The following is a 72,089-nucleotide window of genomic DNA, read 5'->3' on the forward strand; positions in this document are numbered from 1 at the left end:
CTACTCAGATTATATCCTAATCCGACCGTTTCAGTTCGAAAAGGCAATCTCATGGATGACAATACACAATGATTTTTGTTCTTTTCCTTGCGTTAAATATTTCACTGTTTTGAGCGACGTCTGTATAACTGCAAGGCTACGCGATAGCCGCATTTTTTCCACAACCCAGATTTAACTCATTTATCAACATTGAACAGCTGTTGGAACAGTTGGCTCCACTTCCCAGCTAAAACAAGATGTAACTTACAACAACCGTGGAAGATTTGGATCTTTATTACAAAATTCCCGCCAAAAAACACCACCGTTACCGCCTAAAATAAGCAAATTTGTAATCAGTTATGGTTAGGGATGCAGATTGTGATAGTAGTTCAAATTTTCAAATCTTTCTAACCCTAACTGAATAATTACAAATTTGTTATTTTAAAATGTGGCGGGGGAGTTCTTTTCAAATCTCATATTTTTGCATTAGAGGCTTGGGGGGTCTTTGGACAAAAGATGCGAATTTTTTATCAATAAAAACCACAGATTATTGGAGGTTAATTAATTATTACTCTCACACTATGTCATGTAAGCACCCTTATAGCAGTTGCTACTGACGCATAATATATACCAGCACCGTTCGCGAAGTAAAGTATGTAACTGTAAACATTCGTAACCTTTGCAAAACATTTTGGAAATCCAAGAACGCTTATACGCTAAATGTATTCGAATTTTCAAACGTTCACATAAATTATGATTTCAAAATAACCTGTCAAAATTGAAAACTTCAAATCATCAGAACTTCGATTATTCGTTTTTTTAAATAACATATTGTTAGAATATAATTTTCAAATTTATTTCATTGGACGAACCAGACATGTTATGATTCCATTTAACACGGTAGCCGCGTGGTGTCCCTATTGAGCTACTATAAAAACCTTAAACATTATGTACCACAAGGTGGCATAAACTAGATTTATTTAAACAATAATTTGTTAAATGTTAACATTGTATAACGGGTTAAACATGTTGCTTATTTTAGATTCTTCAGTCCTTCTGCTTTGTATCTTAATAATTTATCTGTTACAAACATAAAACTAGAATGGTTTCTTTGTTATATGTCAGTAGTTCCTTTTATGGCTCATGGCTCTGAGAACTCATGGCCTCGTGTTTGTCATCACAGTAGTATTTATTGTGTTATTCTTATTGGTAGATTCCGAATTGCTCAATAAAATGAAAACACCCTGTGAAATAGCCTTATCAAGCAATAAAACTGGAAAGAACGGGGAACGGGAGAAATTAAAATCTGTTTTGTGTCTAGCATTGTGGCCCCCTGCAACTGCTCTGTGGCGCTGTTGAAGGACCGTGCCCCCCTTCAGGTTGCGAATCACTGCTATATGTTCAAGAAAAGGAATAGTGAATTGATTTGCTATTGTTGGGTCGTGGAGTATCCACGGAAAAAATGTTCATCATTTTTCTGTTTGCAATTTTTTTTTTCTGTTTTCTCCAAAACGCAATTTCAATTTTTCTTGAAGTTCGAATCAAAATTTGATTTTCTGGAAATTTGAGTGCTCAGAGATTACGCCTGTAAAATAAATGTCTTATTTGGACAATTTGGATAGAACTTTTTTTTAATTTTAATTTTCCGAATAAGCTAAAGTTTTGGTTTTCTGGGAAATAAATTTGATCTTTATCGTTTTTAAAATACATCGATAAGGTTTTGCAATACAATTTTGTTCACACAAATTAGCAATTAATATTTCTGCACTGAAAGTTCAAATAATTTTCATGAATTTCATTTGTTAGGTTCAGTTCGTGAAAAACAATTTGAACTTTAATTGACAAAATATTTTGCCGAAAAATGATAAGATCCAGAAACACATTTTAACAAATAAAATATCTGTATATGCATATTGTATGTCACACTAATTCACACACAAGAAAAATAAAAGGCAAACGAAATGATATTTTTGCCATGTTTTGAGAGCCCGGGGGCATACAAAATATAAAACTTGATTTGTTTTAATTTTGATAAATTTCTAAGATTTCATTATATTTTATGCAAGACACATTGAAATTTCAAAATATTTTTCAGCTTTTTAAACTCCTAAAAAACCAGGAAAACATCCGATTTAAAGGCGTGATTCAAAACAATTCAAACATATAAAATACAATAGCAAATATAATAACAATATCATCAATCTTTAAAATTAACACACAAGAAAATTAAAATGTGAACAGGGCTGTGAGTAATAAAACTTATGCATTGTAAAGGAAAGACAATGCTGTAATTGATTTCAGTTTTGATAACATTCTGATAAAATTGAATTTCCTATATTTCATTCAGGTCACAATAAAACTTTAATTTAACTAAAATCGAAAAATATGTCAAATTCAAATCAACAAACATCAACAAATTGAAAAATCGAACCCAAAAGTTTGGGTAACTAAACCTGATAGTTGTGAAAGTTTTCTCAGCAAAATTTGATTTTCCGTGAGTTCGAGTGAACAATGCGACATGCTCGATGATTACCCCTGGAAAAATTTTGTCTTACTTAGACAATTTGGATAGAACTGTATTTAAATTCCTATTCTCCGATTAAGCTAATTTTTTTATTTTTCTGAGAAATAAATTTAGTCTCCGTCGTTTTTGAAAGACATTAATAACGTTTTGCAAGACAATTTTATTCACACAAAGTAGCAAATAACGTTTCTGCATATAGAAATTGTATATCACACTAATTCGCACACAAGAAAAATGAAAAGGGAACCATGCCATGTTTTGAGAGCACGAGGGGGGGGGGGGGTATACGAAATATAAAACTTGAATATTTTTAAGAGAAGACATTGCTGTAACTTGTTTTAATTCTGATTCTGAACAATTCAAACATATAGTGACAAATATAATAAAAAAATCATCAATCCTGATAGTTCACACACAAGAAAAATAAAATGTAAACAGAGGTGAGAGTAATAAAACTAGTTCTTTTTAAAGCGAAGACAATGCTGCAATTTATTTCAGTTCTGATGAATTTGAATTCCTTATATTTCCTTCGAGCCACAATACAACTTTAATTTAATGAAAATCGAAAAACGTGTCGAAAATGTCAAATGTAAATCTAAAATACAAATTGAAAACTCGAACCCAAAAGTTGGGGTAAATCAACCTGATATTTGTAAAAGAGTTCTCAGCTAAGATCTTCTAATCTATGTACTTCAATCTGGGAGAAATATATTCATCGAAATGTATGGACATAGCGATTGATATAATAAGATAACATCGACAATATGGGCAATTGGGCTCATCGAAAATAAATGTGAAAACTATGTGTAAATTATTTTAGTCAATGAGAACTCTAAAAACAATTATCCTCGACACAGCTTTACCTCAAAATGCTTTTAACTGAGAATCGACCTTATGGAAAGGTATCCGTCGGCAAAAAGTTAAAATAGCAAAAACAAAAGAAATTCTGCATAATAATGAAGAAAAGTAATATAAATCCATTCCGGCCAATAATGTCTATATCAAAACCATTCTGTACTCCTGTTTTATGGTAATTTTAATTTTGAGTTTTCTATCTGAATCTAATTTGCATAAAACGATTCATCGTGAAATGACAAACTTAACTTAGTTCAGGCCTGTGGAGTCGGAGTTGAGCAAGTTATTTCATTGAAATTGCTACCCAAGAAAAGCACGACATACAGACAATTTGAATAAGTGAGCATTATATCGCATTGGTTCAACATATAGGCCTCAGTTTTGAATTCAGTGGACTTGATTATGTGCAGTAAATAAGGTAACATGGTTACCGATTCGTTGACTCGTCTATTTTTAATATAATTTCAAATTTTATCCCGATGGTCATGCGAGCATACAATCGGCTGATCGTTACCTATTTATCGCAGTTCGGGCGTGACCAAAACAAACGATTATTAGTTTTCCAAGCATAAGTGACTACCTGTGCAAAGCCTTGTTCAGGTGGAGAATTTAAAACATACTATTCTATCTTCGTGACATTTTAAGATAACCACTCATCAAAAAGAAGTATCCATAAATTAACCGTTTTATACAAGTGATACCTGGTTACCCTACATCCCAACTGTATCCCATATGAGAGTTATATACCACATTCAGAGTCTATTTACTTCATATGCTTTTCCAACTATGGGCCGTGGAAAAAGTGAGTCAAGCTGCATGTCTAACTAACGAATATTCGGGAATTTAAGAACATATGCTTATTCTTCTGTGGGAATAGTAATTTAAAATTTTAATTAAGCTATCGAGGTGAATCACAATAACTCTTAAACTCAAGTAATTCTACGGTTTTTTTGTTTATCAATCAGCCAATGGATAGAGCTACAATTCATTTTCACAGATGGCTCCGTTATATTCAGCGGAAGGAGGCATATTATAAATCCCTTGATATTTGTCTGTCTGGTTTCGCAGGACAAGAACAACAACAGTTGTGGACGATGCATCGGAATGCGGATCAATAGGATACCAAACCGCAGTTGGCAGAGACATAGCTTGGCCTGTCTTTGAATACAGCTGACCGTTCTGTTGAGATAAAATTTGAATTTTCATTATAACAAATAGCAGTTTGAGAATATAGTTGAGTACGACTGAACCAGTAATCCTTGTCATATGATCTGACAAAGCAATACAAAATTATTTGCACTCTGAAACTGAAATGAAGCGTGGTACCATCACGTTAATATTCTGCTCAGTCACACTTCAGTGATTACCGTTGGTGGATGAGAATTGAATGAAATGGACACATAAATCATATTAGTTTGGATTAGTCTTCTCTGATTTAGTACCAGAGATGTGTAGTTGAAGCGTTCCACTGGTGTTGGATAAAATTGTTGAATTACTCGGAAACATTACAGTCACGGAGACGAAAGTTTGTGGTTGGATTTTTTGATATAAACTGGAAAACCCTGGCAAACGAATTTTTTAAATCCTGTCGGGAAGTCGAATTTGATATCAGCCCAGATTAGTTAGTGTTATGAATGGCCCGATTCAAACTTCTCTCTTAGGCTAAAGCTATATGAGTTTAATCTCAAGATAAAATATATTAACACATGGTAAAACGGAAACAATATCGGTCATATTATATGATGAGTTAATGAATGACCGCATGAGTAACATGATTAAGACTCGACCTACTTTGTGGATATTATAAGTCATTCCCGTACGAATCTGAATCCATGACCAACTATCAGGAATCATTGATCGTAAATAGTCTTGAAGCAGGTTGTAGTGTGTGACGTCATAAATGTTAGCCAGTTTGTTTTCGCAAATAGATTCAGCGACGCTCAAGGTGACGTTGTCGCCGCGATAAACTATCGCTCGAAAACATTTCGAATCATAGACAACACCACATTCTGAAACAAATATGACAGTAAAAAAAGTTTGAAATCCGATATTGATCAAACAATTATTAAATAGAAAATATTTTTTTGTCTCTACGTTTTGATAAACGATTTTTATTCGTTTTATTCAGAATAAGATTAACGTTTCTCTGAGCAAATTACGGGCAGCCAATCAACTGGATGAAACAGTCCGATGAGACTTGAGGTTGATATATGCAGAATAACAGTCATAACTTTTTTTGCCTTAACGACGCGAGTTCATAGACAACCGACACGATCACTAGTGGGTGCCGCGATTCATCAACAGTATCAGTGGTTGCCTTCGCAGTTTCCAATTCGCATTCAATGTGTAAAAATACACCGGGCATTTTAGAAACAATAGCTCATTGCCTATCTGCGGCTGTTTGGGATGAGACTTGTTCTGAGTAAAACCGGAAAGTTCCCTTCACTTCTGAATTAGTGCGATGACAGCAGGCCAGCGCTAATGGCTCGCGAGACACATATGGCCTGAGTTCAGGTGAGATAGCACCTGCTGAATTTAATCATATTATTCAGCGGAGGAAAAGGAGGCTACAAGGGTTTCCTCAGTAATGGCGATTAAACTGGAAAAAGTCCGGCGTTGAACCTGCGCGCTGCGTTTGACAGCAAGGTCTCGTTCCACAGCGGGAGTTGAGTGCTTGCCATCCGGTTCTACTTGGAAGCGAGTTGCCTAAAAATTCGAGCCAAAGTGGGTGGTAAACTTCGCTCAAGACTCTATAAGGTTGCAAAAGCAAACGTACCATTGGGAACAATTAAAAAGAACTTCGAAAAAGAGTTTAAGAGCATGTGAAACCACTGAGAGGCAAAAATGATGAATATGAATGGATATAGGCATCAATCACCATTTGAATGGTCTCCCCGATACATGGCTGCCATATTGACAGCAGGTTAGGAGTAAGGAGGGATATATGGTCTCAATCACCATTTAAATGGCCTCCCCAATACAGAGCTATTAGGCTGCCATATTGACAGTAGGTTAGGAATAGAGATGGTCATATGGTCCCAATTACCAATAATTGGCCATTGACTAAAAAATCTTGATGTTCTTACCAAGACCATAACATTCGGAAGAGTTCAAAGTTGTTATGTTGTCTAACTCTACATTCCCCGATGCTTCAAGCTCAAGTTGGACCTGAATGAAACAAAAATATATGTAAGTTTGAGTAGGGCAGCGAGGTAGAGTCTATAGTAGAAGTTGAGAATGCTTTCATTGAAATTGTAATTCGGAATCGAGCTTTCTACGAAGAAATCAGCAACCTGGATTCCAGATTCCCAAATGTTATAATCGAAGACAAATTTCAGACAGATCGCCAAAACATTAAGTTTACTAAGCATTCTCAACAGGCTTGCATGCGCTGAAGTTTTTGTGACAAAATTTCGGTTTGACTCAAACTTATGAAATTAAAATCAATTTTTTCTGTCAATTTGGAGTCAGTACTTGATGGATCATAATTGCGACCGAATTTTCACAGAATGAAAAGATCTACATTTGAGGTTTATTTATGCGGAGAGTAAAGCTGGCGATATGTGTTCCCTGTTTATAAACGGATTCTAAAAAAAATCTGATTATGTAAAGAAATGATTACAACCCTCTGCGGGCTGATGAAGCTACCCTTGGACCTGGGGCAGAAATTTGGCCATTTAGACTGGCGGGCCATGTATGTGCGACGTAAAAAATTACATTTTATGAACAATATTCACGGTTACAAAAGCAAAAGTAAAAAACATTTTGATCGCATTTTTAAAAAATTCCTCAAGTTATTTTCAGCTAAAATGTCAAAATTTGGTTTAGTTTGGTTGTAGCAGGATCAGGCGGGCCAGATTGAATTTCCCAACTGGCTGAATCTGACCCGCGGGACGTAGTTTGCCCATGTCAGAGCTAGACTACGCCCTACCAAAATTTTATAAAGCTTTCGCGTTTTATGAGATGGGATTCACATCCCAAGCAATTCCGATTTAAATTTTCCAATTTTAAAATTCCAATTTTTGCTAAAAGATGTGTTACAAACCTCGGTATCTGTAAAGTTTGCTTTCTTTAAAATGAATTTCTCGGTTTTCCAGGTAGTCGAGGCAGAAAACGGCCAGATTGCTTTCCTAAAAGTTACAAAACATATAATTGCTGCCTTTACATAGACTTCCAAAAAAATCAAAATCGGTTATACTTGGCTTTTTCGAGGAACCCCATCTACATGAAGTCTATTTCTCAGCTCTTTTTCCGAGCGCATCAAATTTAACTGTCTTAAAGTCTCCCGTTAATCAGCAATGTGAAATTCACCGCTATAGTTATTTATAGTTTTAGCAGCTCTTCATATTACAGTGCTTGCTAGTAGTTTTGTTCCCAGATGATACTCAAAGCAAATTTTTTGAAATACCCTAAAACAGGGGCGAGCAACCTTTAATAGAAAGGGCCAAATACAAATAACTGGGTGAAGCCGCGGCCCACACTTTTATTTAACATAGGCTTTGCTTGACAACATGACATGTTCATAGGCATAGATAATAATTTGGACCGAAATATAGGTTTTGCAACGCAAAGGGATTGGAATTCCTCAAAAGTATCAGATTAAATTAAAAATTTGTTTTGCAAGCCGCACATTAGACAAAACTGGCACTAGGCCGCGGGTGTCACAATTTTTTTTCGTGAGCCGCGATTTCTTTCTGGCGGCAGGTGGCACAAGCATGATCTAAAACACTGAATTTCAAATTCCGTTATCGGTTTATAAAAATTATAAATCCTCACTGTATAGCGGCTGCCAATACAAAGCCTTCTTTGAGGTGAAAGCGGGAAATATTTGGGTAAAAAATAAATGCAGTGTTAGCTACTCACGTTACAGTTCCATTGTGAACCTTGGCCACCAGTTCTCCATCAGATGTCCCTTTTATGTCGACACTAATGCATAGTTCCTCATTGCCAGCCAAAGCCTTGGGTAAGGATCTGATTGTACCATTACCAGCAAGAACATAACCTAGAATGAATTGGAATAAGAAATGTGAGTATATCTGGTGTGAAAACTGGGATAGGGCTTGAGTATTTTTCAACGAGCAGAGTTACAGGCACTCACTCAGAGTAAAGGAGACTCAGTTGTAAGTAAAGTTACAGGCAATCACTCAGAAGTAAAGGTGACTCAGTTGTAAGTAAAGTTACAGGCACTCACTCAGAAGTAAAGATGACTCAGTTGTAAGTAAAGTTACAGGCAATCACTCAGAAGTAAAGGAGACTCAGTTGTAAGTAAAGTTACAGGCACTCACTCAGAAGAAAAGGAGACTCAGTTGCAAGTAAAGTTACAGGCACTCACTCAAAAGTAAAGATGACTCATTTGCAAGCAAAGTTACGGGCACCCACTCAGAAGTAAAAGAGACTCAGTTGGAAGTAAAGTTACAGGCACTCACTCAGAAGTAAAGATGACTCATTTGCAAGCAAAGTTACAGGCACTCACTCAGAAGTAAAGGAGACTCAGTTGGAAGTAAAGTTACAGGCACCACTCAGAAGTTAAGGTGACTCATTTGCAAGCAAAGTTACGGGCACTCACTCAGAAGTAAAGGTGACTCATTTGCAGGCAAAGTTACAGGCCCTCACTCAGAAAGTAAAGGTGACCCATTTGTAAGCAAAGTTACGAACACTCACTCAGATGTAAAGAAGCCTCATTTGTAAGCAAAGTTACGGGCACTCACTCAGAAGTAAAGGTGACTCATTTGCAGGCAAAGTTACAGGCCCTCACTCAGAAAGTAAAGGTGACTCATTTGTAAGCAAAGTTACGAACACTCACTCAGATGTTAAGAAGCCTCATTTGTAAGCAAAGTTACAGGCACTCACTCAGAAATAAAAGTGACTCATTTGCAAGCAAAGTTACAGGCACTCATTCAGAAAGTAAAGGTGACTCATTTGTAAACAAAGTTACGAACACTCACTCAGATGTTAAGAAGCCTCATTTGTAAGCAAAGTTACAGGCACTCACTCATTTCATATGGAAACAATACCTGTAATGTCCTTAGTCCTTTCAAATGTTCCATTAACTCTCATGTAGCCGCATGTAGGGTTGGTTGAAGACTCAAAATCACAAGTAAGATCGACTGAAAGACAAAAAAGAACATTTTTAGAGACCTAGCCTCGTATTCTGGCCTAAACCAAATATTATTTTACTGTGAACAGGGCTGTAAAGTCAGATGAAATTCACAATCGACATCGGGTTAAAAACAATCTTGACTTTGACTCAGGTTATAAGTCCAGAGATAATCAAATGTCCTAATGTCAGACTTTCAATGGAAACAAGTCAAAATTATCAATAAAAACTCAAAAGGCAGGTTTGCTTATAATTCATAACAGTATATTTAGCCAGGCCTGCATGAATTGGACTTGAGAAGTGTAAATTTCATTTGAATAAGAGTCAGATTTTAATTGGGAGTTTGCTAAGTTTTCAAGATCGGATTTTTGGTAGGACCGATTCATCTCATGGGAGAGGAAAGTCAATGAGACGGCTCAATCAAATAGCGAATCCCACCAGTGGTCTCATTACCAGTCCATGTTGGATTTAGAAATATCTAACTAGTCAGTGTTTGGATGACATAGTCAGGTAGGGGTTAGGATTGACATGTGCAAAAATCGTTATGCTACACTCACTGGAAGTACTTGGGATACGAAACTACACGAGGCACCAACAACCGAACACCTTGGAGTTAAAAATTATCCTCGAATACACAGCGTCAACACTTACCTACGCAGGTGGGCACTTCCCCCCAGGTTCCATTTTCTCCGCATTTTCCCATGTTTGATCCTTGAAGAACGTATCCAGCATTGCATGAATATTCGATTGTTTGACCAAACTCTAAGTCAGGTGCGGTCGCAAGGTCCACAATCCCGTTTTCTAGAGCTTCAGGTGCTGGGCAGGTACGTACTGTAACTGAACATTGAAACAGTTATAAGGTGCAGACCAGACTTTTCAACAAATTTGCCAAATTCTGATATCATAGGTATTTTCACCTCCTCGACCTCGAATAAAAAAAACACACACAAAAAAACAAGAATTTAGAGAAGGGCTCGGCAAACTTTTGTCGGGCCTAAATTGAAGGTTGCAAGTCATTGGCGGGCCACACATATTTATAGAAAGTTCAAAACCGAACGAATGATACTTTTTACATTAAAAATCAAGCAGTGATACATCTCTCAAATAGAATATAGATTTATTTTCTCAATTTCATTTGAATATTTTCGGCGCCATTAAACTCTTTGCATTTAGCATCAATTTTTCTGCGTTTTGTTGTTATTTGTCTAATTATAATTAGATTATCTGCTTTTTAAACGAGTAATTGTGATTTTTATACATGTCAGGTTATAATATAATTTAGTCTACACGTGTCTCACAATAAATTCGGGCCGGATTCAGCCCGCGGGCCGTAGTTTGCCGACCCCTGATTTAGAGCCCGGATGGCCAAGCTACAACCCTCACTGCCTTTCGTGCGGGCAATCAGCTCTTGATTTTTTGATGACGTAATCAGGTGGGGGTCAGGAATAATATATCCAAAAATTGTTACGCCACACCCACTAGAAAATATTCAGATAAGAAACTACACGAGACCCACAGTATCAATGTTTTATCATTTCCGGTTCAGCCACCATTAAATTCGACACTATCATAGTGAATGGGAATAGTATTTGTGATGTCACATGCAATTTTCTGAATGAGGCCCTAAAAGTTTACAGTATCTTTTATAGACATTCATGAAATACATATTACAATTTTAAAAAAATCCATCGTCCGGAAAGTAGGGAATTTCCCCCCATTTTAAGGAAATAAATAACGAAATCGTCAATTTAACCAAGTTAAAGCGTAATTTTGGTAAGAAATAATTATTTTTCATCCAATTCATTAATACAGTAAATTTGGTGGACATATATAAAACACATATTGACTTTAGAAAAAATCCACCGTGTGGAAAGTAGGGAAATTCCTCCCAAATTGAGAAAAAAATTTGTAAAATCTTCAATTTAACCAATTTGAAACGTAATTTTGGTAAGAATTGATTTATTCCCTCAATTCATTAATACAGTATATTTGGTGGATAAAATAAAACAAATATCAACATTTAAAAATAGTCCAATTTGCGGAAAGTAAAGAGTTTACCCCACTGTATCGACACAAATCGACGGAAACGTGAGTAACTGCGATTTCTGGGTCTTGTATAGTTTAATATCACATATAATGGGTGTGGCCTAACCATTTTTTTGCATACTTTATTCCCAACCCCCATCTGAATACGTCATCCGTCAAAAAAATACGACAAAATATACGGACGTTTTCACGATATTTTTTTGGGATTACTTAATCCGATAAGGGTGCCCGCTATAATTACTTAACTACGCCAGTATCCGATTTCTTGAGTCGAACAGTGCAGCAACAACACTAAAGGGCATAAAGCGGGGCAGCGCTATCAACTATGAACGCCATCTTGAGGCAATTTTGCTAAGTCCTATTTTAGGGCGCCTTGCAGGCATAAAGAAAGTCATTTTTTCAAGGATAATCTGAGGCCATAACGTTGATATCTTTTAATCGAGCAAATACATTTATTGTTTTCGTGATTCGTTTTCAAATCTCACTCCAAACAATTTGCTAGACAAGACAATTACTAATACACAAGAATCTACTTTTCCGGAAACCATCGCGATTTTCTTGTTCTGAAGAATTCCTAATTAAGATATTTAACGTGTACTAAAAAGCGTTTAGGGGAGAAATATTTTCCGAGTGAAAAACGAGAAAGAAAAGGCCACACCAACCTGTACTCTGTTCGACTTTTGTAGTTTGTGGGAGCACAGTAGACAGAAAGGCTTCCTTAGTTGACCACGGGGATGTAGCAGGGACGGTTGAAGAGCGCGTCGTGTTCTTGACTTTGTTACCTGTGTGAAAAAGTGAATTTATATTATAAGTTTATAGCAAGATTTGAAGGTTCGAGTACTTCAAGGTAAGAATGAGACACGCAATATCAGCGTTTCCGCACAATCGCCTTATTACCGATTACTATTACTGAAAAGGACTTTTTCAATATCTAGTGCATGAGATACCAAAATACATGTATTTTCATACCCTGGGGATTGGTCGTTTCTTTGACTCCTACAACAGAGGGCTGCACTGAGTTCGTCTCTGCTTCTTCCAACACCTTTTCTAATTGATTGAGCTCACTTTTCATTCCGTCTAATCGTTCCGTTAAAGCTGCGAAACGAAAAAAAAACGAATTTAAATTGCCATCAGTTTTACAATCCGTATCCAGTGAATTTTTTTTTAGAAGATATGAATCCCCCTCTCTCTGGTTAAATATAAGAATATGAGATGGGTATTGCTAAACTATATGTCATGATTTGATTGGTCAAATGGCGCAATAAAAATAGAAAATGATTGAAATTCACTGATAAAACGGTGGTGCTCTTGAAGAATGCGTACCAAGATGGCGGACATTGGAACTTAATATTTGTACCAGGTTAGGATTAGGTCCTAATTTTATTCTTATTTTCCTTATTTTAGTTCAATTACAAGTTGGAGGACTAATTAGGTAACTCCCGTAGTATTTGCACCTTAAATTATAGCCTCACCCTAACATGGTAAACATACTACGTTCCTATTTCCGCCATCTTGGTACGCATACTTCAGGGGTACCTAAACGATTGTTAGCTATCATACCGTTTGGCAAATATGAAAAATAGCGAAGGTATTTTAAAGGAAGTAATATTGTGGACACGAACCTTCCAAAACTTTCTCTTCTTCTTTTGTGCACTGTCCTTCCTGAAATAGAATAAGAGAGAAATGTTTAAATATATGGACATGAAGGTTGCACATCCATGCAGTGGGCCTTAGCTTAGCAAGTGTTCCCCGTGAAAAAGTGTTCCCATGGATTAAAGTGAAATACCACCAGTATGAAACTACTACTAAAGCTCTCACCTTAAGTTCTCTCCAAGTAGGTTGATCGTCGCAAATCATAGGAATCCAGCATTCCTCTCCTGTTAGAAAAAAAAATTAGAAATCGAGTAAATCGTTCATTTTAAAATGGGTTTTTTAACATATAAACGAAAGTTATGTCACTGAACTTTTTTTATAGAGAGACTATTTTAGTACCTATTTCCTTATGGCGCGCATTGGCTTATTCCATATTTAATTTTATACTGCTGCCTACGTCATGCGAACGCACTATTTTCCTCGATGATGATTGGTCGAATCAAATTTAAATTTCACCCCCGCCGTTGAGGAACCTACCGTAATAATGTTCATCGAACGTGCGCCATAGGCAAAGATTTGATTCATACCGTCGGTTTCTGAGAATCGTTCCAGTTTTTCTGGCGAACAATAAACTCGCGAAAGTTCTCCATAGTTTTATGCTTCCTTTATACACCTTTATAACCGAATTCGGCATTGCTACACCCTGGGTGTATAAAAAATGGAACGCGAGTTTTTAACCTGCGATGCTAAAATATCCCAAGTCCAACGCTTTACCAATGCGCCACACACCTGCTAATCTATGAGCGATTTTTCACTTCTGAACATTTGAGTGTATTTGGCGATATTTATTTAGGATTTAGCTTTAAAAACCAAAACATTCTGAATGGAGAAGTTGTTTTGAAATCTGGAGATTTCAAAACAAAAATCGTTTTACAATGAAGGAAGGGCCATTTAGTAAGATCCACGGTCAGGGCGAGATTCAGACGACAAGAGGCCCTAGGCTGCTGAGTTTTCAAGAGTCCTCTTAAACAATGACGTCATAAAGAATACATTATGACGTCATAAATAAATTACATGGTATTTTAGCTACTGGCAGCATGCTAATTGCACAAGTAGATTAGGAAATTGCGTCGTAATAAAACGCCATGAGACCAGCGTACAATTTTTTGAATTTATACAAATTTGTTAGTCTACTATTTTTAATTTTCGAAACGGCGGGTATTTGAGACGAGAATTTATTTGATTAATATCAGCTTCATAAAATTATGAATTGGTTTTATTCTATAACAATCTTTTACAATTCAAAAGTGACTTAAAACCGTATAATAGTACAAAATTGAATGCCGGGGCCCCAAGACTTGGCCTATTTTGCCCGGTAAACTCAGCCCTGTTTACAGTACAGCAACGCATCAAATACGAGACAAAATCAACGAGGTATTCGAGGGGGAAATCTATCAGATAAAAAATTATTATTTTCAAAATTTAAATTTTGGTTCAAATTTCATCGAGAGACCGAGGTTCGTCATATTATTACGCCGTCATACCGGCTTCCCCTACGCCGCAATAAATGAATATTTCTTCTAACACAAATATTCCAGCCGTAAAACGAAAAAGCAGATATGAAATTTGTCAAATGAATTGTTTCAATTCACAGTTACGCCGTGTCACCTATATTGGCTAAATCGCCAATTTACGAATACATTATGAAATGTTAAAATTTGTTGAATTCGACAAATAAAGTGTTTTTTCATCGTATTTTTGCCCAAGTTTTTCGATGTGGTTCGAAAAAAAAATTGGAATTTCTAGAATAATGTCACTAATACACTGTCACAATAAGAACGTATATTATTAAATTTTTGAATTCTATACTTATAATCTTAATACGCTCCGGTGGTATGGCACCAAGATGACGCACAACCTGATAATCCTAAACTGGTACACATATCCTATTCAGGTTGTGCGCCATCTTGGTGCACATACTATCGGAGCGCACCAAGATGGCGCACAACCTGATAATCCTAGCCTGGTACACATACCATGTTCAGGTTGTGCGCCATTTTGGCGCACATACTACCGGAGCGCACCAAGATGGCGCACAACCTGATAATCCTAGCCTGGTACACATACCATGTTCAGGTTGTGCGCCGTCTTGGTGCACATACTACCGGAGCGCACCAAGATGGCGCACAACCTGATAATCCTAGCCTGGTACACATACCATGTTCAGGTTGTGCGCCATCTTGGTGCACATACTACCTGAGCGCACCAAGATGGCGCACAATCTGATAATCGTAGCCTGGTACACATACCATGTTCAGGTTGTGCGCCATCTTGGTGCACATACTACCGGAGCGCACCAAGATGGCGCACAACCTGATAATCCTAGCCTGGTACACATACCATGTTCAGGTTGTGCGCCATCTTGGTGCACATACTACCGGAGCGCACCAAGATGGCGCACAACCTGATAATCCTAGCCTGATACACATACCATGTTCAGGTTGTGCGCCATCTTGGTGCACATACTACCGGAGCGCCCTTAATACCTATATAAAGCGTTCATGCCGTTTGGATATCAATGGCCTGATTGTTTAAGTCTTTATATAATTTTTAAATAACTAAACCCTTCTATAAACTACTAATCTTATTTTTATATTCGAAAATTGCTGGGGAATATTTAGTAATTACTTTATTTTTTGCTTTTGTAAAATCAGCGATTATTATAAGTTGATAGTAAGTGTACCAGGTTAGGGTTAGTGTGTGATAGCCAAGTAAATATACCCCCCCGCCTATGAGTTCCAGTCTCTTTATACAACTCGATATAAGTTAGGCGAACGAAATTAGTCACCTTAATACACTTACATACACTTCTGGAGAGCCAAAAAACAGCCAACACTAACAATTTGTAAATTTTAACACAAAATATTCCAGAATATTATTCATGCACAATTATTCAATGTGCAGCTTCATTTAGAGCAGCTCAATTATCTTGCCTGATATACTGAGGCAAAAGTTTTTACTTGATGTAAGAATTATCAATTGGGTATCAAATATCCAACGAAATTATTTATTTTATCGTGCAGGGGTGGCAAGGTTTTTGGACAGGGGGTCAAAAATTTTACTAAACTGGCGGGCCATGTAAGTGTGACGCAAAAAGTCACATTTCATCAACAGTCTTAACGGTTTTACAAAAGCAGAAGAGGAAACCATTAGCCTCCTACCAAAATTTAATCATATTTTCCTCAAATTACTTGAGCTCTTTTTTAGCTAAAACATCCAAATTGGGTTTTAGTTTGGTTGTGGTAGCATCAGGCGGGCCAAATTAAATTACCAAACTGGCCAAGTATTGGCCCGCCGGCCATAGTTTGCTTATGTCAGTTTTAGTGCGCCCTAAAAAACAAAACTTAGGCAAGCAAGCGAAGCCAACAAAGCATGTACGGTTGTACTGACCTTTAATCAATAAACAAGCTTCCATCAACAGTATGAGTCCGATGAAACTGTGTCGAATCGGAATCTTCATTTCGAATCCAAGAATTTCGTCAACTTTGCTTCGATGAAAGTAAATTTTCGAACAGCAAAGATTAGAATGAAGCTTCAGTCTATTCGCATCGGAATATATCCTATGCAAGCTGACTCACTACTTTTGAGCGGAAAGTGAAATTGTTTTCTCTCTTTCAAATTTCAGGAGACGTGTTGCGTCACAAAAAGAGAGTTTGGGCTGCTCTTTCTATCTTTATGAAACGATGACGACGACGTCACTACCATGCCCGTGAGAGTCATATTTGATGGAATTTTTGTAAATTTTTGCGCAATATGGCATATTAACCGACACCATGAATCCTATTATATGAAAATCCAGGCCAGACATGTAGCGTCGGCTTTTAATATTGCGTGGCTCAGTCTGGGTAGATATAAATATATATATCAACTGAAAATTAAGAATTTAGGGTTAGAAATGATTTGAAATCTTGAATTACCCGCGCAATCTGCATTCCTTGCACTCAATCTAACTGGATAATTACAAATTATTTTTTGAGCGGGATCTGGGGTGATTAATTTTTGGCGGTAGCAAGGCTCACCGACCGTTACAGGATTTCGGACATCGAATACAATATTTCGCATGTCGAATATTGAACTTTAGACGTCGAATATTAGAATTTGGACTTTGAATATAGGTTCACGGACGTCGAATATAGTATTTCAGACGTCAAATATATGATTTCGGACATCGAATATAAGATTTTAGACATCGAATATAAGATTTCGGACGTCAAAAATGAGATTTTAGACATCGAATATAGCATTTCGGACGTCGAATTCTCGGTGTACTTGCTTCAGAAGCGCAGAAAAAAAAATAGCCACATATGAGCACCGCGTCGCCAAATTCCAGTAGTTATGAAATAACGATTTGAATACCTTTATATTCGCTACACGCAAGCTACATGCTACATCGAATATAGCATTTCGGACGTCGAATTCTCGGTTTACTTGCTTCAGAAGCGCAGAAAAAAAATAGCCACATATGAGCACCGCGTCGCCAAATTCCAGTAGTTATGAAATAACGATTTGAATACCTTTATATTCGCTACACGCAAGACTTGTAAAGTAATTTTAAGCATAATTTTGTTCAAAAATTTAAGTTAAAAGCTAATAAAATGGAAAAATGACATTACTTTTGTTATGCGGTTATAAGTTTCACTCAATTTGACCCAGCAATAAAGTATGCAGCTCTGCAACGCGACCCAGCATCTTTCATACCTGGCCAGTCCTTGCAATAGGAGACAAAGGTATGAATATGTTTTATTTATCCATCCGCGCAATTTTTGAGCCATTTAAAATTGATCGCGCGCCTTATAGGTCAGTTCCACAAATGTATGGGTCAGGCAACACTGCACTCAAAACCAGTACCAGTACGAGCTAAGCCTTCTAGCCCAGTGCGCCTTATGTATAGAAAACTAATGTAGCGTTAACTAATCCATACAGTTGTGGGCGCTCCTGTAGTATGCGCACCAAGATGGCGCACAACCTGAACATAGTATGTGTACCAAGTTCGGGTTCAGGTTGTGCGCCATCTTGGTGCACATACTACAGGAGCGCCCACAACTGTATGGATTAGTTCACGCAACACTCAAAACCAGTATCAGTACGGGCTAAGTCATCTAACCCAGTGCGCCTTATGTATAGAAAATGCCCCGGTCACCCCTTGTTCCTATTCGGAGTTGCGTTGATTTCATAGATGGGCAAGCGATACGAGTCACTCACTGTTCAGTTGATCACAACATTCCACAGCCGTGTGTTAGTGCTGAATTTATGTTTGTAACACAGTTAAACTAAGATAAATAATATAAGTTGGCTTCCAAATTAATTTATGGAGCTTTGGCCCAGGCCTGGTACTAGATAACATTTATCAATTATGCCGGTGTAGGTATAGTGTAGCATATGGTGCTCAGAACCTGACATAATTATCAAAACTTCCTGTGCAATTCCCGCTATCGTTCAACTAATTTCAACGCAGTTCCAAAGTATATTCGTGGTGATTATATGAGCTCATTATCGTTCAAAAAGTCGCGGCAGTTCACGTCAATCATTTACTTTCTGTTCAAACAGCGCAACGCAAATTTAATGCTAAATATATCAGTAAGATATTCCGATTATGATTTTAATCGAAGCCCTTTTCTATTTCCAAAAACTGACATATCACACGTAAAAATGCATTGAAATGCCGCGATTTATGGCCATAAAACACGTTCGATTTGAATTTTATTTTAAATTCGCAAAGAGGTAAATTAGGGAATAAAGGCTGGGAACTTTTGCTATAAATCCTTCATCCTTTGCAATGGTTAGAATGTGAAAAATCTGATGCCAGGTTATGCTAGTTCAAAACGGCAAAAAAATTTAACTTTCGTTTTCCGGAAGCTAATGCTTTATTGACGTAAATCGTGCAGTTATCGTTTAAATTTTTTGATTGAAATAAATTTGAAATATTTTTATGTCGGTTACTCACTGTTGAATCAGACAATGATCACACACTCAGGAGTTAGAAATGCCAGTGATTAATATCGTCGTGGTATTATCGTCGCCATATTGTTTCAAACAAAATTTTTTAGAGAAATCTACCTTGATGGCAATTATCGCGTCAATTTTATCCCTATTCCCATATTCTACGACTTAAAATGATTACAGGCGACCTTTTATAGCAAAAGTAGATTAAAGTGGGAATTGAAAGTCCAAATACTATAAAACTCAACATAATCGGAATTAAATTATATTTTGCGTCAAATATGACTCAACACTCGCTAGGGTGTTTGAAATTTCAGGGGGTGTTCACCCCTTATTGGATGGATGTGGGGAAATTACTGTACTCCGCCAGACATTGAACAGCTAGTTGCACTTGTATTAAGGCAGCCGTCCCTTCAAATAAATATAATGAAATAATTTGTATTTTCTTTTTCAATAAATGAGCACTAATGGGTGTTTAGGATTAAAGTTGTGCTAATGATTTAATTACCGCTGCTATAAAGTGATATAGGTGGGCTCTGGTTAGATTCCCCCTTGTAATTCCTACAGAAATATTGTTCTCGCCTGTTCGATTTATGGGTAGGCCAATTACGGCCCGTAGGCCGCCGAAGTGTTTCATCCGTCCCACTTGTGTCTGCTTAAATAACGACTATAATTTTTATGGATATAAATTTGTAAATATGTGTAATTAGCCCACTCGGAAAAGTAATTGCCCACCCTTGGACGTCAGCCAATCAAATTTGAAATCGGGGTACCAATTGATGTGACGATATTTCTGACATATCACGAATATTTAAAAATATAGAAAAGAACTTTTTTCCAACTTTTGCAATCCATGCTCTCAACACATGATAGCTGTTAACAAAAATAGTAAACTTACCACACAACTCACTGTCAGAATTGTCTTTGTCGCAGCTATTTCCTGATGATCGACATAAGCCCACTGTTTTGGCGACGCGATGGCCTATCGGTTGAAGCGTTCGACTTCATATATATTATACCGAGCTTGTTCGGGTCCTTCGCCCCCAACAGGGTCCTGTACAGACAGTCACTGATATTTAACAAATGTAACGCCCATATTTATTTTTATCTTAATAGTGTGTGCACCAAGATGGCGCACAACCTGAACATAGTATGTGTACCAAGTTCGGGTTCAGGTTGTGCGCCATCTTGGAGCACATACAACAGCTGCGAAGCTTATGTATAGAAAATGCCCCGGTCACCCCTTGTCCATATTCGTCGTTGTGTGCGTTGATTTCATAGATGGGCAAGCGATACGACCCAACAGTCGCCAGGGTGTTTAAAATATTAGAGAGTTGTCAACCCCTTGTGGGCGTGGTGTGGGGAAATCACTGCACAAATCAGACATTGAACAGCTATTTGCCAATAAATAAAGGTAGCCGTCACATTGAATAAATATAATGAGATAATTTACTGACTTTTTTTCCAATAAATGGGCTTTTCTGAGTGTTTGAAGTTAAAATGAGTAATCTAAGTAAAGTGCTGAAGAGTTAAGAACCGCTGGTGATATAGTAGGACTCGGTTTAGATTTCCCCTTGTAATTCCCACACAAAGTAGATTTCCCACAAAAATATTGTTCTTGTGTGTTTGATACATGGGTGGGCCAATTACGGCTCGCGGGCCACCGAAGTGTTTCATCCGGCCCACTTGTGTCTGCTTAAATTACGACTACAATTTTTTTGAACATAAATAAACGTTGAAAATATCGATGTGAATTATGCACGTCAGCCAATCAAATTTGTAATCGGGGTACCGAATGACGTGGCAATAGTTCTGACATACATCGAATATTTGAAAATATAGAAAAAAAAACACCCTTCGACGTCAGCCGATCAAATTTAAAATCGGGGTAGCGAATGTGACATACCACGAATATTTAAAAATATAGAGGAAACTTTATTCCAACTTTTAGAATTCATGCTATCAAGGCGCGATAGATGTTAACAAAAAGGTAAATTTACCACACAACTTACGCTACAATTGTTACGCTATGTGTAGATTAAACCAGGGGTTCCTAATTAAACGTTTTTGAGACGCAACCCAATTTAGGATTTCAAGAACATTTCGCAACCTATACATCGGAAAGATGTTTTCTCATGTTAGCTAAGTTTAGACAAGACATGGCAATGCAATTTCAATAATGCAAAAATGTGAAATTTGAGGAAAAAACACGCCCATCGTAAATATGCAGTTGATGGTTAGAGAGGATTTGGAAATTTGAATTTCAAGCGCAATGGAAAGTTACTAGTTTTTTTATTGAGTGTATGGAAAAATTGATGGAAAAAGTCCTGCGATGAGATCTAGACAATATTATCAACTTCCCTTTGCAATTCTCGCTATCGCTCAGCTAATTTCCGCTGCATCGTTCGTGAGTAACACCATGCTTTCGAAGTAACGCATTTCCAGAGCGCATTCGTAATTTTACGAGATCATTATCGTATAAAAAATTCGCGGAAGCTCACGTCAATCATTTACTTTCTCTTCAAACAGCGTAACGCAAATTTAACGCTAAATATATCAGTGAGATATTCTGATTATAATTTTACTCGAAGCCCTCACTATATTTTCCTAAAAATGACATATCACACGTAGAAATGCACTGAAATACCGCGTTTCATGGACATAAAACAAGTTGAATTTTGCCCCTTTGTGAATTTTCCAGGTTTGCCCTTGATCACGTGATTTGTAACTTCGAGAGTCGGAATCGCAGACTTTCAATGACGATAAAATGACTTAAAACTTCCTACTAAATCTATAAAAACATTAATTTTACCGTCTGTTAACTAGTTTTATATGAACAAGGCCTTGTATGAGCTACCACTGATATCTAACGGCATGAAAAGAACTACTATTATTCGGAATTACAGATATTTTTCCGGCTCGGCATTGCTTCCCCAATGTATCCCACCCTGGGTTAGGAGGTGGTTAACCACTCGGCCTACGCGCTATAAAAGAGGAATTAGCATTGCAAGGAATAATCGTAGTTGTATAAACGCAACGCAATCAATTTTATACATCTGCACAATGCTAAGTTGAAATTCTAAGATGAATGGGAGGTAATTCTTTTTTTTTTAAATTTTGCGATGAGGCCAATTAGAGAATAAAGGCTGGGAACTTTTGCTGTAAAGTATACAGAGATGAACGAATTAGCGCGAAGATTAAATTCGATAACAACAGACGAAAGCGAGATAGATTGCTTGTTATTTTTCACAGTGCTTTTTTATTTGCAATGGTTAGAATGTGAAATTTTTGTTGTCAGAGTTATGCTAGTTCAAAGCAGCAAAAATTTTCAGCGATCGTATCCCGGAAGCTGATGGTTAATTGACGTAAATCGAGCAGTGATCGTTTGAATTTTTTGATTGAAATGAAGTTAAAATATTTTTATGTCGGTTACTCACCGTTGAATCAGGCAATGATCACACGCTCGGGAGTTTTGGCTTTGTGACAAAACAAGCAGGCGCCGCCATATTGTTTCAAAGAACATTTTTGAGAGAAATCTACCATGTGTTGGAAATATCGCGTCAATTTTATCCCGATTCCGACTTTTTACGACTTGAAATGGTTATGGGCGACCTTTTATAGCAGAAGTGAATAAAAGCGGGAATTGAAAGTCAAAATATAATAAAACTCAACATAATTGAAATTAAATTATATTTTGCGGCAAATATTACCCAACACTTGCCAGGGCGTTTAAAATTTTAGGGGGTGTTCACCCCTTATGGGAGTGGTGTGAGGAACATCACTAGACAAATCAGACATTGAAAAGCTATAGTTGCCAATAAATAAAAGCAGTCACCGTCACTTTAAATAAATATAATGAAGTAATTTGTTATTTTTCCCTCAATAAATGAACACTATTGAGTGCATTGGTGTTAACCTAGTAATCTAAGTAAAGTGCTAGAGAGTTAAGAACCCCTGCTATAAAGTGATTTTCCGCTAAATATATTAGTACGATATTTTGATTATAATTCTAATCAATATCCCTACTATATTTTCAAAAACTGACATATCACACGAAGGAATGCACTGAAATACCACGTTTCATGGACGAAAAACAAGTTGGATTTTGCTCCTTTGTGAATTTGCAAGGTTTGCCCTTTATCACGTGATTTGTAACTTCGAGAGTCGGAATCGCAGACTTTCAATGACGATAAAATGACTTAAAACTTCCTACTAAATATATAAAAACATTAATTTTACCGTCTGTTAACTAGTTTTATATGAACAAGGCCTTGTATGAGCTACCACAGATACCTAACGACATAAAAAGAACTACTATTATTCGAAATACCGATACTTTTCCGGCTCGACATTGCCTCATCAATTTATCACACCCTGGGTTAGAAGGTGGGTATGGAATTTGAGCCCGAGATATAAAACAGCGCTTTAACCACTCGGCCTACGCGCTATAAAGGAGGAATTAGCATTGTAAGAGATAATCGTAGTTGTATAAACGCAACGCAATCAATTTTATACATCTGCACAATGCTAAGTTGAAATTCTAAGTTGAATGGGAGGTAATTCTTTTTTTAAATTTCGCGATGGAGCCAATTAGAGAATAAAGGCTGAAAACTTTTAATATAAAGATATACAGAGATGAACGAATCAGTGCGGAGATTAAATTCGATAACAACAGACGAAAGCGAGATAGATTGCTTGTTATTTTTCGTATTGCTTTTTCCTTTGCAATGGTCAGAATGTGAAATTTCTGTTGCCAGGGTTATGCTAGTTCAAAGCAGCAAAAATTTTCAGCGATCGTTTCCCGGAAGCTAATGGTCCATTGACGTAAATCGTTCAGTGATCGTTTGAATTTTTTGATTGAAATAAAGTTAAAATAGTTTTATGTCGGTTACTCACTGTTTAATCAGTCACTCGGGAGTTTTGGTTTTGTAATCGAACAAGCAGACGCCGCCATATTGTTTTAATTAAACATCGCGTCAATTTTATCCCGATTCCCACTTGTAACACTTTGAAATGGTTATGGGCGACCTTTAATGGCAGAGGTAAATTAAAGTCGGAATTGATTGTCGAAAGACTATAAAAACCTAACTTAATTGATATTAAATTAATTTTGTAGCAAATATGACCCAAAAATTGAAGTAATGAAGTAATTTGGTATTTTTTCCCCAATAAATGAGGATTATGGGTAAACCTAGTAATCTAAGTAAAATTAAATAGTTAAGAACCGCTGCTACATAGTGATATAGTAGGACTTGGGTTAGATTCCCTCTTGTAATTCCCACACAAGGTAGATTTACCACAAAAATATTGTTCGCGTGTGTTTGATACATGTGTTGGCCAATTACGATTCACCTGAACTCCCGCGAATACACATTTTATAACATAGGAAATAGTGTGTAGTCTCGTTCAGATATAAGTTTCATCGGACCATCTATGACGGTAGCACTATATATCCCAGCACACTATCCCAACTCGATGTATCGTCACAATGAAACCATTTTCAAATGATTACTACTTACAGCTTCAAAATATCCTGGATCGGGGAGGTCCAAACCCTAGCACATTCGTTTCTTTAATGTTTATCTGCAAAAAAGATCGCTTTTTTGCTATTTTTCTGTGGGCGCAACAGCTCACCAAACTCAAAAAGACAAAGCTGCGTTGCTCGAATGATAAACTGTCAAAGATGAAAACTTCAGAAATAATTGAAATGTCGATCATCTGTTTTCTCCCAAAAAGAAAAAACCTAAAATATATTTTTTATTTTAAATTTCAGTAATTTAACACGGCAGCCGCATGATGTCGCTATTGGGCAGATATGGTAACCTGAAACATTATGTACCACAAGGTGGCCCAGAACTATGAGTAGTTATTAGACGCGAAGTGGACGGTTCCATTACATTTGAACCCACGTACATTTGAACCCATGACAATTGCACCTGCATGCTATTGCACATATGGAAATTTTTTTTGTTCTACGGATAGTTGAACCCATACTAACCCTAACCCATGGGTTTTAGCACCCGAATATAGATTGAACCCGCGGATATACACGTGGGTTCAAATGTACATGGGTTCAAATGTACGGTCACCGAAGTGGACCTATGTATCGTTTTGCTATTATGTTGTTTATGTTGGTATTTTTTTCTTTTCCAAGCACAAAAACTCAGTATTATTGCCATTAACGAGTTCTGAATTTGGATTTTCGTTACAACGACAAAAAAATGTTTGACGCCAGAGTTGCATATATGTAGATCAAAACTACGCAATACCAACCAATGATTATAATTATTAGACTTGAGGAAAAGATGCAACAGCAAGTTTCTCATTGGTCAGAACGCTATACCCCAAATTTTCCTTTTTGGCAATTCATATAATAAGGTTCGTCATCCCTCTTCTAGAGAACATAAGATGATTACATTATATAAGAGTACTCCCGAAGTATGTGAACCAAGATGGCGGACACCATAACGTAGTATGTTTACAAGGTTAGTGTTAGACCATAATTTCAGGTACAAATACTACGGGAATCATTTGGCTGGTCCCTGAACTCGTAATATACCTAAAATAAGAAAAATTGCCCTAACCCTAACATGGTACACATACTACGTTCCAGTGTCCGCCATCTTGGTTCACATACTTCGAAAGTACTAATAGGAGCAATTAAAACGTCATGCCTACTATTGTATATCACTTATGTAAGCTACATAAGCACAACAAACTAAAATGCTTTTTTATTGAATATTGAGCTTTAGGAAGAAACAATGGTTGCTAACGATTCTTGCTTTCGCGCCAAAACATGTAATATGACACCAGAAAGTAGCTGACGATAGTAACATTATCTCATCATAATGGGGTTACACGAATCTTCGAAGGATACATAAATACTTTCGCTACTATGAGAATAGGTTGCGCGTAGAGATATAGTGAGAGTAATTTGCTAAGCCAGTGGTTCTCGACAACGTTCCGCAGAATGCTAGCATGTTTTAATGTAATTCCGCTTTACCAAAAAGGTTCCAACCTTGTTGGTGAAATATTCTGGATTTGGCCCCATTGCTAAGAATCTGGTATGTATTCTTTTCGCTCCAGAAGTATGTGTACCGATATGGAGTTAACTATTTTTGTTCGCCTACTCCATATCAAGTTGCGTAAGGAGACACAAGCGTATGGGCAGGGGGTATATTCACTTGGCTAATAAAGACAGTCTCCGAACTTGTTATAGAACTAAAATGAGGAAAATCGTAATAAAATTATGACCTAACCCTAACCTGGTACACATACTATGGGAGTATCGTTTTCTTTGGTTATGTTCATCTTTTTCGTCTTAAGGCGATTTTAATGTAGTTTAATGTAGGTATATTGGATATAATCGATTCTTGATTTCAAGTGTAATTTAGGATAGCGTCATCTTAAAGTTAGTCATTTTGTGCATTTGACATCAGCTGGTCAGATATAAATTAGATTTTAATTCAGTCAGTTCTGACACCAAAAAGAGTGAATAATCGTTTTACAGGAATACTGTACTGATGAGATTCATAACTTTAATTTACTATGGAAGAGCATAATGGGCAAACTTGCAGAACTTAAGACGAACTTAAAATCATTTCGTTAGAAATTGAGAATTGAGTTTGGTTCATATCCAAATGAAAGGGAGAAAGAAATGTATTGGGAAGATTACGAGGACGGGGTGATAAGGGTGGGATGAACAGGGCGCGTTTGGAGGCATCTTACTGGGCTATATATCTGCTATTCATATAAACCCTTTGTATTTCAGTTAGATATGGTTGTGTGTGTCTTTGTATGTGTGCTTGGATAACTATGTGTCTACGTACTTAAAATAACTATTTCATTGAGGCATTTCCTTTTCAGTTACTAATTTAACTAAATATAACATTTTTCTATTCTAAGGGAACTTGGATATTGTGTATTGAACTGGAGGTCCTTTTATTATGATTTCATGCATCTTATTTTTTACAGCTGTAGCACTATGTTGCTATTTAGGAGATATTCAAAAATTGTTATGTAGTACCCTTTCTCGACTACCCTCTATTAGTTTTTGTTACATTTCCTGAGACATTCATATATGCTAAAATACAAGACCATCTCGATGACGTCACTCCTGATTGCGTCACAATACTAATCTTTTGCGTTACGAACTATACGTACAGAACGATCGCTTATAAACCGCAGCCAACCACAAATAGCAATGATTGCGATTTTCGCGAGGCGCCATTGGTCAGTTATATGCGTTTAACCTACACAGAAGTGGGTGCTCCCGAAGTATGCGAACCAAGATGGCGGACATCGGAGCGTAACATGGGTAACAGGTTAGGGTTAGGCGATAATTTTTTTCCAATTTTCCTTATTTTAGTCCTATTATCAGTTCGAAGACTAGCCAAGAGCCTCCCGTAGTATTTATACCTAAAATTATGGCCTAACCCTAACCTAGTACACATATTACATTCCGATGTCCGCCATCTTGGTTCGCATACTTCGGGAGCCCCCAGAAGTGGTTCTAAACCGGGGGTCACAGATCGCTTTGCGCGGGCAAACGATGCTAGGCGCAGAACTAATTTTACAGTTCACTTCACAAGTAAAATCGCAGTTCTTCCTGGTTTCATTGCCTGATAAGGTATTTCACAGAATGTTTTCACTTTGTTGAGCATGAATTGTTTGAACATATTGGGATTTGGAATCTACCAATCAAAATAACACTATAAATATTACCGGTATGATAAGCAGGGGGCCACGAGTGCTAAACTTTTCTGAAGGCAGCCACGAGCCATAAAAGGTTGAGATCTATATTGCTATACAAGTTATAGTAGGATAGGCAGATTTAATTTCTGCGCTTCCGCGGTCAAGAACGGACACAAAATCGGAATGTGCGATATCAAAAAAGAACATCCTACTGTTTGTGGTAACAAAAGGGACTAAATTTGAGTTATGAGTCTTTATTTTTAATTTTTATTGTGATATTCATGCGTGCTGACCAGAGCAATGGAGAATGGACAAGGGTGTTTATATTTTCACCTTTTTTTATTTTTGTTTTCTTGCGCGAAAAAAGCAGAAACAAAACTCAGAAAGTTTCGAGAATGCTAAATAAAACGAGGGCATGTCTGAACAAAGTTACGTACTCACTAAAACTGTTCAGAATTATTGTAGTGCATTGCGCGTTAGGGTACGTTTTAAAAAGATTCACAGTGACGTATCTATAGCTCGTTGACTGATAATTTATAACGACTGTTGTTGAATTGATTTACGTTATTATTTGAGTAAAAATACAAGTGTAAGTTGTTTTCGAGTTGGAATTATTCTATTGAAACATTATATGATAACAATTTTCGCCTTTTTGAGCTCTTATTCAAACGTCGCCCATGGAAGAAGACGCAAGGTTTGCCTTTAAGCTTTATTCACAATTTAATATGTCTCGAGTTTACCTTTATATATTGATAGACTCATTGAGTCCCTAAAGTGTGTTTCTGTACAAACGAGGCAAGCCCTTTTTGATACGACCCCTCGAGTAGGCAAATATATACAGACAATATAGGAGAATGCGCAAAGTTAACAAGAATTTTACGATGTTATTACGTCGGTGTAGTGAGAGATTGTTTGTAATCCAACCTTGGCGCTCCAGAAGTGTGTCTACCAAAATGGAGGTAACTAATTTTGTAGGCCTATTTTATATCAAATTGTGTGAAGTGACTGAAACCTATGGATAGGGGGTATATTCGCTTGGCTAACACAGAGAGTCCCTGAACTCTCTGGAAAATCCTGAAAACTTCTGAAAAATCGGAATAAAATTATGGCCTAACCTTAACCTGGTACACACATTACGGGGATACCCAAACCTTAACGGGGGTGCTACATATGTGGCCGCAGGGAGTCGCGCGCCTTTCCATAGCTCTTGATACCATTAGGTCTAAAGTGCTAAATAAAACTAGACTCGTACCACTCCTAAAGTGAAATTACTTTAATAGATATTTTGTACTTCGTTGAATCGAAGGAGGCTTTGTCTGAGCTGTACGTGTCATACACCGTATGTACAAGTTGTCTAAATGCAACCCGCGTTTTTCATAACTCGTATACTGCTTGTCTATATATACTAAATAGCCTTGCAACCGAAAAGAACCTTCAAAATTGTATCGTATATAGAAACATTTTATTTATACTAATTTTTCGTATATATAAAACTTCTATAAGACATAATATAAGACAACATAATTTATGTTGTCTGTTCTCGTGCTTAAAATGTGTTCTTAGTTTCCAAAGAAGCCGTATTTCCGTTTACAGATATATAAGCTGGTTCCATTACATTTGAACCCACGACAATTGCACCTGCATACTATTGCACCTATGGAAAAAAATAGTTTTACGGATATTTGAACCCAAACTAACCCTAACCCATGGGTTTTAGCACCCGCATGTGTATTGAACCCGGGGATATACACATGGGTTCAAATGTACGGTTACCATGTAAGCTATCACAGAATAAAGGATAGAGGTGCAGTAGCTAGATACGTGCTTTACGCATACCATGTATATATGTATAAGTTGTGTATACTGGATCCGCGCTTAAACCTTTAAAACTGTATCATTTTTGAAAACATACTACTATTTATACTAATACTGTAAAAATTATGTTAGTTTTACTTATATTTTCACAGTAGCGGTGTGATTTATTTATTCATCTATTATCGATTGTTAATGTACAGACCATGTATGATGTAACACTGAATTTTCAAAATCTTATTCTTTTGTAATAAAGGAAATTGGCTATTGTGGTATGACGACACAGACGCGACGCTTGAGATCGTATAAGGGTGCTTATACGTGGTTTAATAGTCGTTAACATTTAAAAATGAGCGTTTTGAACGAATGGCGTTTACCAAAGGTGGCCAAAGACGTTAGAATAATAAAAGCAAGGATCTTTTCTGTTCGCGCGTGATTGTTTTGAGTGTTTACTCCGTAAAAGTCGCGTTGTGCCGGTAAAGTGGTGCTAGTCTACGCGAAGTGTTTAGTGGTCAGGCTTAGCTAGGATGAGTGAGGGATACTAAAACATTGGGGCTTATTTACCAAGGATTAACTTCGTCGGCTTGGCAGTGTTATGATTTGAATATTCAGAGCAATATTGTGGTGTGTGGCTCGCCACGTGATTGAGTCGTAATGTCGGCTTTTATTTCCCCGGGATAAATATAAAAATAGGTATAACGCATACTTTAGGTTTATGGCAGTAGTGTTTGGGGTTTGTCATAGGATTAAGACATCCTATTAGGTTTCGTATCAACTGGACTATTAAAAAAATATGTTTAGAATAGAGCCACCGTGGTTGATTCACGGAGCCACAATCAAGTCTATGCGTCTAAAATAACTTACTGGCTAACTAATTCCATACCCTACATAAACTGGTAACTGGACCAGGGGCAGTGGTTCGCCATCCGGGGTCGGGCCACTTTGGTACCATTTAGACTACTTGTCTGTCGGAAATCAATGAGACGCGATTGTGGGTGATAATGACATACCGGAGATCATTATTACATAATTACGTATGTTCTTATTCGCAAGTTTTTATGACACTTCCAGATTCTCATGTTTTCCCATCATACTATTTAGAGTTATTCACGCATAATTCTATACCGCTGAACACATAGTCATATATGTGTGGGATTCAGAACCAGCCTCTCCGGAAGTAGTATATCGAAGATAGGCGGGTGGGTTTTTTATATTAACCCGGGATTAGAGGAAAGTCGTTAGGTTGACTGAATCATAAGGCGAACCACATACTTTCGTTTTGTTACCAGTTAGTTCACCAGCCGTGAGCGACTACTAAAATGCAAAGACTGACGTGTACACAGTCAAAGGTATTGAAGAATCATATCTAAAGCAAAGTTAAGTGAAACCATTGTGATGCCGAAAGTTAACGAAACTACATAATCATAGTTGAGCATTAGGCGCCAGGTAATACTGATTCACACGAGGCTCAAAAATCTTCGCAAATGTTTGCCAACACGCATACGTAGCGTGTATTACATGGCTTACAACTGATATTTATACTTTGGACATTAAGCTGACTGGAAGCGCTTTCGGCATGTATTAGAGCTTATAACAAGAATACGGTTTCGAAAGGGGCCTCAAGCACGTTATATTCAGATGGCTGGCTATAACGATGGGACTGAGGATAAGTGCGCAATTGAAAATGGGCGAAACGATAAAAGGCTGCGGAAAATTGGTTTGTAGCTACGGCTTATTGACAGGTATTGAAGATGGAATCGGAAGTCGTATTTTGAATTGATAATTAAACATCTAAAAAGGAGTTAAAGTTTAAATTTTGTACAGTTTACAGCTGTAATTTCAAATTTCTAGAAGTTGTAAGTCACAGAACGTCAAAATTTCCGTATTCAATACTTTCTTATTTCGGAATCGGCAGTTGGAGTTAAAATTTTTAGCATCAGAGTCCGGTACAGTCGAGGCCAAAATTTTTGTTGACCCGTCTTTAATTATATTAGGTCGAAATTTTCCCAAACACGAGGTTTTTGAGCGTTTTGTTTTTCAAATCCTTGGAGGTCCCGTAAGTATATCAAAACAAACAACAAAGTTATTGTTGTGTCGTGAACCAGTTTTTACAGTAGCACCAAGAGCATGATGGATATGAGCATATTGCCGTGGGAAAAACAGAAAAATAAACCGATTCACTAAAATTGGAATCAGTTGAAAATGTTGACCCTTCTCCAGACTCCAGAAAATCTAAATATTGACACCGACTCAGATCAGAAATTGAGGATAGCGCCCAGGACGATAGTTTGATGGGTGGGTAACAGTAAACTTAAATAGGCCCTTGATTTTAGGTTTTATCAATGAAAGAATTGTGTTTCGGAATATTCAAAATTTTAGAAATTAAACTTGTCACAATAGTATATTATTAATATAAACGATATATAGTAGCATAACTATGTCAGACATAGGCTTAGCGCCATAGGAAGGCATTAGAAATTAAATCAACGTTTCGTGAGCCGACGACCCGATTATCAGCAAAAATGCCGCGAAGTAGGCGATCCAGTGTTGTGATGGAAATGGAGTTCATGAGAGCAAGAGGTTTGTTTCCAGTTTTATTTCTTTTCGTGGTTATGCATTTAGGTTAAGATAGTAATTTCTAGTTTCCGTCTTTCCAATGGTTTATAACAGGGATTACCAAACTTGAGCCCGCTACCCCTTATAATACATTAAACTTTTCGGCGACCCCCAGTTCCGAGAAGCGCACTGTCTTATGATCATTTTCAATGTGGAAAACAAGAATGTGATCACAGATTTAATCGAGGTCTATATAAAGGAGAATTTTTTTTCTCAATTTTGAGTTTTATCAACGTGGTTTAGCCGTCGTAGGGCAAAAATCAGGTTTTAAATGACCTTACAATGCTGTGCGCAAGCTATACTCGATTTTCTTCGCTTTTGTGATGTAACATTAAAATTTACAGGAAAATAAAAAATTTCTTGGATAATGGCGTTCGTTTCCTTTTATGCTATCAAGCATGAACAATGATTAAACGATTAAAATATCTCTGGCCCTTGCATGGTATAACCATAATTTGTGATTCTTCGGTGTAATGATTGAGTGTACAGAGAGGTATTATGATTGAACAGATACCTAGTGTATCGATAATTGTTTGATCATACAGCGGGCCATTGTAACGAATACAATAAGAGGGATCTAGGTATCGTTTGATGTTTATACAATGGGAGAGGCGATTTTATAGGTTTCATTCGGCCCATCCGTTTGTATGGAATTAATCAGTGGGGGCCCATACTGTGTGCCACGAAATCTCAATTCGTTCTATAAAAAGTAATTCTCTACTAAAATTACTTTTTCGTATTATTTATTGTTGATACGTAACAATTAACTAGGTATGGTTCTTTTCATCGATAATCTCAACCGAAATTTCTATCCATTAAAACTATAGTCGTAATTTTAGCAGGCATAAGTGGATCGGACGAAACACTTCTTTGGGCCATATCCCGCCTGTGGGCCGTAATCTGATATATGCTGTACTCCCAACCAGTGTTCCCTCTGAGGTGTGCGCGTGTGCGAGCGCACACAGCTTTCAGAGGCTGCGCACACGAATAGATGTCTGCGCACACATACTACAAAAATTAGAGGGAACATTGCTCCCAACCTTACACACCTAAACCTGGGACATAGACACGCCATAAACTTGCCATTGTACGGATCGTCAAGGCGCCGCAAACCTCTGTCTTGTGAATTATACATAGAGTTTTGCAGAAATATTTTCGTTATTTTGTGTATGTTGTCCTATTATATTACGCAGCAGTTCTAAACTGCAGTTATATTTGTTTAGGATTACATGTGACACAACTGTATCTTAGGCCAGCCAGGGCATAAAAATGTCTCCATTAAATATATTATGCAAATACTGTTACATTTTGAATAAACATATACATACATTTTATTCACTCTTTAAAAATAAATTCTAAAATTATTCATCGGAATTGAAAACAGCTTAACCCGGGTAAAAATACTCCAACCACCACTCTAAGTTTATTGATATTGAACTCCAATCACCACCTGGGTTCCACGGATATCCGACTCCAACCCCTTCTCCGACTCCATTACACCATTTCCCTACTCTAGTGACCATCAAACGTTTTATTATATAATGCCAAACCTAAACCACAACCCGAAGTTTTGTAAATATCCGACTCCAACAATCACCTAAACGTCTCAATATACAACTCGAACCACCACCCAAATTGTACGGAAGCACTTCATCAAATTTAATTAACCACGGTAGAGTTGATATGAAAAGACTTAATTTAATAAAGTCAGTTTTGTTTGCAACTCCTTGAATAAGAGTAAACAGTCATTGTTTAAGGTTACATGAGAAAGTTTCAACTAATAATCTGCCCTGTATGGGATATGGTAAAGCAGAGTGAGATTAACTATGGGCCGTGCGTAAGAAGGTGTTGACATTAAATTATGATTAATTAAGCATACTGTTAAAAATTAGAGTAAATTTAAATGAAAGTGTGAGTAGTTGTATTTCATCGTTTTATTATTTTGATTCACGAACAAGCTTGGGCCGCGTGTTTTGTAAACGTATCAATAAATGGCCACACATAAAACGACTCTTAAACCGTGCCTTTCGTAATACCTTCGAATTTCCTATAATTTTCACGATGTTTTTTAAATATGTATATCGTATATTGTAGTGTGTGTTTGAAGTACTCCGTTGTATGTTGTCTCTATGGCGAAGAGTGCATATTTCTATTAGGTTGTTGAAGTGCAGCAGTTTTAATAATATTTTTGGTTCGGTTTAGTTTATGTTCTGGCTACAATACGGCTTTAGGGGGGAGGGCAGTGATGGGAAAAGGGTGGGAGAGTAATTCATGGCAGTGTGGCCGCTCAGGCTCTCACAGTCAATTGCGTTAGTTTTAAATATTTAAACATTTGTATCGTATTTTTGTTGGTATAATAACGAATTATCCGCTTTCCTAGGTAGGGTATTGTATATGTTGATCTCTGGATGACGTATTTGTAAAACATTGTCACTGTGTTTATTTGAACTTCTTCTTCAAAGGCTGAATATCTTCTTCGCCACCGCAAATCGGATAAGATCAAAGCTACAAATCTGTTTTGCCGATTAAACAAGGTTTTATATCGTACAATGTTCTCTACATTAGTATTGAGAAAATCATTTTCTTGATATCCGCATAAAAATCTACTTTTTCAGTTGATTCTTTGGGGCCTTCCGTTGAAAGAAGTGTATGAAAATCAATACGAAGTTATATTAGCGAATTGGTGTTTTTATACAACTCTTACAACTATTTGTATTCGAGAACTCGAAACTTTAGGTCAAGCACACTTCTGTATTTATAACCGAGGAAAAGTCAGTGGTCGCATGCCACTCCTCTGTCAGTGCAGCATTTTTTAAGCTGAAGATTGGGGGCGCTTCTTTAGGTAAACTTTTGTAAAAACCCAGTTTTGCGTACTCGTACGTTTACGCTGTAGTTGAAAGATGGGAATATTTGAGAAATCAAATTTTAAAATACTTAACGCGGTAATTTTGTGTGGGACAAATAGACAAAACATTTTGGATATAATATCAAAGGGTTACGGTCAATCGTTCAAATTTAGCTGAGGGAAAGCGAGAAGTTTTTGATAATATACTTTTTGGAAAAAATCGAGTAATTTGTATATATAATAGTTTATTGAGGGTACTTATAGTCAGTTTGTGACGTAAGAATAGACAATGAAACCGAGTGAAAAAAGGCGGGAAAAGAAGCAAGTGAAGATAAAACTAGGTAATTTATGCACTTTTAGTTAAGCTGTAAAATGTATTGAATTTATATGTTATTGTGAGTAATTCATTGGTATTATGTATGGATCGCTTTGCTCAATTCTTGTTGTAAAAAGTAGCTTTTGTTTGCCACTGGTGGAACATTGATTTAAAAGTTTTTCACTAATTAAGTTGGTTCAAGTCGCAAAGAGGCTAATTATTTTTTCATAATGACCCTTATCGGGCCCGACAATTCGCCCAAATTTTTGCTGTTTTGACATCACAAAGGGTGTTTGATTCATTGTTCTGACTACGCTAAAATTTTCCTGTAAAATAAGTTGAATTTATATGTAATTTGTTTCTCCGAATCCGACAGTTTATGCTTATTACGTTGATCACGTGAATAAAAACACATTATGTTTTTTTTTTATCTTGCTGCGTTAAAACTTTCGCCGTTTTTCCCGGTGTCTTCATTACGACAAGAGTAAGCAATAGCCACATTCTATTCTTTTGCTTTTCTCGCATCGATAAATTTCTTTTTGTTTTGTGTGTGTGTGTGGTCCTGATAGATGTCTGAGTATGATTATATGGCCCGGCAACAAAAATGATGCACACCCCTGGACTAGACTAATGCATACTGCAGAAGAATTGTAGATAACTATTCGTTTTTATCTGAATAGTTGAATTATCTGAGGGTCAGATAAAAGATGCAAAAATGTAATTATGTTGAGTAAGAAAGAGTCATGAAGTACTCCGTTTTAATGTTTCTGAATCACAGCCCAGATTCCTCTGAAATTATTATTTTAAGTGCTAGGAAAAGGCATTGGGATTCGCCAAAATATTTCCCATGGGCCCATGGACCATCAGTTGTAAAACATTATCTATGATGTCGGTTTTACGGAAGCCACCGGTTTACATAGTTTTGACTAGTTCCGGCAAACAGGTTAGCGTCTTGTGTGTGAATGCCACATACCAATGTGGGTAATATTCAAACGGACACATAGCACATTTTTCACGGGAAAATGGAAGCATAACAATATACTTCTGAAAACTGCTTGCGTATAATGCCCACTGGTAAGCGTATGAAATGCCCCGAAAAATCTCTTGCACGGCATTTGAAGAGCGTTCATAAGATAGTGAATCATTGGTTTGATATCGAAAAGACTTAGTACTTGTGACGTAATTGTGGCCAGGGAGTTACAATTTTGACGTAATACGGAGTGACGTTATCGTGATCTGGATAAGTGTCCCCGCAACCGTAATCATTAAATTACGATAGTGACAAAATACAAAGTTACGTCATCATATATTTTAAAAGGCGAAGTAGTTGTGTTCATTGAACTACACATTTGACGGAATAGGAAGGGGCGTCAAGGTATTCAAACAGTATTTTGAGTGGCATTCAATGTGACTATTTGAGAATGCAAAATGTCCGCCACACAAAGTCCACATACCCCGCATACACCACATACCCCTCACACACCCCATCCCTTGTCCCATAGAAATAGTTTTCATGCCTCCCCAACCGGTAATTCCCCCACCCCCACTGGACGAAGAGTGAAATTTGCGGCTTCACCGTCAATTAGAGAGATCGGTTCCGGGAAAGGTAAAATCTTATCATTATTTTTTATTTATTTATGGGAAAGATCAGATTATCAAGTGAAAGGATGGCCTCGATGGTTAAGTCGTTAAACTTCTAGACCTGGGATGGGCAAACTACGGCCCGCGGGCCAAATCCGGCCCGTTGTGTAATTCAATATGCCCCCCCCCCCTGTTCTAGTCTTACTGCGGAATCGCACGTTAAAAATCTCAGGTTTATATCCCATGCCCACCATGCCTAAACAGAAAAAAACGTCTTTTCAAAATATTGCAGATCCTTACCTCGCAGTGCCTTGCGAGTCTTATTCATACCGATAGGCGTAAAATTAGTCGTAAAAATGAAGCAACTGCCTTTTAAATATACATTGTGTTATATAGCGCTACAACTGCCTACTTGGTTTATGTCAGGGGCGTAGCCTTTCAAAGAAGAGGATATTTGGGGCGGTGGTTCTCAGATTTCTAATTGCCAAATTAGATCGTAAAGATAGCGTGACCTCGTCTTGAGGGTCTAAAAACCATTTCGAGCTACGAAAAATTGTTATATTGGCATAACAAAGAATGCTTTCACTTTACATTTTAAAAAAGGGCGGGACCCACACGAACACCACTGAGTATGCCGCTGGTTTATGTATCTATTATAAATAATATCCGAGGATCTTTAAGTACGAGTGACTTCTTAACCAGGGCCGTGTTTGGATATTTGGATTTGTATAGGTCTGGCTCCAAACTATATGGGTTTTATAAATGGCCACCTTACTCAAAATACATTGCAGCTACTTACGTATCAGCGGATGCTTATTGATAGCCTTGTTCTGGGCATATGTGATAACTAGTGGCTGCATCACATGATGTCAAAAACACATAGCAGTTCTGTAAATACCAGTGGCTTGTCTAAAGCCTACGTTCTAGTACAGACATGGGCAAAGTACGGCCCGCGGGCCCGCCTGATGCTGTCACAATTAAACTGAAATCAAATGTTGATGTTTCAGATAAAATAGATCAAGGAATTTATTAGAACGGCCGTTAAATTTAGTTTTGGTACGAGGGTCATTGTTTTCCACCTTTGCTTTGTAACACTGTAAATATTGTTCATAAACTGTAACTTTTTCCGTCACACTTACATGGCCCGCCAGAATGAGTGGGCAACATTTATGGCCCCTTTCTTTAAAAACCTTGCCCACCATTCTAGTAGAAGCCTGTCCAGAGACTCGTTTAGACTAAAGGTGCGGACATAGTGGCTCCTTTCATATCAGTACCATCTGATCTTGAGCCTTGTTCTGAGAGATTGTAACACAAGTAAAAACAACTGGAGCCTCTTAAGCCGGTTTAACTGGATTTTTCAGAGTTGAAATGAAAAAATTCCTTTGATGAATTTGCGATCAAAGACATTGTTTCCTTGAGACGGATTATCGTGAATTGTTAAGTGGTTTTACCGGGTCCGAGTGTGTTTATATAAGGCTAAAATGTTGAACGTAATCGACATCTAAAACGGATATATCGTGTGGAGGTTTCGAAGAGGACGGATTTGCTATTTAAATTTATTCATGCCACAATGTCGCTCAGGATGTTATAAATTGAGTTGGCAATTCCGAGCTGAAAAAAGATTGCGACTTTTACAAATTTAGTGCTCGTTGTGAATCAATGACGTCTTAAACAGTTACCAGAGCCTTGTTCAAAAAATCGACATTGAAAACGGCGGCTTCTTTGAGTTTTTTTTTAATGTGTACAACACTTTTGTCAGGTTATGGAGTTGTTTTTTCAAACTTTCCCGATTCGAAATTCGATTCCTTGGTGTCGGGTAAGTGTAATCGTGAAAAACCACCAGAAACCTAGCAAAAACCGTGAAAAACCACCAGAAACCTAGCAAAAATCGTGAAAAACCTCCCAAAACCCTGCAAAAACGTAAAAAAAGGTAAACAAACATGAAAAACCTGAAGTCAGACTTTCTATGGTGATAAAAAAGTCAATTCTATCGACAGAAACTCACAAACCATTTCCGAATTGAAGTCAAAATCATCACGACCCTGAGGGTAAGTTGCACAAAATGTGTGAAAAAGCGTCGTATCAAAATACAAGGAACGCGAAATTGCACGGCTAAAGTAGATAGTTGGTTTACCGGTGTTTCCTGATAATTTGCGTTTTAAATCAAATGTAGGGTTTAAACAGAAATCGGTTTTGTTAATTTTACCCCTACAAACGGTTGACCGAGTGTTGCTCAACGATCGGGTAATCGTATTCACAACACCCAATTCAGAATCAACTAGGACTATATTCAATGCAGAAGGATCTTCATTAAAATAAGTTTCTTTAAACGCGCGAATTGAATATTCGGTTGACAGGATTTTCAATACCATCGGTTTACCGATTCTTTGTTTGTCTTTCACTATAATACTCGGTTGACAAGATTTTCAATACCATCGGTTTACCGATTCTTTGTTTGTCTTCCACTATTTTTCATTGATCCTCTCTAACCGTTGTTATTGCTTTGCGGTTAAGCAATAAATCTCTTTGGAATTCTCCAATATAAACAAGTCCCGGAAACGGGGTCATTTAGACAAAATAAAACTTTGTAAGAAGCTTTTTCAGATCAAATTACCGATGAGAGGATTTGAATTTTAAATTCACTGAAACAAGGGTCATTTTGTAAAAAATCACGCAAAGAAGCGTCATTGCGATTTAATTCACGAAATCGAGGGTAGTTGTGGTATAACTCTCAAAAACGAGGGCCTTTTATATCAAAATCACGGAAACCAGGGTTATTTTATGAAATCACAATAAAAAGCATTGCAATCAAATCGAGGGTAGTTATGTTATGAATCTTGAAAACAGCCGCAATACAGATCAAAATCCGCAAACAGGGTTCGTTCAGGTCAAGAAATATAGTTTGGTGCTGGATCGTTTTGCTAATCTTGTTGTATCATTGTTGGGATAAAATTGCTTTTCATATTCTCCCTAGTTTTTTTATATCAACATTTAAATTCGAAGCTTCTTTTTTCCTTATCGGGAATCGAAGTTCGGTCAAAAAAATGTTTTCCACTTTATATATCGTGTGTGTATGGAATACCAGTCGCGGTATTTCTTGTTGTTCATTTGATCTCCGTTAGAATTTATCCAAACCGATATGCCAGCTGAGGTCGTCAATTTTTCTACGTCCTATGTTGTGACACAATTCAATACACTGTTGGTACATTGTGATGAACAATCGTTGACAAAATGTTGTCAACAATCGTGCCGGGTTTCTATTATTTGAACACAAAAGGAAAATCCTAACACCTTTGTGATCACACAAAAGTATTTTTACATCGTATTATGACGAATCAATAGTGCTTTTAACAGAAATCGAAAATTTACCAAATTCTTGTGTACTACGAAAGTGGATGTATGAGCCGGTATTCGGAAGGTCTAGTCTTTTACTAGACACGAGTCATCATTTATCAGGAGTATGCAACCTTTAATACAACAGGGCAGATACAAATATTTATTTGTCGTATTATTTAACATACGCTTTCTGACATTTGCATGCACAAAAATTTGGGTCATTGTTCTTATGACATGCGTTGTTCGCTTTGCACAAGTTAGCTGTTTCGGCATTTTAACGTCATAGGCATAGATAGTAAATTGGGCTCGGGTATTGGCTTTGTAATGCAAATGGATCAAAATTACTCTAATAATTATTCTCTCACACATGAGCAGTTATATCAGCATTTGTATAAAAACTACACGCGATAAATTTCAGTGTTCCCTTCTAATAATTATTCCCTCACACAAGAGCAGTAAAAGTAGGAATTTGTATAAAAATTACATACGATAAATTTCAGTGTTCCCTTTTAATAATTATTCATTCACACAGGAGATGGACAGAGACGATCAATCCCAAACTTGCAGCCTGGAATGCGAGGCAAGTTCCAGGCCACTGCAATGTCCATGCGGAGAGTATCGATGTTCGCACGAAATTACCATCCTGCGATCGAAGGCGAAGGGAAAGTCGAAGTCACATTTATACCGGTTTGTACTTGTGTTATAACGACTCAATAAACCTTTTCGATTGCTATAGTATCCCTGCATTACGGCAGTCGTTTCCAATCTTTTCGGACACGAAGTGTACCTATGGATTGATGTTGTTATTTTATTATTACTTTATTTTATTTCAAAAATTACTGTGCGCACTTCGTTTTTTGTTTGCGATGACGTCATCAAAATTGGATATTGCGCTCTTTGTGGTGGTCCCACTTTTGCGTAAGTTCAAATCTGCTTCTTAGCTGCAATACAGACCGATAGGCTTCTGTGACACGCATTTTATCAGTGATCTCATCTGACCTTCAAATTTTGTGATAATTAACTTTAAATTTGAGTTGGGTTGCTCGAGACTAACTTCCTATCTTTTCTCTATGCCTTTATGCTAGTTGATCCGTATGCGTATACTGCAAGGATACTGTAGCTGGAATGAACATGACTATTCTATCCAATTAAAGAGTCCAGCTGCACACTAACACAATTGTATTTCTGTAAAGTTTCGTCCGACCAGAGTCAGCCTTCCTCAGACAAGCATTGATTGTTGTAAACTCCTTGTCTGAGGAGGTCTGACTCTGGTATGACGAAACGTTACAGAAATACATTTGTGTTAGTGTTCAGCTGGACTCTTTGATTGGATATATTAACTCTGTTTTCATTTTTCGTTAGCTTATAGTTCCAAGCTAGTGAAACTCGCACTGTGAATTTCTGCATTTATACTTTGCGCATAAATACTTATTACTACAATACAATATTAGTAAAGAACATTACTACACACAAATCTGCATAGTGAGATACCCTATTACCTTCCATAAATCATATTTTCAGCCGCTACTTCGATTCAGACGGGCAGCAAGAGTGATCCGAATTCTATCTTCAGTATGTCTAGCTTGCAAGAAGTAAGTTTCTTACATTTCGTTTTAAAGCGCGGCTCGGGGTCTGGCTACTTACCTACAAAGATGATGCAGGTGTGGTAGGGGCGGAGAAAATGGTCGTTCACACCTTTCTAGAACAGGACTTCGGGGAAGTTTACGATCGAATCCGACTTCCTTTTTTAAAAAAATTGACCCTTCTCCAGTTCCGAACTTTAATGCTTTTGACTTCTGTAGAAACTTGTGTGTTAACATTTAACTCCGAGGACTTTGAAAATACGACACCGGCCTCCTTTCGCCTCAGTAAGATCATGCCATACTCCATCACCTCAGCCGTGGCACACCTTTCCACTATATATGCTTACTCTAATCATTTTCCCAATATATATCTACTTTAACTTAGAACAGTGGGGCAAGTGTAACAAAGTGGGCAAGTCTGCTGAAAAGGGGAAAAGTTTGAGACAATTTTTGCCCTGTCCGATGAGTTACAAGACCCCATATCTAATGCAAATCGTATATTTTTTCCCAGGAATATGACGTTCTCCGTTGCCCAGAACAATTGGGTCGCTCTAAAAGAAGCATTGTTACGTGAAAGTGACGTCAGTAAGGATCAGAATAAAGAAAAAAAGAAAGGTATGGATGATTGTTGTCACAACCGCAGGTTACTATTGTTTTTTAATGTACTGTCACTCATTTTGATCTGATATTTTGATAGGTTAGCATAGTGTGTTCACCGACCATAATAAGATCAGAAAATTAGTCATAGCCACTATGTTGTTATCCTGATTTTGCCTCACCATTGCTTTTTTGGTCTGTTTTGTTTAATTCTGTTTATCTTAAGTCAGGGATTCTCAAACTTTTGATGTTATTAAGCCTGTGAAGTTGTCGACTATTATTTAGTGAGCATCATAATCAGTTCATAAAATAAAAACAAAAATATCATTGTTACTTATTCATTATTTTTTTTTTCAGTAAGTTAAAATTACCTCAATTAATGACTCGGATGTATTTGCTGCTTTGTATTTGAAAAATATTTAATATTTTGAAACGAATAGCTCGCAAAGCCCCTAGGTTTCTCTCGTGGAGACCTGTTGTATGGGGCTTTTAGAACCTATCGTCTAGCGCAGGGCTTCTCAACTGCGGACCGCGGTCAAATCGGGACCTTTCGAGTATTGGATTCCGACCGCACCTAAATCTTTATTTTGGATCATTAGCCCCACCTTTTAAATTTCCTTTCACAAAATGACTTTTACAGTTCTGAATATATATGAAAAGAAATATACCACCATAATAAACTATCTTTATTTGCTAATAATCCTTAGCGGACCGAGGAAGTACACGTTTAAGGATGCCGAAATATAATTTCTGGAAAGACCGGACCCAAATAATTTTGAAGCTTTGTATGCGAATCCTTGCTAGAAATAGTTGAGTAGCCCTGGTTTAGCGTTCAAATCGTTACACTTAACGGTGTTGGTTTTGCAGATTTATATCTCACCCAAGATGTAAAAAAATAGTACAGGCAATGTCAAATCGTAAGCGTAATATTAGCTCCTTATATATCGTGGGATATCAATAGCTGCTTGTACATTGCCTTGTTTAGAGCAAATGGAAAGGCGTGAATACGCCTTATATAATAAGTATCTGGAGATTCATTCAATTTTCGATCTGATATTTTGGATCGCCGATATGACAAAAAGCATGGGAAGGTTCATTCATTTCTGTTTCTCGTGGTTATTCCCGAAACTGTCAATTTTTACCCGTAGAGCTTTAAGTTATCTAAAATAAGAGGCAACTAGTTTCTCAACTCGGATTGAGGAGTCATAGTTGCAGCTATAATTGTTTTGTAGTTCTAACACTTAGCACGATGCGCCAACAATGATCCGTTGATGAAACAAAAGGACCTGGAGGCTCGTTCATTCCTTCTCCTCATGCTTATTACCAAAACCACTGATTTTCACTTTTTATTCGATAATTGAATTCCAATCACCTTCTCGTGCTGCTTTGATCAGAAACAAAGTTGTCGTGAGATTCCAAAGGCTGTGCAATTGGAATTTTGCACGATCTTGCATTTAAAAAAAAATAAATGGGGGGGGGTCCGACCTGCAAAACCACCCTTTCTCATTACGCCCTTGAGCCGAGTCTTATGTTGAAACTGCCCAGAGTCGGAAGTAGGATTCGTAATATTTTGAATTCTCTCAAGTCGGAATTTCAGAACGTTTAGCGGTGATAAAACAATAAAATTTTATATTGAAATTTAAGAAACAGTACGTTTACCAAGCAGTTTTAACAGCCCGTGAAAGCAGGCTTGCATACGTCGTACGATTTTCTCGGAAAGATAAAGTCTGCATTTTTTACAACCGAAATCAGCGTCAAATTTTTATCAATCCGAAGTTGCTTCTCTGAGTCGATTGTCGCAACTCCGCTTATTCACACTTACTTAATTATCTTATACTTCACAGCCGCTCTCACAACTGACGACCCGGAACTTACCTTTGACCTTAGTAAATTTCGCCGCCAATCAAAAGACGTCGACGTCATGCCAGTGAAGATTAAAGATCTTCTACGCAAAAGACCGGGAGATCGAACCCCAGAAGAGGTTTTAAATGTAAGTATTTCTTTTAGTCCGATTGTTTTCCCGACATTGCGACTTTGAAGCGTTGAAGTCCCGTTTAGTAGTTAGTTTCTTGAAAGTTGAGGGGCCGATTCCTTGGTTTGAAAATGCCTGCACAGCTGAAAAGAGTATACACCATCGGTGTGTCAGTGAAAACCATCAGCACTTTTTCTATTTTCAGTTTAAAGGTAAAAATCCGCACCTAGGGGGAGTAGGCAATATTGAACCGGGAACCTTCCTCAAATATCAGTGACTTTTTGTGCAATCCGATTGATGGGGAGCCTACTCCTAAAAAGAATAAGGACTACCCCAGCTGCAAGATTTCAAATTTTCACCTGCTATAAATAACACAAAATAAAGTAAAGTGTATGCTGTCAAAAATATTTTATCCCCACCTCTAGCGACAGCTTCGAGAAAAATATTCACTGATAGCAAAAACAGTTATCTTTTGTAAATACTCAATTTCAATGCTTTTGACTTTCTGTCGAAAATCCTAACTTTGATTATCCATTGAAAATCTGAAAATCGCACTCCTAATTCAAGTCATTCAAAATTTCGACTTTGACACCCCGGAATTTAAAAATACTCAATCAATAAAAACATGCCACAATTCGAAATTTTTACTCCTATTCTGCATCACAAGTTTCAAAACGGAACTCCGGCTCCGGTATCAATATCTAATATACGGTTCTGAACCAGTGGGCCATGGACCACAGCTGGGACATAGAAATATTTTAAAATGAGCTATCAAAAGTTGCTGAAGTTGTTAATGAAAACAGACTAAACACCGAATGATGCATAAGCCTAACGCTCGGCAAGCTGAGAAAATATATAGAATGATATTTCAACTTATCTAAATTTTTACTTTTGCTCCATTTTCACAATGGGTTATGATTACCGTCAAAATCTACTTTGCAAAACTGAGAAATTAAGTCACAAAATATTAGAATCCAAACCTCTGTAAATCTACAACTTCTTATTAATTTGTAGCAGTGCTTCTCAAACGATGGGCCGCATCCCACATAGAGGGGGTGAAGACAATTTTTTTGAGGATAAAAAAAAGTAAAAATTTAAATATATGTTGGATGAATTTAGTTAAATTAGATGGCAGTAGCAATAATTGAAGTTGCTTTTTTGCTACAGGGTGGCAATTTTTATTCTAATTTTTAAAGCGAAATTGTCTGTTTTTTGCAGAAAATTTTTTTTCTGTAGTTCTGCGCTTATGTCAAAAACTTGATTGACCGCAAAATATTTTTGCAAAAAAAAATGAGCCCCGAGAGAATAAAAATTGAAAACCACAGATCTGAAACAAGCTAACACCCCGACCCCAGGTTTACAGCCTGTCGAAACCTCCTTCCCGCCAATGCAATTTTCTAATACAACATAATTATTACATCACAGATCATGAGAACAATGCAAAAAATGGAGATTTTCGCTCGTTTCCCTCTGAGCATACAACGTCGGTTATGCGAATGTGCTTGGCTACAAACTGTCGAACCGAATCGAGTTTTGTTAAGATCCGGTCACGTGGGACAAAGTGTTTATTACGTCATTTCCGGAAGACGTGAGTAAATTTCTAATGTTGTGGAAAGTACAATAAATATATATTGGTTTTTGCTTGTAAACAGGTCTTATATATTTCCCCCGAACAAGGTTTCCGGTAAACTCCCACTGATTTGTTGGAAGCTGCTAAGTCTATACTTTACTATGAACAAGGCCTTAAACGCTGATAATGGATAGTGGCCAATAGTGAGATAGAACCACGTCACATGGTCAAGTCGTTACTCAAGCGTCGCGAATTAAGCCCCCCTTTTTAAGTTGTAGCCAATGACACAATAAATCCTGGTCATATGGTTGCGGCGTTATTTGTGTGTGGGGCCTAAATACGAATTAAACCCCGCCCTATTTTTTCAGTTGTAGCCAATGGTGAAGAAGAAACTGGTCACATGGTCACAACATTACTCAAGCGTGGCGATAAATTTGGAGAAGAGGAAATCATCTCTAAAAGCAAACGTGCGGCGACTGTGATGAGCCAGGATACGGCAGAGTTATTTGTCGTTTATGGAGATGTAAGTGAGACGTATCAAGCAGATATATCTGTTAAACCAGGGCTGGGCAAGGTTATCGAACCACTAGCTAAAAACTTCGAACACCTAGACTGGTGGGCCATGTAATTGTGACGTAAAAATGTACATTTTATGAGCAATATTTATAGTGTTACGACAGCAAAAGTGAAAAACAATAGGCCTTGTGAAAAAACTAAATCTAGTCGCAATCTCAACAAATTCCTTGAGCTATTTTTTAGCTGAAACATCGAAATTTTGTTGTGGCAACGGGCCGTAATTCGCCCATATCAGTGTTAAACCCAGTATAAATGTATGGCCAGTGAATGGTCATAACCAAAGTTACCCCAATAAACTGAGCATCCAACTCAAACCAGCACTTGAGCTATTTTTCGTTTGTCGGAGATGTAAGTACGAAGCGCTCGTTCTGTTAGACGCGGTGTATAAATATAATTTCGGTAGTTCTTGACTTGTTGCTCTGAAATTTACAAAGAAATTTCTTATGTGGAATTCACTACTTCATACTTGGTTTTCTGATCGCATTGACTCAAGTCTCTCATCAATCGGTTATTTAATGGCGCGTAATGCACCGCTAATTTCGATATAGTTTCGGTATCTCTTGAAAATGCAGTACGGTTTTCAGTAACTTCAGCTCAGACATGAGTCTCTTTTGTTACTGGGTTAGTCGCATAATGCCTCACCATATGTCTGTATGAGCCCAGTTAGCTCTTGTTTTTTGTGGCTTTCCGTTGCTTCATCTGAGTGATAAGTCTTTATTACCCTTGGGTGAATGTGTATATCTCAGGTCAGAGAAAAGTCGATTTTAATTCTGGGCGAATGTGTATGAATTTGGTAAGAGATGAGTCTCCTTTGCTTTTGAAACAAAGCGTATATCCGTACTCTCAGCAGCACAACAACTCAGACTTTTCGCAAAATTACTGTCCTTTCAAACCATTTTTTTTTCTTTAAGGACTACAAAGACATCTGCTTCGCCAAAGGTTCGAAGGATATTTCCAGTTTGTCAATCTGTAGAAAGAACCCTGTCTTCCATCACTGGCCGTTGCAGAAGCTGATCGAGAACCCGGGATCATGGACCATGCAGAACTATAAACCCGGTAAGAGCGTTGGATCTGACTGATTCGCAGATTAAGGCTATCATGCTAAAATTCCGTGACCTTCACCTCATCCGAGGGTAGAATGAATTGGCTAAGGTTGGATAAATTCCGAATCGTAAAGATTCGACCTTTCCATTTAATAGTAGGCATCTAGAACCTGCGTCTCGGGCGTTCTCCAGGGATGTAGTTACAAGTGCGTCAGGTCATACCGAGGCTTCGGCGTTTCACACCTTCGCACTGAACACGGCTTTGTGCAAGCCAATAGTATGCAACGCAGTATGACTCGGTCGACATGACCTGGTCATCTATTCCACCTCAATTCTTGTTTTCATAATTCTTGAACACCTTCATATGACATTCGGCACACCTGCATATAAAATTCTGTACAATTCGGCTGCAATTTTGCTGACGTTGCGGAGCCTTTTCAGTCATTTGTGGCCGTCAATTTGTGCATTGCTCTCATATTTCACAGGAACCTTGAGAGTTGTGGAGAGCCTTTCCTGGCCTGGGAAAAGAGTCCCGAACCCATTGTCACCCTAAATCTTTTCATTATACGTTTTATATTCCCGCTGTTAACAGGGGTAGGTACTCCCGTAATGTGTGTACCAGGGTAGAGTTAGGCCATAATTTTATACTGATTTTTATTATTTTAGTTCTTTTACGAGTTCGGGACTATCTGTGTTAGCCAAGTGAATATACCCTTTGTCCATAGGTTTCAGTACCTTTACACAACTTGATGTAGGCGAACAAAATTAGTTACCTTCATAGCACCCAATGGTCTACACAAGCAGCCAATAACGCGTAATCACTATGATTTCACAGGAACTCTGATAGTCGAGGACAGTGGCCGATGTGACTGGGTTTACATTATCAAATCTGGACAGTGTAAAGTGGTCAAATGTTTGAAACCCGGAGAACCGGAAGAAGACCCAGCAAGGTAGGTGTATTTTTTGGGATATATCGGTACGTTTTCAATTAATCTCCAATTTAATATTTTTTCGTTGTACCCGAAGTATGTGCACCAAGATGGCGCACAAGCTGAACATAGTATTGTAACAGGTTGGGGTTCAGGTTCCGGAGCGCCAATTTTTTCGATGCAAACCCCTATAATGACTCGCGGGGGAATCACAATTTAGTTTTGCGCATGTAGATTTCTTAAGTTTACTGAGTTACTACAAAACTACGTCTAATACATGGAGGAGATGATGCAACGAATGAAAATGGGTAGCGTAAAAATATTACCTAGAAGGTAAATTGGCATCTATCCACAAGAAAATTCTTCGGGGTATAAGAATAAATTATAAGTTTTCCAAATACAAGAACACAGGGTTATCAAATTTGCGATAACCAACGTATTCCTGACGCTTAGCAAAATGCGCCAACCGTTCTTACTTTTTCTAGGATAAAGAAACTTCTCGCCAGACACGCTCGTCAGAAATTATTGAAAGAAATTGAAACCAAGAATCTTGAAAACGATATTGACGGTATGTGGAAAGAATTCTTATATCATGACCACTATTTAAACTTTTAATTGATGTCTCGCGCGTATTTCCAGACAAACAGCTAGAACCGAAGCCTTGGTCATGAGGCCTGCGGTTTTTTCACGATCAAAGTTCGCGTCGCAACAGTTTTCAGGTTTTGTGACATGGTGCTCTTCTATTTATAAATTCCTAAATTTTATTTTCATTTTTGTCTGTTATATTATGCTCTATGTTTAGTACTTGAATACCAATAAGCGAAGTAAAAGAATAAATTCATAACAGTCAAAGAATAAAACAAATCACAGCCAAATATGTAGTCATGCCGAATGGTATTTAGTGAAGACGCTTTTTTCATGGCTCGTAGTACACCACCCCGGAAATTCTGAAGTAAAATATTTACCGCTATTTTCCCATACAATTTTTCCTTTCCAGTCTCGGAACCAAGCGAGGATCGAATCAGCGCTGTCCCACCTTCCTCGACATTCTTCACCACACCCCTGTCACGCCCACAAACTCATGGCTACTACGATGAAGCAGCGACCGCAGCTATACAGGTAATTCAGATATATTTAACGCCTAGTCAGTCCTATCTATTGTCTATGCGGAATCCCCTGTCACGCCCACAAACTCATGGCTACTACGATGAAGCAGCGACCGCAGCTATACAGGTAATTCAGATATATTTAACGCCTAGTCAGTCCTATCTATTGTCTATGCGAACGGATTGTAATAGAAAATAAATTCATTTTTACATTTTATCACCTTTTAACTAAGCACGAAATCTTGATAAACCTATTTTACGAGTCTTGCGTGTGACAAGTTATCCACTATATTACCAAAACGGTACGTAATTGTAACTTCTAACGGGTTAAAATTAATAATTTACACCTAGAATTAGCGATGTGAAAGAGTAGGGCGCACAGCACCCACATTGGTCGCAATGGCCTAAGACCGGCACTGAATATATCGAGTTAGAATTTACGCCTAAATTCCGTTCAAAAACCAGACTCCAGACACCAACCTGACATAAAATATACTTCCTCCACAGGAGTTGCCAGCCATTTTGCTTTGTTAATCGTTAAAGTAGAGAGTTGGTAATTCGAATCGAAACTGTATTTTGAACCTTACGAAGCCGGAGTCAAATTTTCCAAGTCCGGAATCGAAATCCGGTCAAAACTTTATTTTGAACAGAAATTCTCTTCCCAACGCTGACCGAAGTCTGTGTTTTATTATCGCATAGGCGGGAGGTGCTGGAGTCATAATTTTGAACCTGTATTCTAATAAGTACGGATTTGTGAATTAACTTGACAACCCGTGAAAAACTGGATAGCGATCGGAGACCGCCGACTTATCGATCTGTGGTTTCGATTCTTTCACTCTGACTCAGTAGCGACACCGCGTGTCCCATCACTAATTAAATAGTAACACTCTAATTATATGACCTATTTCATCCAAAACTAATAGGCTTCGGGTATGATAGATATGGTGAATGCACATGCAAAATTTGAAGCAGATTTAACCTCGCTTTCGTGGGATATCGCGAGTGTCTAACAGGCAAACAAATATCAACATACCCACCGAGCGAGATCGATAAATAATAATTCTCCATACTCTGTGCCATTTATTCAGCTTTTTCGAGTATCATTCTTGCATTCAGGAGGCGATGCGCCAACGTTCTCAGACGCCAATGAAACGAAGCCCATTTCTTGTCTCATTGTACGGACCTAAGGTTAACAGACCGGTATACGTGGCCTTGGAGGTGCTCGGAGTCGGGGATAGCTTTGTAAGTATATGTTGGGAATGTTTCTGAATATTGTCTGTCGTGCCAAGCGTTCGATAGACTTTGGCATTTCAATGATCGTAACTTTATTCAGAAATGAGTTTCATTTACTACTGAATGAGTGCTCGTAGATTTTAGTATTTGAGTGGTAGTCTGTAACTTTGCTCAGAGATGAGTCCTCTATACCTCTGATAAAGTGCGCGTAACTTTGCTGGAAAATGAGTCTCCTTTCCTTCTGAGTGAGTGTGCGTAACTTTGCTCAGAGATAAGTCTCTCTTACTTCCGAGTGAGTGCCCTTGTCTTTGCTCAGAGACGAGTATATTTTGCTTCTGAGTGAGTGCGTATAACTTTGCTCAGAGATGAGACTCCCTTACTTCCGAGTGAGTGCCCGTGTTATTGCACAGAGACGAGTATTTTTTGCTCCTGAGTGAGTGCATGTAATTTTGCTCAGAGATGGGTCTTTTTCACTCCCGAGTGAGTGAGGGCGCGTAATCAGCTACATTATTCTTTTAGTAGCTTTCACTACGGAGTGAATACAGGTAATCTTTATTTCAGCAAATTTGAAAAAATACAAAAATTTATAATAAAGAATCTCATTTATTCAGGGCTTCCTGGCTGTACTTCCTAAAGATCAACGAGGGTCAAGTGTCAGCCTCATAAGTTGCGGGTCAGAGGTCATTCAGATAAACAAGAAATTCTTCCAGAAATTTGCTGATGAGACGGTCTATAGTTTGATAAATATGAAGGTAGGTGGCCGACCTTTTGTGCAACTCAAATTCTGTACAAGCAGCGTCTAATATACCTATTTTGTTTTTGCAAATACGATATATTTCGGATTTGTTACATTTTCTGATATATTGTTGTTATAGGTATATAATTAATGAAGAGCGATGCTCAAATATATGGGCACGAAATCAAAATAAAGTAAGTACATTTCGTACCGTACCCAGCGGTATCAGGTCAGCTCGCTTGGCGGATAAAAAGCCGTGTTCTCATAAAAAATAAAATATTTTGGAATATATAAAAGTGATAGAATTCAAGCAAAAAATACAATCTTCAACCACTGACAATTTCAAAGCAATTGGGCAAGTAATTGAAGAGAAAAGCAATTTTTGTTCAAAACGATAGGAAGAAAAATTCCAAGAACAACAATTACAGATTAACGAAACGATCAGTATGTCCACTACGTGCCAATAAATGAAACTAATATGTGTCGCGGTGAAAGGGCAAGTGAACACTAACGGTTACGGCTGTTTTCGGTCGGGTAAAAATCTCAACATAGGCAATCAAAAATCAGGCTGGAATATTAGAAATAGTTTTTTTTTTACGCGTGACTACGAACATGGCTCTGTATAAAGGCTACTGGTATGCTCGGAGCTACAATTTTGATTAAACTGAAATATTTCCCCGGTGGGTTGGTTTGGTTCCGCAAGAGATGACAGAGAGCCGAAATCGACGGAATGAAATCGAGAAGCATGAGTCTATGGGCTATAGCTTAGTAGAATAAACGTTTCCACAAAAATCGATTATGGCCCACCGACAAAAATGTTGCACACCCCTGGTCTAAAACCCTTATGAATCTCACCACTGATTCCGACCAGTCACTCAATTTAAAGAACGCCTCAGAGGGTATACTATGCTGCTCATTTATAATAATATATCACTTTCTTTCAGTTCCCGCCATTTCCAAAGCAACACGAAATCCTACAAAATCTTCGTCAATCGTTCATGTGGAAAGACTATAAACGACAGACGCTAGACGACGCCCTGGCGCATTTATACAGACCCGTCGTCCAATCAGATCATAAGGATCAAACTATTGCTCTTTGAAATATCGACTGAAATGATGAACAATGGCGAGATTTTTTTTAATCTTATCCATATTTTAATATAATTATTACCCTACTGTTTTGTTTGATGCATCGCGACTTTTGCAAACAAATTAATACTTCGCTCTTCGTCTTTTTAGTCCATGGGCTTTAAAAACTATCATGAACTTCGGGCCCTTTCCAAAAACTCTCAACGATCCATGGGCAATTTTCTATTTATTAAAAATAATGCCACGCTTAATAAAAAAATACAACAAACGAAAGTTAAAGAATTGATCCATTACATTTAAAGAATTAAACAAACCATAGTCAAATTCCTTCAAATTATTGTAGTCAACGCGGATAGCTACAGTGAATACATTTGCTCTTGGCTCCCATAGAAATGACGATTCACAACCGCCGAGGGACCATTTTGAGAACCCCCGGTTAGCCTTATATTCTAGGAACAGCCTCAACCTTCACTGTTTTGATTCTGTATGCAATTTTGAAATGACAAACCTAAATGCATCACACTTATATAATTAGACAAATGAGTCAACATATTTCAAGTTGTAGTCGCGAATGCTACCCAGTGGAAGCCTTGGATCATATCCCCCATGGACCCGCTCTGTGACCTAATAGGGGCCGAGAGCCCCAGTTTGAGAAGCGCTGGTTGGTCTATATTCCGGGGTCAGTGTCAACCCCCCTGTTAAAATCCATATGGATCTCCAATATGACAAAAAATAGTGAAACACCCCGCATGCATACAGCACTGATCCTATCATATGAATGAGCCATTATACAGTTCTACAGGTTTTCACGGTACTCCCGAAGTATGTGAACCAAGATATCGGACACCGGAACGTAGTATGTGTACCAGGTTAGGGTTAGGCCGTAATATCAGGTACAAATACAACGGGAGTCACTTGGCTAGTACCCGTCCCAAACTTGTAATAGAACTAAAAAAAGGAAAATTGGAATAAAATTATGGCCTAACCCTAACCTGGTACACATACTACGTTCTGGTTTCCGCCATCTTGGTTCACATACTTCAGGAGTACCGTACTGACTGACTTCTCAAAAAATGCTAAAATTCTATAACGAATGAGAGGGATTTCAGATATTTTTACGAGTATATTCAGTGTCAGTAATTTATTTTTCCACCAATACGGAAAACGAGAATATCGGTCAGAGACCGAAGACTTATCGATCGAAAGTTAGGGGATCCCCCAAAACAGCGCTCTTACTCCATAGCGACACCATGTGTCCCATCACTAATTAATTAATAACTCGCTAATTATACGACATCAATAGGCTTCTGGTCCGAGATAAGATAAATGCACAGGCTATATCTGGAGCAGATTCAATCTCGCTTTCGTGAGATATCGCGTGCACTCTAACAGACATACATACAGACAAATACCTATAAACATACTTACCGATCAGAATCGATAAGTAATAAGCAACTTACATATACGAGTAGAATAAAATAAGGATAGTATTTACAGGGTGGATGGAAACGCTGAAAACCATTACTGGTTATCGAGCAGCGACACCTGGATGGGGTCTAACCCAGCATAAAATGAAAATAGAAATATATTCTGGTCCCTAGATCAGCTCTAAGCTAACCTGTCAGCTAGATGTCGAACTATATAATTGAAATATGTCCTATTTCAAACGTGGCGCTGGGTTCTATTTTATTCATTCTTTGACTTTTTTTTAATGGGAGGACCCGCAGAAAGGCGGTTTTCCTGATTGTAACTTTTATTGGAATATACTTATTTTATTATGTCTGTTTTTGCCGATTTTATCCCGTGGCATTTCCTCTTTTCGTATATTTATTTTTTCAATTTTTATCAATGGTTCTATCAAATTTATCTCGTGGCACTTCGTTTTTTCATATTTTAATAAAAATATTTAATTTTTTATCAGTTACTCATCATTAGTATTATCAATTTATCAATTCCGAAAAAAGTGTTTATTGTTCATTTTTATATTTTTCACCAAATTTATTACTTTTTACCCAAATTCGGACAATTTAAAAACAACTGCTTTTTTATCAGTAGTATTATCAATGTACCAGTTCCAAAGATAGTTATAACTGTTTTGTTTTTTCGTATTTTTTCACCCAATTCATTACTTTTACTCAAATTTGGACAAGTGAAAAAACTCGGTTTTTGATCAGTGAATTATCAGTTATTTTATCAGTTCCAAAGATAGTGTTATCAATGATTTATTTTTTATATTTTCACTTATTTTTATGTCGTTTTTATCCAAAATACAATTGAACAATTCTGATTCCTTGTTTTAAAAAAAGATGATTTTGACGGATTGGACTCCGAGCTCCAGAAATATTTCAACTTTGAATCCGGTTTTTGGTTTGAAATAATCTGACTCATGTTTTTGACTCCCAACTACTTCTGATGTTCTCTAGTTGCAACTTAAATTTAGTTGAGAGGGACTCGGAAATTTGCTTTGAACAAACTCAACTCTTCTAAGTACTGTTTCCCCTTTTTGTTGAGGCCTCGGGCTCACAACCTTGATTTGAGCAAACTTGCAACTCTTCTATCAGTACTTTTATTTAATTGAGGACTCGGGACCTCGCATTAAGCAGACTTGCAACTCTTCTATCAGTACTGTTTCCACTTTCGTTTAGGGTTTGGAACCCTAATTTGAGAAATTTTTAAAAATGCTCTGTAATATTATACTGACTATACTTTCCGCGTCAACATTTTTTATTAAAAAACTATTTCTCCGTCATAATTGACTTAAACTTTGGGCTAATTTGCTTCATGATGGACAATTTCAAATTCATTGTCCGTAAAACACCATATCATTGTTACAAAACAATCATTTAACAATGCTTTGCAGCTGTTTCCCGCGCATTTAATCTTAATCCCTTGTAAGTGGACTGTAAAAATATATGGAATATCTAGTGACATTTCGAAGAAAAGTACAGTAAATCTCAGTGAAACTATCAGAACTTTGGCTGTTATTTTTCGATATATAAATTGTTTGTACATATAACATGCACAACCGCCGAGAAGCAAACATTTCAAATGTCTACACAAACAAATATCATCAACGCACACAATAGAAAATAATAGTCACCATATATACTCAACTGTATATAGAGGGTGTCCAAAAAGTTTAAAGTAATAACAATTACAAATTTTGCCCGATTTTATGGTCAACTTCATCGGGGCAAATAATAGAAATAAAAGTTGCTATATATACTAATTTGTATATTTATTGTGACCATTTTATTTTACTATTGCTTTGTTAAAAGTTTGTATGGGAGCGGGCAAATATTTTTTGCAAGAGCGCCTCGTACATGACGCCGTCTCGAAAGTAATGCCGGTCTTGTGACTGACAGTAAACTATCAATACCTTCCTATATATTAAACGCTGGTCCAAGGATCGTTAACCTGCAACGCCAATATACCTATGTCTTCGCTATTGCAACTAGACAAATTTTGTTAGCCACTAGGCCAGAGTTTACCAACCAGAAAGAATTCCAGTTAATTGTTTCGCGGAAGAAAATTCCACTTTGTGTTGGTATGGTATTACCAACATTGATACTTATTTAATGGGTGTCCATGAAGCCCCCTTACAATTTCAATTTCGTTATCAAATCAGTTCTCAATATATCTTCCATAAGAAACCTAGGGGACCCGCGGGCTATTCAATTTACTTATTAAAATACTGAATATTCTTTTATTACAAAGCAGCAAATACGCCGGGTCAATAGTGTAATTTTAGTTTACTACTCAGGAACATTAATCACACAGTAACAATGTTGTTATTTTTGTAAATTCATTCTGGGGCTCGTGAATAATAATCAACCTGTTCACGGGATCCGGAACACAAAAATAATGAGAACCCCTGCCCTAGGCAATCGCGTCCGTAACAAAATGAATGACTGACAGTATCTAACTTTTAAATTATCGTCAAAACAGGTGTTCTATCTTAACATTCTCAATGAAGCTGGTTTGAGGATATAATGTTCATATAAAATACCTATTAGTCATTTATTACCAATTATTCCCTTCTCCGGGACTGACAGGTCAAAAAAGGCGTCGCCACGACACGAATTATGTCAGGCCCGCGAGTTGATCGCTGGTAATTTTCATAAGTTAGTTATTTATTGCTAAAATCCTTTCTGATGGACAGTATCATATTATTTTTGTAAAACATCTGCTTGGAGGTATTGTATTGATATCGATCGTCCACTGATTTTCTGATTAGTATACTTTGATTAGGTTAGGATTAAATAGGTAATTACCAGCCTCTTAACATGCTATTATGTGCGCCGCTTCTCTGATCCTATAAGCATTCGCTCGAAAGCGTGAAATTTATGTTTTGCACTAGTTTTAATAAATGTATTTCGAATCAAAAGTATAAAAAAGTACAATAGATATAGTACTTCGTGTGAAATTGGTCTTTGCGACCCCTAAAATTCGTTGCGCGTCACCCTGTGGGGTCGCGACCTCCAGTTTGGGGAGCCCTGAAGTATACAGACCAAAAAATTAGGGATGAGCGATGGATAACCAGTGTTGTTCAAGTTGTCGCCTCGAATCATCATTTAGAAAAAACTCGAGTGAACCCTAGTTGGAGTGAATGTATGAAAATTGCCCGTAGAATTTTTTAAGGCCCTGAGGTTTCCGAACTGTTTTTTCGCGCGGTGCCAAATTATCGCAGAAAAAAATCACGGCACACTTAAACAAAAACAAAAACTGCTGTATATGATTAAAAATAAATTTTGTGATCGTAACAGAAGACTACGTAACAGAAAATAAACGACATAAAAAGTAAAATGAAATTATTGATTCATATACACAGCATTTAAAACAAGAAAACATTTATAATAAATCCAATGTGTAAAATATTCAATCCTATATTAGTTATGTTCAACACAATTCTCTTAATTTTCCGGAAGCAATCGTGCTTGCCTTAGCTATTCTGTATCGGTAAGTTTATGCCTATCTGCGTATGCTCGTTTAGATCCTTGTTCTGAGCGAACATCGACAGAATATCATAAGAAACGCCACCCTTATATTTTCATTTACGACTGTTTATATCATAAAGGAGGTTGAGTCGCCATTATTATGTTCTAATAATATCTTGTTTATGTTGTAATAATCGGATTTACTGAACCGTGAAATTGGCCGGAAAATTTAATGTAAACAGTGGTTCTGGTCATACCGCAAACTCGAAGAAAAGGATTTTCCTCGAAGCGATGACGAATAGTAGAATTCAGTATAAAAATGGATAAATCAAGCATGTACATTCATATAAAGTTTTGAAATCTTTTAAAATTTAAGAAGGGAATTTATCGATACATGGTATTGTTTTGTTGTATTAAATGTAGGTAAAAATACTTGAGCAATTACTGATTAAAAAACAACAAACCTGGTTAAGATATATTGATAACTGACTTCACAACAAAATTGAAATTGTAAAGCGACATCATGGACACCCTGTTTTACATTTTATTTTGAGGAAATTTTGTGTAATATGGTCTCGCGCAATTACTCAGAAATGAAGGAGTTTTAAGTGAAAACGCTAAGAGCTGCTGAGACAATGAAGAATCGTAGTCGTTAATTACTTTGCACGCTTCCGTCATGAGGGTTTAGACCAGCGATTCCCAAGTGGAATTCAAACGACTACAATGACGATGTAGAATTCCAGAATTTTCCCAGAGTGATCTCTGAGCGAAGTTACAGGCGTCCACTAAAGTTCCAAGAGCTACGATAAATACGGGACGATAAATAATCATAGTTGTTGATTATTTTGCCCAATATTGTGATCATGGTCATTAGCCAACCCGAATTTCCCTATTCATATTTCAAAGTACCGGTACTGCTGTTGATTATCGTCTATTGCCACTTAATTAACGTAAGTATTGTACCTGTGGTTCCCATCAATTCTCACTGCCTTCTCCTGCTTTGAAACTCTTCATTCCTTTCGGTTTGCAAATAAATCCGGTTTCCGTTCGTTGTTCAATCTTTAATGAATCCTTTGTTATAGTGTTACACGCAAACGCACTCCAGTGCTTTTGAGCAGTCTAAACTCTGAATAGTTTAGAATGTGTTCAGAAATTGGTTAGAATATTAGTAATACCACAAGGAATCACAAAGTTAAAATTCCATCCATAAATCAATTAAATTCCTTGCTCGGGACAAATTCATTCCCTGTTGGGAAACCCAGTAGTATACGATCACAACAGATACTGCAACCATGCTGCAATAACATAAGCCCGCCTAAAATCACTCAAGCGCGAAACAACACTAAAGTTAGGGAACAAACAAGAAGCGTTGCCAGAAATTAACATAAACTTGCAACAAAATATTACAATTTTAACAGAGAAATGTGATAGTACGTTGGATTTATTTAAAAATAATATAATATAATATATAATAATGCATCACGGGGCCCCCAAGGTTTGAGACATTCAGGCTTCAGCAAACCTTGCCTGATGGTAAATCCGGCACTGGTCACCAGCATCTGGTATCACAACGCTACCAAGCCTAAAGTCAGATTACAAACTATTCCATCGTGTTTTTATATTAGTGCAATTCCAAAAGAGCTAGCCCCGATTCCACAGTACACATTCATGTATTATCATTCTTCTTCCAAACTGAAGTTCGATCTTAGTCTATTTCATCGTATTTATATTCAATTATGTGGTATAACACGCTCGAAGCACATGTAGAGATTATCTGATTTTATGTGTCGTGAGGAAAATGACTTTGTATTTCTAAGTACTGAATACAGTTAGTACATTTGTCTTTTTAATCAGTGATTCGCGTTAGCGCTCATTACAAATTGTTAATATTTTTAAATCTATGTTGATTTTGCTTTGAAGTAAAATAAATAAACTAAAAATAGGCATTTCAAATTTCCTCAAAGAACCATTGTTACAAAACAATATGCGTATGTTTTCGTTTTAATTCTTATTTTTAATTTCCTATTGTGACGTTGAAAAAGCAAACATTTCCTGTTTTGTGACATAACAAATATTATTGTGACACGACAAAGTGACGCGTTAAATTTTTACTTTGAAGTTTCATTTATTAACAATTGAAAAACCGACTTTTAAACCCACAACGACCCTAACCTAACAAGGCCCTGCACAATCAACCACGGATTTCTCACCATGTGTATCGGAATCCATGTGTATGTGAACAAAACCATATAAACGGATCGACCGCATGCACTATGGCTCATTAAAATGGTAGTCGCGTAGTAATCAATAAACTCTGCAAATGCAGTTACGTTTTCGTATTTTTAACATTTCATATCAAAAGCGCACATTAACATTGGCGCCACATCAATTATGTCGGGTACATAAAACTACAATTTCAACACCAATGCCATGTACGGGTGTAACATAACCCAAGTTTAAGGTGATATTTATGTAAGGGACATGCGTAATTCATTAAGTGTAATTTATAACAAAAATCATTACCCAATTACGCATGTCCTATACATAAATATCACCTTATTAAACTTGAGTTATGTTACACCCGTACATGGTATTACGCGCTCAATTCAAAAACGAGTAGAAAGTGGTTCCGATATTCACCTTGGTGGATGAGGAAGATATTATTAAAATAGTAATAACTGCCCGAGTGGAAAGATTGGGACACGTCAGATTTATGATCTAGAGCAGTGGTCGGCAACCACCGGGCCGCGGCCCATTGCCGGTCCGCGGATAGGTTACTGCCGGTCCGCAGAGAGGTGACACAAAAACGGACAAGGCCGTAATAAAACCTTCACAATCTCACCACAAACCCTACGACTAAAAACAGCACCCAACAGTAAACCAGACAAACACAACACCAGGGGTCGGAAAAAATGCGGCCCGCGAGCTAATTTGTTGCGACCCTTGAACGACCCGACATTTAATAAATAAAACAAAAATTAATCCCAAATTTAATATTGTCTCCACACGGATTTATGCGGTGACAAGTGCTGCTGTACGGCGCTTCTTATGTAACAAGTAGCGTCGGTTGTATGTCGTTCGAGTTAATTTTGATTTTTAAAATTTGAAAATTTCTGGAAAACGGAGCGACGCGGGTCGACCATTCCAAAGTGCTTGGACGGAAAAATATTTTTCTTTCTTGCGCATTCCAACAAGTTTGCTCGATATGCTCAGTCAGCATCGCAGTTGTTAAGGGTTTCAATGTTAAACTCGTTACGAAACGAGTCGTCGAAAATTCGACCCCGACACCCGGGACTGCGCCACAGATCATCTGTGCGACAGTGCAAAACGTCTAATGTGCACGTTCGGAAGAACATATGGCCTTGAGCAGCTTTATCTAAAATGCATTACACTTAGAATAAATTTCGAACTCGCTTGTCAGATCATCATTTGGACGACGAGTTGCCATAAAAACATCATCTTTCACATTGATAATAAGTATATAAAAACAATGTATTGTTGGATAGTAAAAAAACGCCACATATACATCTCATTGGAACAGACTTTCAACACAGCAATAGAAGGGTAGCAATGCGGATGCGCCATAATTTGAAGTTTACTTATGATAGCGATTGTTCGAAGGCGGAAATATTGCGGCCCGCGCGCTACCAGAAATGTTTATATTTGGCACGCAAGTACATTAAGTTTGCCGACCACTGCATAACACTATTAAGCAACATGTCTGATTTCATAAACAATTGCCATGTCAGTATGTCGCAATAATGCTGGGTCAATTGTTTTCTCTACACCCGTATAAGAATGTCTTTCATCAGTCCGACTAAGATCTCCCCAACAAAACATTGTTAACTTTCCCGAAATCTTAATGTGAGGCCTGGTTTTCAATTTTAATAACTACAAAAACGAAATAGGCTGGAAGTAAGAAACACGTTATGTGTGTCAATGTCGACCATGTCTCGAATATGGGAACAGTTAATGGCCATCAAACAAATACAGACATCACATTAAATAGCATCACCGTCATTTTTAGTATATTGTCAACATAAATTTCCTAATGCGTATAATTTATTGCATAGGCTTAGGTCGTTTGTATAAAGATGGTCCGCCAAAAGTTTGGTCAAGCTTCACCGGTCCGTCACTTGAAAAAGGTTGCCGACCACTGATCTAGAGACTCCTTGCAGCCCATCTATCAGTACTTTTTCCAGTTTTGGTCGACGGCTCGAAGTCGTGCTTCGGGCAAACTTGCTACTGTTCTATCAGTATTTTTTCACTTTCAGTTGTGGGCTCTCGTTTTGAGCAAACTCTTATTAGCTTTGCTTTCTACCAGCACAAATGTGGAAAATCAAAATAAATTGTATTGAATTAAAAAAGATTTTTTACCACCTAAGTCCAGGGTTAAAACCCTAAAGTTACTTGTTCAACAGAGCCCTGTTTTTCGTTTAGTTTGTTCTGTTTGTTTTGTCACAAAACCATAAACATAAACTCTATTTGTAGCGGTAATTTAACCCCATGGGTTAAGTAGCAAAAGGTTAAGCTGACATCATATATTGGAAGCGGAATTCAGTATTTATAATAGGAAGTGTGTTGAGCATACCATCTTGAAAACTGAAAATAAATAGACAGGCAGTTCATTTATTATGAACTCCGCGTTAGTACAAAAAAATTACGGTACAGAAGACAAACAGATAAGTCTGAGATTCAAGACAGTTGATAAAAAAGAGGGCGATGTAAACTTTAGAAGCCTCAACACCAGGGGTGGGTAAGATGGTTGAATCAGGGGCCAAAACGTTTTTCCATTGAGACTAGCGGGCCATGTAAGTGTGACGTACAAAGTTACGTTTTGTGAACAATATTTACAGTTTTACAAAAGCAAGGGTGAAAAAACAATGGGTCTCGTGTCAAAATAAATTTAATCGCTGCAAATTTCTTGAGCTATTTTTAGCTAAACATCGGAATTTGGTTTTAGTTCAATTCTGGAGATTGTCTGAAATTTATCAAGTGGTCCAGATTGAATCACTCAACGAGCCGGATTTTGCCCGCGGGTCGTAGTACGCCTATGCGAACTCTAGACTGTACTGGCAGAACCCTGAATTTCACGGAATCCTGAATGAAAACACTGTTATAAAGCAATAGCTGATTTGAATTAGTTTAGCTATAATTTTGCTGACAGTAATTACTGCGATATTCATGATAATGCGTATATTTTTACTTTTATTTATTCAGTTATTTGAGTTTTTGGTATGGACCTGTAATAAATTAATTGAATTGTAGAAATGAACAAGATCGGACTTTTCTCTCTACCTGTTTTGTTTGTAAATTGACATTTTTAACCTTCATCACTTGACCCCGGGGTTAAATTACCGCTCGAAGAATTGTTCTGTTTCGGGGTCTTAGAGTAAAACTAACGAAGAGACATGGACGACGGATTTGCCGTCTGAAATCGGGGTTAAATTCCAAGGCAAAATTTATCTTTATTTTATGTGAGTTTTCGCCTGTGACTAATGTCGCCAGCGTTCCATTCAATTTGTAAGAAGTTGCAAGCGACTCCTAACGCAAAGTGAGCTGTAAATATATTGGTTTCTATGCGCCGATATAGTCTACAACAAACAGGGGTGTGCAGCCTGCGGCCCGCGGACCAACTGCGGCCCACAAGTAAAAATTGTACGGCCCGCGAAACGAGTCTTTAATTTAGTTTAATCTGGTACATGCGAGTAATTCCTTGCAAACCCTGTACCATAGTATGACGTTACAATGCCCTAACAGCAAGCTTGAGCGAAGCGAACAACTAATGCGATAAGACCAAGAACCAATACTGGAAAGTCAATGTGAATGAAGATGCGGCCCGCGGTTTGAACCGAGTTATTTGTATCTGACCCTCCTGTATTAAAGGGTGCAAACTCCTGGTCGTCGAGCAACTGGAACGCTGTTGCATTCGTAATTTCTAAATACATTTGGTAATCAAAGTTAGTCGCGAACTAAATGAATCGGCGGTTGTCGCAATAGGTTAGTGAAACCGTTGGCCATCCACCATCGACCTTACATTTTGCAACAAGAAACTGGACAACTATTCCCAAAGTTGACGTGAGGTGGTAACCGGGCGAGAGTTCGTGCTTTTCCAGTTGATCTTATAGATTTTTTTCTCCGCCGGAATAAATATGCAAATCCTATCCTATAATGAAAAAGAAATGTGTATTCTGTATGCTAAGCGTGTATTATTGGGTGCAAAATTTTTGCGAGTTTCGCGCGATCTTTACTGAAGCAATGGCAGCTCGATGTCAATACAAGCGACAACTGATACAGCGGTGCTTCTTCATAAAGTCTGTGAGTGAAGTAGCAAAGTTTGTTCGCTTTTCACACGAACAAGGCTGTACATCCCCCGGCGCTCCAGAAGTATGTGTACCAATATGGAGGTAACTAATTTTGTTTGCCTATTTTGCATCAAGTTGTGTAAAGGGACTGAAACCTATGGGCAGGGGGTATATTCACTTGGCTAACACAGACAGTCCCCGAACTCGTAATAGAACTAAAATAAGGAAAATCGGAATAAAATTAGAGCCTAACCCTAAATTGTTGCACATATTACGAGAGTACTCATTTATCCATCGATACAAAAGCGACCACGATTTTCTGAAGAACCGGATTTTTCCAGTACAGCATCGCTCAAATTATTTCACCATGGTTTTAAAATTAATACACCAAATACTCTACTCATATATGCACCAAATGCCGCTAACCAATGCATGTAACTATCTACACTTGAACAGACACATTTCCCCGCATATCTGAGTTTTTTATAATAACTGAAATAAGAGCTTTTGAGTTTTGCACTATTATATTCATCTAATTCTACAGCATAAACATTTATGTATAAGATATGATTTGAATTCTACAGGTGTAACCCGCTATTACAACCTTGTTGAGTCAAATGCTTAATCCAATTATTAGTAATTTAACATAAACAAACAAAAAAAGTAGTAATAGTGCAAACAGCATGAATAAAGCCAAGCACCAACAAGAGAGATGTGATATTGGGAGGAGAGGAAAGCCTATAATACGACGTGATTATATGTTGAATCAAGCGCAGGTCTCAGTTATGAATTTGGTGCAAGAGGCTCCTACTTTGAGTCAGTTTGAGAATTACTGGCTCTCCTTAAAAATATTGGCTTGCTTGAAGTGATGTCCCTATTATGGAAGCATCTAGCACTCTCTACTCCTTATGTCTATATTTGGAAAGATCTGGAATAGTTCCGGTTTAAAACTGCCTACTCAAATTCTTTCGCCATGTGTGAGGTGGTTGGCATGGAATTTAAACAGGCGCGATTTGTAAAGTGGCTACAAAATTGAGATATGAGTGTTCAGTCGATTTGTGTCTCTTAAGTCAAACCCTTGCGAAAACGCTGGTTTGCATGAAATCCAAGGCTTTGGTGTCGTAGGAGTTGTACAATTGAGGCCAGTATGTGCCTCAGTATTTTTTTTCAGAGGGGGGTATGTTTGCAAGCTTTTTATATTCGGTGGGGTGTTTCAAAATTGCGCAGTCGTAAAATTAGCGATACCACTATTTTTAACTTGTAAAAATGTGTTATATTTTTGACAGACCGTCTTAACTCAAATACAATTATACATAAGTTATATATTAAAATGTAGTATCACACCTCGAGAGGGTGGTTAAGAGGGATGTTCACTCCATAAAGTTAAGGAAATCACTGTTTGATTCTGCAGTCGAATTGAATAAAATATTGGCTCTGGCTCCAGTTAGAAACAAATTTGGATTCAGCTCTGAACTTTGAGGAAATCAAATTTCGATTAAACAAGAAGTTGTGCACAGGCCAGCCTTCTTAAAAAATACTGTTAAAAACGTTAAGTAAACTTAATGATTTTTGAATTTTTGTAAAAAATTCAGAGTTTGACTTTTATTACCATTGAAAGTCTTAAATTTCGACTGGTATGATTACTCAATTATTTGGAAGACACCATATTTGGTCAATGTTGTAATTTTATGTTTATTCACTTATACTACTTATTGTGAGTAATAATTATGCATAATGATGTCATTATAAGTAATTCAATTTTCAGCTATTACATCACATCAGTAATAGTTTTGAATTTCAATCAGAAATGCTATAGTGCTCTGAGTATACTAGGTACTTTTAAATAATGCGTGTGTGAGTAGGTATATTCAGTTAACCGCCTAACGTAACGGAAACGGGTTTTCCGAGTTCCGTAAAACCTGGCAACGCTATAACGTGATTTATGACGTAAAATGAAGCTAGGTCCTTTTACAATTTGAATCTGTTATAAAGTCAGATCTCAATATATCTTAACCAGTGGTTGGATTCAAATTTTTGTCAGCCGGTTTCATCACACAAAAATCCTATTTCCGGTTCTGTTACAAAAAGTCATGTCTTTTTCCAGTAATCCTAACCGGTTCGCTGATCTCATAAAATTCCGTGAGACGGTTTCTATAGAACCTGTGCGAACCGGCTGAATCTTACTACTGATCTCAACCAGGTTTGTTGATTTTTATTCAGTAATTCTTAAGGTTTTTAACTTTATTTAATACAACTGTGAGGTGGTATCAATAAAAGGTCGCATTTGGGTGTTGTTTCGTCAGAAAAAAAATAATCAGAAAAATCTTTTGACATATTGTTTCATCCCTAATGTCCCTGACTTGACTAGTGTTATGGCTAGCTGAGACAACTGGCGAAGTTGAATAATGGTTTTGGCAAGTCTAAATTGTTAACTGGGTTTCTATCTTTTTGTTTGGAAATATATGCTAACAAACTAGGTCGGCTATGCCTGATAACTAAATATTAATGTTACGGCCGAACGAAATATTTAGTTTACCCTCCTGTTTTTACAATTTGGTAAAATTCGGAAATCAAACATGAGTTTAAAAAAAAAGTTAACAAATTGAAACAAATTTGTGACTGGATATGAGAGGGAAAATACCATAATGTGGCGTCTATGACGCGAACAGTGCAAAAATAATTTTGTGGCCCCCGAAGATGACAACCTTGGACCACCCTGCTTTAGGTATTTAGTATTATTGTAACGAGTATTTATATGCACATATATAAACTATTCGAACTGAACAAAAAGCCAGATTGAAAATCACTTGCTTATAATAATCAATCAAAGATTGGCAAACGGAAACAAACTTTATCCGAATACCAATGGAAGGGCTTCAAAATAGGCGAAGGAAGGAATGTATCAAAAAAATTTGGGAAAATGGTATATACAGTTTAGAATTACTTTCAATTACAAGTTGAATTTCCATTTTATTTTCATTTATCCCATAAAAGCAAATGTTGTTATAGTTATGAACAAGAATTTGAATAATTTCCATTTATATGGAAAGGTATGGCATAGACCTCACAAAAACCACGATTAAATTGGGTTATTTATATAGACGCCATGCTTAATCGGGGATAACGTTTCTTCCCGCCAATCATTCGCGACATTGTAACGTCATAGACGCCACATTATTGTATAATAATGGTCTATCGGCTCAGTAAGATCAAAGCTATTGTGATACATGATAAGCTATATAAGCTTTAAGTATTAGATCATAGTATTATGTTAAGCCAAACAGTGGTTGGGATTCCTGGGAGACCAAGTAACGAGATTTATCTCAATGGAGTAAATTGCCTAAAACACGGCTAATTTTTTGCGGTTAAAATGTTTTTTATACAAATACAAAAATTTTGGATTGGGACGATGCATTTTTATTGCAAATATTAGTGTTTCTAAAGCTTCATTTTGAAGCCACCGATTGGGCTCAAAAATCAAACAACAATTTTTTTTTCTCGTAATACAGTAAACTGCTTTAAAAAGGTTAATTTTTGTGGAAAAATTGTTCTTTTTATACAAAACAAAGGGCATTTGAAAAATTTCAATGGAGCGTTTTTTATGTAAGTGGCTCTGTGTGCTTTTGGTTTCTTTAGTAAATTTCTCACAAGCCAATAAATTGCCATAAACTTTGTAGTGATAATGGTTTTATATGCAGAAAACATAATTTTAGAATTAAATAATATAAGATGATTCAAAGTTATAATGGGAAATAAAATCACAGCAACAAAAATATTTTCCCTTGAGATTGCTTTGGTAATATGTTTGTCACACCATTTTTTAAACACCACAGTATATAAAATACATTTGCGGCCGCGACGGACAGGGACGTGCCCAGAATGGGAGTTCCCATTTAAAAATTTTAAAAAAGGCATTTTTCTGTATCATACCCGCGTTTTCAAATTGAGTATTTTGCTAGGAGTAGTTGTATTTATGATACAGTATATTTCGGTGTTTGTAATTGCGACAAATGTGTATATGACGTCATACTGATGACGTCATTCAAAGTTATCAATAATAATTTTTTCGAATATTTGAAATTTTTATGCATTTAATTCAACGCATAGAAAAAACTTTAAAAGTGCATACTCAGTTTGTTGGAAATTCGCGCGCGAATTTCATATATAGGGAGTTTATCGATACCATATATTGCTTTGGCCCCCCACAAATGTATTTAATGAAGCAAAAATGCTTAAACAATTGTTGTTTAAAGAACAACAAACCTGGTTTAGATATATTGAGAACTGACTCCATGACGGAATCGAAATTTCAAGGGACCTCATAGACACCCTGTATATAATTATGTAGAAAATATTTGAATTTCTATCAACTATTTCAACCCTTGCTATGCAAGAAGTGTAACTATAGTTCTGATAAATTATTCTTAAATATCGCTTGATTTTCTTTAATGTACGAGAACATCTTCATATGATACTCTGTACATTTTTTTGACATTTGACTGGAATTTTGCTGACAATGCGGGAATCATTTTAATCCTTCGAATTTCGTGTCCATATATTTAGGCATTGTCGTCTTTTTTTTTATAAAGCTTTGCAACTATTCTATACAATATTCTATTTACTACTTATAAAAATAATGACATTTTCACGAGGGGATCTGAGGGTTAATATTTATCTATTTGGTACAAAAGATACTAAACGGTGGATAAATGTCAGTCATTCTCTCGTCATAATTGTGTCTCTCTTTTCTTTATGTGGTCATAATATGTTTGCGCGGGCAGACATGGCGCCACATTTCCTATCTCCCGCCGTTTAAGTAAGCAAAATTGTAACGTCACAATTGGAATTTTTGCATGTCGATTGTCTGATCGAACATGTTTGTGACGTCACAATTAGAAATATTTAAACGGCGGGAAATTGTTATCGAATTGTCAATAAAGGTTTTTTATTCTATATTTGATCAGCTCGACAGGTTTTATGTTAGAACTGACTTTTTGGGGCAAAATAAATAATAAAACAAAGAATTTTGTTGGGAAATATTTGCCAATCAAATAATCGGGGATTTTGTGGAAGGAAGTGTTAGTTTAAGACGGAAATCACGAATTTATCTGGTCAAGTTGAGGCCAGAGCATAGACCGATTGTACATAGTGCATGGTTGCTATGTGTTATTTTCCGACCTCTAATTTTCTTCTATTATCTTAGGTGGGATTGGCATAAGATAGGCTGGTTAATTAAGTTATTTACCCCCCTAACTTTTACTAACATGATATAAACCAAATCAAAGAAAACTATGGTTTAGCGTAATTTACTTCTAGTGGGCTTGACATAAACATTTTTGCATGTGTGATTTCTAACCCAGAAAGATCGCCCGAGCGTTTTGGACGAACATCCGTATTTTCTGGTTAGCCTTGTAGTCTCTGTGACGTCGTAGTGACGTAATTTTTGAATGTTGTATTTGGGTGGGGGTTAGGATATATGCAAAAATTGTTGAGTCAGGACAACTATAACTACATTCGGTACTAATTCCAGATTCGAAATTTGTTGGCGGGTTAATACAAGAATAGTGACATAGCAACTACTATTAATTTTCTGATTTTTTTCAATAATTTTGTTTTTCTTAGATTCGGACATATCAGTTAAGGCTATTGGCATATTTTTGCTGTTTGTTCTTTACCAGGGCTTTTCAAACTTGGTGTTCCGGCCCCCGGCGGGTCGCAAAGGCACCAATGGGGAGTTCGCGGTAAAGTAGTTTTCGACACTGACTTGTGTTAAAACAAATTATCAATCAAATAAAAATGAAGCCAAGATTGGATCTTTTGTTCGATACAAGCACGTCGGTCTCCTCAAAAATATTGTATATTTCATAATATATATTTTTTTTAATATTCCCTCTATTATTAAATTTTAATTTCTTTCCATTTTTAATTCCTGAAGAGTCGCGAAAAGAATTCGGCCGTGCTAAGTGATTCGTAATGATAACGGTTTAAAGAACATGGTCTATACCTAACTAACCAGGGAATGTCACCAAAGAGATCAAAAAATCAACCTCATTTCCGAATACTTAACCGTTAAAATATTTGAAAGACAGACATTTGTGGGTGCTTTTAAAAGCCCAAAACCGTACAATTAAAGTAATTACACCTAAATTAGTATTCTTTGAAGGATTAAAGTTTAAGAGAGATTATTATTCTGTACATTTAATTTGTAGTTTGTGGCGCCATTACAAGTATATGTCAGAAAAGCCTATTAGTCTTTTTGGTAAAGCATTTTTGTATTGATAGGCAGGTGATTCAACCGGCGATACAATACAGGACTAAAATTTTTTTTTTACATTTTAATTTCTTTCAGCGTAGTATCTGTATATATGCTTGTCAGAAACGCTATTTATTTTTTATTAAAGTATATTTGGATTAGTTAGTGATTAACAATCGAAACGAGAATACCGGTCAGAGACCGAAGACTTATCGATCGAAAGTTAGGGGATCCCCAAAAGAACGCTCTTACTCCATAGTGACATCTTGTGTCCCACCACTAATTAATCAATAACTCGTTAATTATACGACATAATTCATCCAAAATCAATAGGGTTCTGGTCCGACATATGATGAATGCATATGCAAAATCTGGAGCAGATTCAATCTTGCTTTCGTGAGATATCGCGTGCATCTAACAGACAGACAAACAGACAAATACCTATCAACATACTTACCGATTAAAATCGATAAGTAATAATTAACAAAAACATTTTTGTGTTTTTTTCACATTTATGACATTGTCATTGTTAAGTACTGTTGGAACGCTATTATGAGTTTAAATTAGGAAAGATTTTTTGCGTTGTTATATTGTTTCGAAATACCTAACTAACAGATATAAAAAAAACTAAAATTTGCATTTTCCTAAAAAAATCCTAAAATTAAGAAACGGAAATTACATGTGATTACATACCTTATTTAGCGTTTATTCATATCTTTCATTTGTTGAGGAGTTCAGTTTAAATTTGTGCCTTTCTGATGAACTGCTGTTTAGAACTCTTATATCAGAAAAACAAATGAAACTATTCTTCGAATAAGCCTATATTCGAGAACACATAAATTTGTGAGTTTTAGAGAATCCCGATCCACATAATTGAAGCAATTTTAAGAAAATTCCACCACATTTCATTATTTCAATATGCTATTAAAATAAATATATATACCTTCGAAACTTCATCGACAACCAGAAATAATTAAAAATAATTAAAATTTGTGGCTTTTGGTAACCTAAAACCCTAGAATTAAATCAATTACATGAAAATTAGCGTTCTTTAGAAAGATAAAAAAATTTGAAAAAATAAATGACACTTACTTAGTATTGTCATAGGTTGATAAATAGATTTTCTTTCTACTTATCGACATATTTCGCAATGTGGAAGAAGGGTGCAACCGAAGTATGTGCACCAAGATGGCGCACAGCCTGAATCCTAACCGCGTACACATACTATGTTCAGGATGTGCGCCATCTTGGTACACATACTTCTGGAGCTCCGGAAGAAGTTCCTAAACTTAGAATCGCGGGTTAAGTCGAGTGAGTCAATTGTTTAGTTTTGTCTCACTGATGGTTAGCTCTCACCCACCAGTTTTCACGATTGACCGTATTGGCTAGCGGGTACGACCAAAGCCTGAAAACGTAGGTTTTTAATAGTCTTAAAACAGTGGTGTTTAAACGGCGTGAAGCTGATTAAAATATTAGTCAGATTTGGTCTCGCCCGCCTTATTTTGGATATTTACATTTCTTTATTTCGGATATGCACGTTTCATTCAAGTATTTTCAAAGTGTTTTTGAATAAAACATACTTTTGCTTTACTATCTGTTATTTGTAGCTTATTGTTAGATAGTTATTTTTGAGTTGAGGCGCGAGATTTGACAAATTCTAAAACGAAAGCGAAGCTTCGGGTCTAAAAGCGTTACAAGCTGCGCAAAATTGCAATGTTTGATACAGAAAAAAAAAATTTTCTTTCTTAGATTTCAATATCTTTGAAGTTAGGTATAAGAGCATCATTATCAGAAACTCGCCCCGGGCAGCGAAAAAGTTTGGCACGTCCCTGCATATGAGCCATGTTCAGTATACCTTCCCACGAA

At 37.0% G+C, this 72,089-nt stretch overlaps 2 protein-coding genes and 1 long non-coding RNA gene across 5 annotated transcripts; 1 reads left to right on the forward strand and 2 right to left on the reverse strand.

Moving 5' to 3' along the window:
* Nucleotides 1-3,266: 3,266 nt before the first annotated feature.
* LOC120330226 (uncharacterized) lies at nucleotides 3,267-12,598 on the reverse strand. The gene is made up of 9 exons (XM_078118780.1): nucleotides 12,471-12,598; nucleotides 12,164-12,283; nucleotides 10,107-10,292; nucleotides 9,373-9,465; nucleotides 8,222-8,360; nucleotides 7,404-7,488; nucleotides 6,445-6,526; nucleotides 5,150-5,367; nucleotides 3,267-4,537 (listed from the first exon to the last, which is right to left on the reverse strand). Exons 1-9 carry the CDS (start codon nucleotides 12,571-12,573, stop codon nucleotides 4,337-4,339), a joined length of 1,227 nt encoding a protein of 408 aa, XP_077974906.1. The 5' UTR covers nucleotides 12,574-12,598; the 3' UTR covers nucleotides 3,267-4,336.
* A 496-nt stretch (nucleotides 12,599-13,094) lies between these two features.
* On the reverse strand, nucleotides 13,095-16,701 carry LOC144430413 (uncharacterized). The gene is made up of 3 exons (XR_013479528.1): nucleotides 16,545-16,701; nucleotides 13,320-13,378; nucleotides 13,095-13,163 (listed from the first exon to the last, which is right to left on the reverse strand). It is a non-coding gene; the product is annotated as an uncharacterized LOC144430413 (long non-coding RNA).
* A 14,662-nt stretch (nucleotides 16,702-31,363) lies between these two features.
* On the forward strand, nucleotides 31,364-55,015 carry LOC120330227 (cyclic nucleotide-binding domain-containing protein 2-like). Of its 3 annotated transcripts, none has more exons than XM_078118679.1 (14): nucleotides 31,364-32,180; nucleotides 40,827-40,981; nucleotides 41,816-41,886; nucleotides 42,389-42,492; nucleotides 44,319-44,464; nucleotides 45,872-46,034; nucleotides 46,385-46,539; nucleotides 47,504-47,648; nucleotides 48,471-48,585; nucleotides 49,050-49,132; nucleotides 49,562-49,683; nucleotides 50,787-50,912; nucleotides 51,515-51,655; nucleotides 52,584-55,015. In XM_078118679.1, exons 1-14 carry the CDS (start codon nucleotides 32,123-32,125, stop codon nucleotides 52,737-52,739), a joined length of 1,740 nt encoding a protein of 579 aa, XP_077974805.1. In that variant the 5' UTR covers nucleotides 31,364-32,122; the 3' UTR covers nucleotides 52,740-55,015. The 3 variants fall into 3 exon arrangements, with proteins under 3 accessions (XP_077974805.1, XP_077974806.1, XP_077974804.1); XM_078118680.1 differs by lacking the exon at nucleotides 31,364-32,180 and adding an exon at nucleotides 34,467-35,402; XM_078118678.1 differs by lacking the exon at nucleotides 31,364-32,180 and adding an exon at nucleotides 35,936-36,983.
* Nucleotides 55,016-72,089: the final 17,074 nt, after the last annotated feature.

The sequence above is a fragment of the Styela clava genome, chromosome 12, assembly GCF_964204865.1.
Source record: "Styela clava chromosome 12, kaStyClav1.hap1.2, whole genome shotgun sequence".
NCBI classification, from domain to species: Eukaryota; Metazoa; Chordata; class Ascidiacea; order Stolidobranchia; family Styelidae; genus Styela; species Styela clava.

Excerpts from the sequence above, each read along its gene's own strand:
- LOC120330226 (XM_078118780.1), bottom strand. The coding sequence starts at position 12,573 with ATGAAAAGTGAGCTCAATCAATTAGAAAAGGTGTTGGAAGAAGCAGAG. Across the intron at positions 12,284-12,470 it reads AGAAACGACCAATCCCCAGG|GTAACAAAGTCAAGAACACG; the intron begins GTATGAAAATAC and ends TTTTTCACACAG. Across the intron at positions 9,466-10,106 it reads GGAAGTGCCCACCTGCGTAG|TCGATCTTACTTGTGATTTT; the intron begins GTAAGTGTTGAC and ends TTTGTCTTTCAG.
- LOC120330227 (XM_078118678.1), top strand. The coding sequence starts at position 36,806 with ATGTCCGCCACACAAAGTCCACATACCCCGCATACACCACATACCCCT. Across the intron at positions 41,887-42,388 it reads GTATGTCTAGCTTGCAAGAA|GAATATGACGTTCTCCGTTG; the intron begins GTAAGTTTCTTA and ends ATTTTTTCCCAG. Across the intron at positions 46,035-46,384 it reads TTACGTCATTTCCGGAAGAC|TTGTAGCCAATGGTGAAGAA; the intron begins GTGAGTAAATTT and ends CTATTTTTTCAG.